This window comes from Oryctolagus cuniculus, chromosome 7, assembly GCF_051225735.1.
Source record: "Oryctolagus cuniculus isolate XC-2025 breed Fujian yellow rabbit chromosome 7, ASM5122573v1, whole genome shotgun sequence".
Classification (NCBI taxonomy): Eukaryota; Metazoa; Chordata; class Mammalia; order Lagomorpha; family Leporidae; genus Oryctolagus; species Oryctolagus cuniculus.
The window spans coordinates 23,979,637-24,050,137 of NC_142873.1; the positions used below are offsets into that span (position 1 = coordinate 23,979,637).

Consider the following 70,501-nt stretch of genomic DNA (forward strand, 5'->3'; position numbering starts at 1 on the left):
GCCCAAAGGTTAAGATGTCTGCATCTCACATTGGAATGCCTGAATCTGATTCCTGACTCCAGCTTCCCATCAATGCCGATGCCAGGAGGCAGCAATGATGGCTCAAACCGTTGGGTTCTTGACATCCAGTTAAGAGACCTGAATTGCATTCCTGGTTCCTAGCTTTCTTCCTAGCCCAGCCTTGGGCTAGGTATGAAACAACAGATGGGAACTCTGTCTGTCTCTTGAATAAATAAAAACTATTTAAAATAATTTAAATTGAGACCTTGTCTTAAGTGTGCTTGGGTTGTGCTATGGATTGAAAGCAGGAGTCACAGTGCACTTACTCCCCATGTAGGACCTCTGTCCTTAATGAGTCGTACTATGAGAATTAACAGTAAAACTAGTATTCAAACAGTACTTTATACTTTGTGTATCTGTGTGTGTGCAAACTGTTGAAATCTTTACTTAATATAGAGTTGATCTTCTGTAGATAAAGATAATTTAAAATAAATCTTAACAAAGAATGGGATGGGAGAGGGAGTATGAGGTGGGACAAGAGTGTGGGTGGGAAGGTATATATGGAGGGAAGAACCACTATATTCCTAAAGCTATACCTATGAAATTTATATTTATTAAATAAAAGTTTTCTAAAGAAATAAGTGAATCAGCCCTGGTGTCACCTCTTACAAGGGCACACGTCTCATCCTAAGTCCCCCACCCCATGACCTCATCTAACTCTACTTCCTCAGTCACAAGGGCATTAGAACCTCATATGAATTTGGTGGTGACTGTGGGGGAACAAGCAGGCTGCTATAGGCCTTTCATAAATTAATTTTTTACTTGCTTATTTTTATTTATTTGAAATACAGAGAGACATAAACTAACAAATAGAGTTCTTCCATCTCCTGGTTCACTTCCCAAATGGCCACAACAGCCAGGGCTGGGCCAGGCCAAAACCAGGAATCTGGAACTCCATCAGGCTGATCAGTTCCACCTGGGTGGCAGGGACCTGCAGTCTCCTGGAGTGTGCATTAATAGGAAGCTGGATATGAACTAGAAGAGCTAGGATCTGAATCCAAGCACTCCAATACAGGATGTGGGCCTCCCAAGTGGTGTCTTAAACCATGCATCAAATACCTGGTCCAGGCCTTTTTACACTTTGACCAGCAGAATATCTGACAATCTCTTTGTAAACCTGGCTCCTCACTTCCTGGGTGGCAGACCACCCTCCTCCCTCCAATGCCTCAGGTGTAAGAGCGCTCAAGGTGGTAGGCGAGGCTCTCCTGCCTCCCTTACCTGTTGGCTTTGGGCATAGTGGCTGGCGTATGCCCAGTTCTGAGGGGGACTGGTGGGGGCAGGTAGGGACCTCTGAGAAGACAGTGATTCTCCTAAGTGGCACCATAAAGCATAATAAGGGACAGTAGCACGAGGCCCAGTTGACAGGCCACAGCCAACTCAGACAGTGACCCATGGCCTCCTCAGCTGCAGGGTCCATCTCAGCAGTGGGCTGTGCCCCAGGTGGCAGCTTGGGCTCTGGTCAAAGGGTCAGGGTGCCTCACTGGCCTCTCTGCTTGTCTCCCCTGTGCCTTTCTCCTGGAGTCAGGGAGGAGGGTCAGCGTCCTTTTTTATGGAGGTGCGTTCGCCAGCATGGATGGAGGAGCACCTTGCAAGCTGGGAGTTGTAGTTCCTGGTGTATATCTCTTCTTGCCCTCAGCTTCTATGACTTTGAGATGCCAAGTGAGCTGTGGCATGGTTGGTTCAGTAGAGGCTGAATGAAGTAATGAAAGAAGGGGCCAGCAGGAAGTCCTGCCTGCAGGAGCTGGGGTGGAAGGGTACTGTGGGCCTGCCATGCCACTTCTCTGTCTTTCCCTCCAAATATTTACATAAGCTTGAACATTTTGCAATTATCTTTTCATGATACTATTTGGGCCCCCTGCTAATAGTAAGATATTTTCAAGGTACAAATTCATCTCACATCAGAGGCGAGAGGTACATAGCATCCTATGTGGGGTATGATTTTAAAGTTTGCTTAGCTCTCGTCACTGACTCACTCAGAGCAGGGGTTTCCTCCAAAGCACAGATAGCTGGATGTTCTCTCCCAAGCCCTGCACTGCTGTCTCGTGACCGCCCCCTTCCAGGGGAGTCTCTCAGAGGGACTGTGTCTGACCCCAGCCCCATCTCCCTCAATGCAGAGTCCTAGAAAGAAGGCCTTTGGCTCTGCTGTTGTGGAGCAGAGGAAACCATAGAACATTGTGTGGTGAAGAAGTATGTGGAACAGACAAGATGTGAGGTCAGAGTAGGGGAGAGGAGAGCATCAGGATCCCTGGGCAGGGGGATGCTCACTGTCTGTGATGGCTGAGGCTCCTGAGGATTTCAGTTCCCTAAGAACTACAGAAAGAGGTTGGTGTTGTAGCACAGAGGATTAAACTGCTGCCTATGACCTGCCATATGGGGACTGGTTCAAGTCCTAGCTGCTGCTGCACTTCAGATCCAGCTCCCTTCTATTGCAACTGGGAAAGTAGCAGAAGAAGGTCCAAGTGTTAGGGCCACTGCACCCAAGTGGGAGACTGGGAAGAAATACCTGGATCCTGGCTTCTGCTTGGCCTCTCTCTAACTCTACCTTTCAAATAATAATTTTTTTCAAGATTATTTATTTATTTATTCGAAAGTCAGAATTATAGAGAGAGAAAGAGAGAGAGAGAAAGAGAGAGATACAGGGAGAGAGAGAGAATGAGATCTTGCATCTGCTGGTTCACTCCCCCAAATGGCCACAGTGGTGAGGCCTGGGCCAGGCTGAAGCCAGGAGCCAGGAGCCAGGAGCCAGGAGCCAGGAGCCAGGAGCCAGGAGCTTCCTCTGGGTCTTCCATGCTGGTGCAGTGGCCCAAGCACTTGAGCCATCTTCTGCTGCTTTCCAGGTGCATTAGCAGAGCTGGATCAGAAGTGGAGCAGCTGAGACTTGAACTGGCGCCCATATGGAATGCCACTGCTACAGGCAGTGGCTTAGTCTACTACGTCACAGTGTAGTAAGCCCCCAAATAATACATCTTTTTTTTAAAAAAGACTTATTTATTTGTTTATTTTAAAGTCAGAGTTACACAGAGAGAGAGAGAGAGAGAGAGAGAAGAGGCAGAGAGAGGTCTTCCATCCGATGGTTCACTCCCCAATTGGCTGCAACAGCTGGAGCTGAGACAATCCAAAGCCAGGAGCCAGGAGCCTCCTCTGGGTCTCTCACATGGGCGCAGGGGCCCAAGGACTTGGGCCATCTTCCACTGCTTTCCCAGACTATTGCAGAGAGCTGGATCAGAAGAGGAGCAGCCAGGACTAGAACCGGCACCCATATGGGATGCCAGCGCTTCAGGCCAGGGCATTCACCCGCTGTGCCCCAGTGCCAGCCCCAGTAATAAATCTTTTACAAAGAAGAGAAGACAGAGCTGCAGGGCTTACAGATGGGTCCTGAGGAAATGAAGTTCTTGGCAGGTCTACCAAATGCTCAGCCTCTCAAATCGAATCCCTTAATGAGAAGCCCTCCAGTATTTGCCCTTTCTGGGACCCTTGCTGCTTTGACGACCTTGCCTTCCCCAGGGGTCACAGGTTCCAGCTCCTCACAGCTTCTTCCCTGCCAGGGAATGTTCCCATGGCTTCCCTCATGTAAACTCATCTGGCTTCCCTAATGTGCTCTGCTCCAGGCCCTGGGGGCACCTTCCTGGTTTTTATAAAGCAGGAGATTTATTTGCTTATCTTTTTATTTGGGCTTATTCCATTTATTAAGGATTTTTACTGAGTATCTGCTATGTGTTAGGCACTGTTGTTGGAGCGAAGGGAGCAGTAATGGACAAAAGGGCCACAAATCTCTGACTTTCGGGGGTTTTCTATTCTGTAATGAATAAGCAAAGAACATGCAAAATAAGTCAGTGAGTCAGTGGCTTGTTAGCTAATACTGCTGAGAAAGTAAAGCAGGTGTGGGTGATAGGGAGGGTCATCGTGAGGCATTGCAGTTTTATTTTTGAATTCATTTATTTGAAGGCAGAGTTACAGAGACATGGAGAGAGAAGTAGGGAGGGAGGGAGGGAGGGAAGGAGAGAGAGAGAGAGAGAGAGAGAGAGAGAGAGACAGAGAGACAGAGAGAGACAGACAGAGAGAGAGAGAGATATTTTCCATCCACTGGTTCATTTCTAAAATGGCTGCAATGGCCAGGACTGGGCCAGGCCAAAGCCTCCTGGAGCTTCTTCTGGGTCTCCCACATGGGTGCAGGGGCCCAAGCACTTGGGCCATCTTCCACTGCTTTTCCAGGCACATTAGCAGGAGCAGCCAGGACACCAACCAATGCTCACATGGGAAGCCAGTGTCACAGGCTGTGGTTTAAAGCCTGCTGTGCCAGAATGCTAGCCTTGCACTGTAGTTTCAATAGGGTGATCAGGGAAGGTTTACCGAGAAGATGACACTTAAGTTGAGTGGTGACAAGTTTCAATTGCATAAATGAGTAAAAATAGCAAATCCTTGTAAAGATGATTTCCCTCACTCTTTACAAAATATTGAACAAATATCCACTTTCCTCAGCAAAGAATAAGAACATCAATGAATGGCTTAAGGAGAACTGGTGGGTATCATGGGTTACTGTGGCACAGCTATCTGGGCTCCAGAAATTCATTATGACTAAGATCTAAGATATCAAACCCAAGACTTAGAGGATGCAAATATCTCTCAGAAGCAATGATACACCAGTTAAGTCAGCACACCTAACATTTGATTTTTGGCTTCTAAATACCATTCTCTCTGAAACAAAACAAAACCTTATGGAAATTGCTGCTTTTAAGTCTGGTCAGGGAAAGCATAAGAAAACTTGGCTTCTTTCTGTGCCAGAAAGCATTTTTTTCCCCCTCAGAGTGGTAGAACACAGGAACCAGCTTAGCATCCAACTGGCCAAGTTGTGGACAATTTGAGCATTCAAAACCATGAAAACAGTGTAAAACGAGCTGTTGAGCTCTTGTGGTACTAAAAGAGGGGGATGGTCAGGGAAATTTTTTCCAGAAGAGGAAATCTAACATATATAGAAGGAACAATAGAATTTTTAAGCCCTATTTTGTCATCACCTGTGCAATTATTCATTTAGGCAACAATTATCTACGGATGCTAGAACTACGGTTAACTACTACAATTATCTATGGATGCTAGAACAATTATCTGTGGATGCTAGGAACACGACAGTCACAGTCCACAGCACCACCAAACTGAAAACAAGAATTTACAAAGAGAAGGGATGCTGCTGTTGCCTCAGTGCTGGCACCCGACATGGGCGCCAGTTCCAGTCCTGGCTGCTCTACTTCCTATACAGCTCCTTGCTAATGCTTGGGAAAGCAACAAAAGATGACCCAAGTGCTTGGGCCCCTGCACCCAAGTGGGAGACTCAGAAGAAGCTCCTGGATGCATATTGGCCCAGCTCTGGCCATTGAAGCCATTTGGGGAGTGAACCAGCAGATGGAAGACCTCTCTCTGCCTCTGTTTCTGCCACTCTGTAACTCTGTCTTTCAAATAGATAAATAAATCTTAAAAAAATTGCAAGGAGAAAAGGCATCTTACAGGGTACAGGCCTGTGGGTACAATTATGGTGATCATTACGTATAACAAGATGAGTTGACAACATATGCTTGCTAATATGAAGCAAGAGGAAGCACTCAGTAATTACTTATGTAGCAACCTTGCTAAACATATCTAACTTGAATCCAATCACCAAGAAAGAACTACGTAAATCCAGATAAGAGGATGCTGTACAAGACAACTGCTCTGACCTGCTGAGCTGTCAACGTCATGAAAGAAAGAGCTAGGGGATGATTCTAGATGAAAGAATATGGGAAGGTCACCCCAACCCAATGCAATGCCTAATCCATAGTTGGAAGTGGGACAGAAAAAAATTATAAAGTCACACTTAGGACAATCAGGGAAATGTGAAAATAGGTGGTGCACTACGCATTGTTCGTACATCAATGGCGAATCCCAAGATTGGGATTTATGTGATGAAGTATACACAGCAGCAAGTGTCATGAAGTCTAAAATTTACTTACAAGTGGTTCAGCACAAAAGAAAACATTACAGACTGAAAGAAACTAGCCAAATGCTAACAATTGAATTGTAGGTGATGTGTTCATTGTTCTGTTCCTTCTGTATATTTTTGTACATTTGAAGTAAAAATTATCAATTCCATTACATGATATAATTTGTAAAATTCATACAGCTATATATTACTAATGACAAGATTATTTTGGAAAGCAATTTTACTTTCCCTCTCTAGATTCCTAAGATGTACACACTGTAATCCTATTTCTGGAGATTTCAAAACAGAGAAAAAACATTTGAACACAGAGATGTTCAGGCTAGCCAAATGTGAACAATGAAAAGATCTCTGACTGGACTGGCGTTCTGGCACAGCTGGCTAAGCCACAGTCTGTGACTCTGGCATCCCAGATGAGTGCTGGTTCCTGGCTGCTCCACTTCTGATCCAGCTCCTTGCTCATGTGCCTGAGAAGGCAGCAAAAGATGGTCCAGATGCTTGGTCTCTGCCATCTATGTGGGAGGCCCAGATAGGCCTGGCCCAGTCCTGGCTGTTGCAGCCTTTCGGGGAGTGCACCAGTGCATGAAAGATCTCTGGTGTGTGGCGTACTCGGTTAAGCCTCTGCCTGCAGCACCAGCATCCCATATGGCTGACAGTTTCAGTTCTGGCTGCTCCACTTCCCATCCAGCTCCCTGCTAATGGCCTGAGAAAGCAGTGGAGGATGGCCCAAGTCCTTGGGTCCCTGCATCCATGTGGGAGACTGGGATGAAGTTCCTGGCTCCTAGCTTTGGATCTGCCCAGCTCTGGCTATTGTGGCCATTTGGGGAGTGAACCAGCAGATGGAAGACCTCTCTCTCTCTCTCTCTCTCTCTCTCTGTAACTGCTTCTCAAATAGTTTTTTTTTTTAAAGACCAAATATGTAGGGTATGGCCCATCAGTTACATGGACTATTGTGTGGCGATTTGAATGATCCACGTGAAGCAATGGTGGCACAGAATTCTGCCCTGAGGTTGACGGAACATAACGGGGCAGTAGACAGTGATCGAGAATAATGGCTTTGGCGTCCAACCCCGGTTTTAACCTGTGCTCCGCTGTTTCTCTTTCTTTTCTTTTCTTTTTTGACAGGTAGAGTAAGAGAGAGAGAGAGAGAGAGAGAGAGAGAGAGAGAGAGAGAAAGAGAGAGAAAGGTCTTCCTTCCACTGGTTCACTCCCCAAATGGCCACTATGGCCAGCGCTGCGCCAATCCGAAGCCAGGAGCCAGGAGCTTCCTCCCGGTCTCCCACGCGGGTGCAGGGGCCCAAGCACTTGGGCCATCCTCCACTGCCCTCCCGGGCCACAGCAGAGAGCTGGACTGGAAGAGGAGCAACCGGGACTAGAACTCAGCGCCTCAGGCGGAGGATTAACCAAGTGAGCCACGGCGCTGGCCCCTCCGCTGTTTCTTACATGTGTGGTTTGGGACAGGCTACTGCACTGTTCTGATGCTCAGGTTTTGAACCCGTACAATGAGAACAGATTTTACCTCACTAGACGGCTGCAAGGGCCCAGTGCCTTCCAGGTCCTTAGCCCTGTTTCCTGCGAGGCAGGTGCTTAACGAACCTTAGCCATCCTGGCTGTTACTGTGACCTCTCTGACTGCTCAAGTCACACTGGTGGTGGAAACCCAGTTGGACTTTGTCAATTAACAGCGGGTATTTGGGGGTGGGTGCTTGTGGGAGGGAGAACAGCAGGGTGAGAGCGTCCCAGGGTCAAGGTCGGCTTTAGGAAGAGCGATCTGGGGAAAGGACGGCATATAGTCATCATATAGTCATCCCATATCCAGAGGCATACACCAGATGGCTTCGCATACAAGACAGCGGGGTCTTGGAAGAGCTCTTTAAAGTCAGGTTCAGGGAGAGGAACGGGAGCCAGTATTTCCCTGCTAGGAATGCCAACCTTGATTTGTAAGTGCTCCTCCATGCCTGCAGAGGGCGCCAAGGAGTTAGCACTGAAGCCCCTTTCGACCAGCTCTTCCCCTCCTTACGTGGGAGCTCCGGAAATGCAGGTGCTCCCCGCTGGGCCCTAATGTGTCTGAGGAAGTGGACCTAGTGTGACCGGATGGCTGGTGAGAGGCGTCCCAGACTCAGAAGACCCCCCTTTCCTTGCTCACAATAAGCTGAAAGTGGATTGGGAATTTCTGATAAATGCAGGTATTTCCTGGTAGGGGGCCATAGAATGGATTAATTTTATTAGCCCCCTAGTTGGGAATTTCCCATGGAATTGAGACTCAGAGCAGATACATTTTATTACGGGGTGGCGAAGAGGAGGCGAGGGGAAGTCTAGTGAGAGGATTCCCAGCTGGGGACGGCGACGCGCAGCATGTGTGTGTGTTGGGGGCGGGGGGCTCGCACACCACCAGGCCCTCCTCCCCCTGAGATCACCGCCTGCCTGTCTTCCGGGGTCTGTGGTCCCTCTTCCTGAGCCGCCTTCAGCTGGCCTCATCAAGCGCCACAGACCTGCCTGGAGCTCCGGCCAGTGCGCCGGGGGTTCTTGAAGCAGGAGCAGCATTCCGAAGTCTGCGGGAGGAGAGGGACACAGGGGATGCGGCCTGCTGGGGGATCCGGGAGAGCTCTGTGGCACGCAGGGAGGAAACCGGAAACGCCCTGACCACAGGTGTCCGTTGTTCTGCAGTTTTGCCTTAAGCTTGCTTCTCCGCATGGCTGCACAGTACAATCTGCTGGACTCTGAGAAATATACCAAGGAGATGTGCACTTTTCTGTATATTTATTATCTTTGTCATGTCTTTTATTGTTAAAGACTTATTTATTCAATTGAAAAGCAGAGTTACAAAGAGGCAGAGAAAGAGAGAGCAGTCTTCCATCTGCTGGTTCTCTCCAAGTGGCTGCAATGGCCAGAGCTGGGCTGATCCTAAGCCAGGAGCCAGGAGCTTCTCCCAGGTCTCCCATGTGGGTGCAGGACCCCGAGGACCTGGGCCATCTTCCACTGCTTTCCCAGGCCACAGCAGAGAGCTAGATCAGAAGTGGAGCAGCTGGGACTTGAACAAGTGTGATGCTGGCACTGCAGGTGGAGCTTTACCCACCAGGTCACACAGCTGGCCCTGATATTTATTATTTTTCAATAGAATCTACACACACATAACTAGATACTCAGATGGTAGAACCAACCAGACTATACTGCAAGCCAACTGAATTACTCTGTAACTGGGGCCCCAACTTTTTTTTTTAAATATGAGAGGCACAGAGACAGGGAAAGTGATACAGGCAGAGCTCCTTGTCTCCTCTTTCAGTCCTCAAATGACTCCAAAGGCAGGAGCTGGGAATTCAGCCCAGGTCTCTCACGTGGGTGGCAGAGATCCTGATCACTGTTGCCTCCCCAGATCTGTGTTAGCAGGAAGCTGGAGTCAGAAGCCAAAGGCAGATTTTTTTCAAAAGGTTTGAAATGCAGAGTTACGGAGAGGCAGAGTATCTTCCATTGGTTCACTCTTCAAATGGTTGCAACACCCAGGGCTGAGCCAGGCCAAAGCCTGGTTCTGGGTGGCCCAACCCTAGCCATTGTGGCCATCTGTAGGGTGAGCCAGTGGATGGAAAATCTCTTTCAAATAAATAAATCTTAAAAAAAAAAAAAAAAGTGGAGGGGTTGGTCCTGTGCTGTAGTGAATTAGGCCATGGTCTGCTGTGCTAGCATCTCAAATGGGTGCCGGTTTGAGTCCCAGCTGCTGTGCTTCTGGTCCAGCTCTCTGCTAATACACCTGGGGAACAGGAGAAAGTGGCTCAATTCCTTGGGCCCCTGCACCCAGGTGGGAGACCTGATGGAGCTCCCGGCTCCAGACTGGCCCAGCATTGGCATCACAGCCATCTGGGGGGGTGAACCTGTGCATTGAAGATATCTCTGTCTCTCCTAACTCTTTCAAATAAATCTTTAAAAAAAAAAGTTGAAGTGTATAGGATGGAGGAGTGTCTGAGGATGTACATCAGTCAGCAGAAATGATCAAGGCAAGGCAAGAATACTTGTCTGTCTGCTGTGAGAGGGGAGACCAGGCTGTCACATAGCAGACGCAGCAGTCACAGCACTGAGCCCCAGGTGCTGATAGGACAAGCTCACAGTTTCAGTTAGGATACAAAAGTTCAGAGGTGGGCATTTGGTCTAGTGGTAAGACTAAGATGCTTGTGTGCTGTATCAGAATTCAAGTCCTGTCTCTAGCTCCTGAATCCCGCTTCCTGCTAATGCACACCTTGGGAGGCAGCAGCAGATGGCTTACGAAGTTGAATCGCTGCCATCCATGTGGGAGACCAAGACTGAGTTCCTGGATCCAGCTTCCACCTAGCACAGACCAGTACTGGCATTTGGGAAGTGAATCACTGGATGAGAGTTTTTCTCTTGGTCTCTTTGCCTCTCAAATAGTAAGAATCCAAAGGTTCAATAAACACTTGGATAATTTGAATGAATTTATTCCAACATCCTCACTCCCCAGTGTGTTAAATCTAAACAAAAACATTGCTCAGATCTTCCACTTATGTTTATTGAACCCTCACTATTGTAGCTGACACAGTAAGTATCTGCCTCTGGATACAGAGCTTAAGATGGGGGCTGAGAGGGTAGGGAAGCAGACACTCAACAGATAACACACAAATGGGTGTTGCAGGTAGTCATTTTCAAAATAATCTGCTTTTTGATTCCTCCCCAAATTGTCCGAGACCCCATCAGTTCTAGTTTGAAAGCCTGGTTCTTGGTGCCACTCTGGCTCCATGTGTTTAGGTCCTCTCTCCATCTGAAAACCAGAAAACCCTGGCTCGAGTTCACCTGATCAGCCACCGGCTACAACTTTAAGCAAATCCTTTTCTACAGCTTTTTTTTTTTTTTGAAAGGCAGTGACAGAGAGAGAGGTTTTGCTAGTCTCAGTGTTCCATGTTGTCCCATTCTCTGGAAAAGCCTATTATTGAGGTACTTTCCTCTGTAAACGTGATATTGAACCTACCAGTGAGGCCTTTCTGAGCCTGCAGCTTCTTTTGTGGGAAGGTGTTTGATTACTGATGCATTTTCAACGACATGGGGCTATTTCTTCTTGGATCTGTTTCAAGTCGCGTTCTTACGGGAGTTTCATTTTTTTCAAGATTGATTTATTTGAAAGGCAGAGTTACAGAGAAGCAGAGGAAGGGGCAGGGGCAAAGGCAAGAGACAAAGTGAGAGATCCATCTGCTGAGCCAGGCCAAAGCCAGGAGCTTCTTCTGGGTCTTCCATGTGGGTGCAGCGGTCCAAGGACTTGGGCCATCTTCTGCTGCTTTCCCAGGTACATAAGCAGGGAGCTGGTTTGGAAATGGAGCAGCTGGGACTCAAACCGGTGCCCATATGGGATGCCAGTGCTGGCACTGGGAGTTTCACATTCACACTTTTGGCAAAAGTTACATCATCCCTTTCTGTAGCTGGCAGCATCTGTACTCATGACACCTTTTGCCACTCCTGAGACTGGCTATTTGTGCTTTTCCATGGATGAATTTCACCACTGGGTAGTCAATTTTATTATTTTGTTAACAATCAATTTGGGGCTTGAGGACGTCTTTTTATTTATTTGTTTATTTCTGCTTTTATCCTTACTTTGGAGCAAGAGTATGCTTTTACTTTTTTTTTTTTTGTTTTGTTTTTCTATTTGTACCTCTGAATTCTCAGCCTTCTTTTCACATGCTCATTTACGCCTAATCTATTCTAAGGATAGATTTAGCTTTCTCTTGGAAGTTTCCATATGTGATAAAGTTCAAGATGTTTCTAATTTCCATTATAATGTCTTTGTTGTCATTTTAGCAGCTTAATGCTTCTCTTTTGATTAAGAATTTCTGGTTATGTCTTGTTATTTAATTCTAGCATAAAGAATTTTAACAAATAATCCATGTAATTTCAACTTTTAAATTTGCTTAACTTGCTCTTGGCTTAGTATGTAGCCAATTTTCTGAAGTATTTTGAACATGTTTGAAAAGAATGTGTATGCAGTGCAGTGTTGTGTATGATCATAAATTTATTAACTTGTTCTGATTTCTCTTTCATGATTTGTTCTATCAAACTTTGAGAAACATAGCTAAACTCATCCCAATATGATTGTGAATTTGGACATTTCTCCTTTAAGTTCTTTAAATGTTGAGGTTAGTGGAGGGAAAAATGGAATGAATTTCAAAGAAGAAAAAGCTCACAACATTGTAAATATGAAGGCAGGAATGAAGATTAAAAAAGCAAACAGAAACAAAAACAATACAACCCTCAAGAGGGACCACACCATAAGGTGGATGTTCAAACCCAAACACAGTAGCCATAACACACTTAAATGGTTCATGGGCTCTAAGTACAGATGAACATTTGTCCAAACACGTTACAAGACCAGACCCAGCTGCGGGCTGTTCACCGGAGCCACATCTAAGATGCAAAGACACACAAGGGGCACGGCAAGTCTGTCCTGCCCGAGTGCCATGCTTCTGTTAAGAGGAAGCAAGGATCACTGGACATCACAGGCAGCCAGCTGTGGCCCTGGCACCACCCCCATTCCAGCCTCCCTGCCCTCAGACCCCTCAGTGGTGGCCTGGAGACATGAGGGTGGGGGGTGGGGCACTTCACTGCTTTTTTTCTTTTTTTTCAAAAGTGAATATTTGTGGCAGTGGACAGGACTGAGACCCAGGGACCCACTTCCTGAGTAATGGAGATAGCCACAGCTCAGGCAACTTCTTTCTATTCTATTCTGCGTTATGTCTCCTGAACTTATTATACAGCCTAATTGGATCTGGACTCCTGAATATCCTTGCCTGTGACAGCAGGCACAGGCGGTAAGGAGCTTGCTCAGTGGGGGAGGGCACTGCTGGGTGCTGGGTAGCCGTGCTGAGGAGGAAGACTCTCTTCCCAGCCATACAGTGAAAAGCTGTGCAGCAGGAGCAAGGTCCCAAACCACACCAAACTCCTTTTCCTCTGCATGCTGCATGGCTGGCATCGCAGCCACAAGGCAAAACTATCCTTCACCTACCACACACAGGTGTATGGTAGACCCCTCCCATGGACCCCAACACCTCCGTAAGGGAAATGGAGAAGGGAGTGGGAGGGGCCACAGGGAGGTCTTCTCGGCTCTGCTCCATAACCGAGTCCTAACCTCTTTCTATTGGCTCTAAAATGTGCCCCATGTTGCTTCCTGCATATTCTCTAAGGGAGCTGGGCTCATTCTCCTGAGTTCTTCAGGGCACTTCTGTTCTCTGCATCAGATGTAGCTGTGAGACTGTTCACTCCAAACACCCTACCCACCTGACCTCAGTAGTGCTGCTTCCATCACCTTGGCCCTTGATCTAGTCCTGAAACACTCTAACCTCCTGTTATCACCCGTCTGCCCTGCCTCCTCTCCAGTCTGCTCTGTGGAGACCTGGCTCCTCCCACCAGGGCAGCACAAAGACAGCTTCAGTTCTGGAGCCCCAGGCAAGGCTGTCTGGCCCACACTCACAAGGGAGGTGGAGCATAGGCCTTTGTGTGTCTCCAAAGGCGGGACTTTAGAGCCATACCAGGGCAAGCAGTGGCCCGCTGTCCTAGGCTTCCACAATAGCACACTAGATTCCCCAGAGCCCTGATGGCAGAGCTAAATGTGCCAGCCCATAGCTAAGCAGGCTTTCCCAGGCCCACGTGGTAAGACAGCTCAGTTCCTTAAAGATCTCTCAGATTAAATATGGAACTCAGGTTGAACTCAGCCTGAGGTAGAATGGCAGGCAGCCTGCTCCAGTGCACAGTCAACTGCTGGGAGCGGACAGCACAGAAGCAGGCCCAGTGACACTAGTCACAGCTTTTACAAGATGACCCCAAGGCCTGCCCAGTGTGTCATGGGCTGCGCCATACTCCCACCCCCACTTCATATATTGGAGTCCTAGGCCCAGAACCTCAGAACATGACCTGACTTGATAGAGTCTTTCTACAGGTAATCAAGTAACAGTGAATGCATGAGGGTGAACCCTAATTCAGGACAACTGGTGTCCCAGTACAAAGGGGCTGTGAGGTGACACATGTAGCAGATGCCTGTGAACACAAACATGGCCAGCTACAGCCGAGAGGACAGGCCCGGGGAGATCCCTCCCTCCCAGCCACAAAATCAACCCTGACAACACCTTGATTTTGACTTCTGGCCTCCAGAACTGACAAAAGAAAACATCGTCGTTGGATTCCTCAGCGTGTGCATTTTCCCAGGGAGTTGTTTGGGAAAGCTTTCCCCAGCCTTAGCTGAGCCCTGAGCCTTAGCAGCACGTTCCTGAATTCTCTCGCATGTGTCCGCAGGGGAGACACCATTGGCCGACCCATCCCCACTGTTCTACTGGCAAAACTCAGTCAACTGCACCCACCGTGGGCCCACGGAGTGTATGTTTTCAGGAGCCAAGGGCCTTTCCTTAGCAGCTAACTCTTTAATGTTAGAATCTACAGGGGTAAATCCAGCTGGGACCAAGGGGCAAAGTATTTCCAAAATGAGATCTGTGCCAGTATTTACTTCTGAGACCAGGGATGGCAGGTAGTGAAGAGTGCCCGCTTAGCTGCCCCACAGCAACAGGGGACACCCTGTGCATGTATATACATAACACACCTGTGAAGCTGGCCAGCTGGGGGAAGCAACATCCGATTGAACCTGAGCCAAGATAGCCACTCAGTGGCTGAGGAATGCACCCCCCTCCTGGTCCTCCTGAGCAGATACCACCCAGGGCCCGGCACAGTCAGGACACCAGGTGAGACTCCAGCAGTGGAAGGGCCAGGGGAGCAGGTGGTGAGGGAGACATGTCCCCAGGGAAAGCATGGCTAGGGTAGACATCCTGCAGGGCTAGACTGGTGAAGAACACAGTTAATGAGCCCCCCACCGTGGGTCCCTATGCTCACCACCCCACAGCTCCTCCTGGAGGGCTCTCTGTACACCCCCCAGCAGGCCGTTCAACTCCTTGGGCTGGCTTGAGATCCTGGTTGGTTCTGCATCTGCACTGGTGGCAGGAGAGGCCACCTGGGGAGGTAAGGCAACAGGCACTAAAGGGGGAGGGGGCACCTGGTGGCCCCCAGTATGTCTGAGGGGAGGGTGCCCAGTCAGCGCAGCATAGCAGCTGGGTGCTGAGGAGACAGGCTGCTGGGGTGGGCTGTGGTTGGGCCCAGAAGGCTCTGCAGGGGAAGCATCCGAAGGTAGCTGAGGCGCCAGGCGTACCCTCCCACGGGGGAGTCCTGGGGAATCGCCAGCCCTGCAGCCTTCTGTCTGCACCCGGAGGATCTTTGGTTTAGGCCTGGTGGGGCCTTTCTGTCTCCAGTAGGGCATATGTCTGCGACCAAGGCCATGGCCCCAGCGCGGTCCCTGGGGGAGGGTCCATGGCCAGGGAGCCTGGCCCTTTGACCCAGGGCCCCGTGGGCGCCTCCCCAGCCGATCCACTTGGGTCCTCATGTTGGCCACTTCCTGAGCCAGGCCTGCCAGGGCCGTAGCAAGCCGATCCAGCTTCTCCTCGAGGGCGGCACCGAGGTTGTGCAGCTCCTGCTGCAAGGGCTTCCCACAGTGGCACGCAGCTGGCAATGCAGGGGAGACGGCTGCCAGAGGGGGCAGCTCTGGCTGGGGAGACTCACTGTCCGGCTTGGGCTGGCCCCTGGGGAGCAGCCTCCCTTGGGTCCTGGCTGAAAGTAGAGCAAAGACCAGGTAAGGGGTCTTGGGATGTAAGGACCTTCCCCCTCCCTTCAGAGGTCCCCTGAACCAGTGTGTTAGGCATCCTCCCTTTCTAAGGCCTGGCTTCTAGAAGGGCAGGAAGGCGAGTTGAGCATGAGCATGTTATTACATCAAAACTGGCTGTCTCCTGGCTGTGCCCCAAGTTGATGGCAGGTCTTGACAGTGGTCTCCACTTTCTAGGAAACAATCACTGGATCCTTGTACTGCTGCTGGGACAAAACAGTGTGCCATGGCACCTACCCTGCTCCAGGGGTCAGTGAGAAGGCCCACAGCAGTGCCCCAATGCAAGGCCAAGGCCATGGGGGGCACTGGAGAAAGGGTCAGGAGGGTTCCCAGAGCCACTCAGCTCCCAGTGCTCTGGGTCATAAGCAAACCATGGGGCTTCATACTTTTCCTGCTCTGACTCTGTTCAGAAGGATTTTAAAAATTGAATTACTTTTTCAAAGTCACCTGACTTTTCAGCCCAAATTTCCCAGGATTGGCCTTGACTCCAAGCAGTGCTCACCAGGGAGTCTTGGCCCCGGTACCTGCCACTGTGAACCAGCTCAGCCTCAGAAAGGACACAGGGATCTGCTGCTCTTCCCCTGTTCCTCTGAGCCCCAGCTGTGGCTCTTCCCATCTCCTGTCACTAACTCTGGGGCTTCAAATGGAAGACACAATAAAGGCCGGAGTGGCCCACGCCTGAGTGCTGAGGCTAAGTGAGGATCTAGGGTGAGCCTGGAGACGCTGGGCCTGGCAGCTCCATCTGAGGGAGGGCCCCCAGCTCCCAGCCAGCCATGGAATCATCATTGCAGGCCACACTTCAAGTTCTTGGGGTAAGGCTGCTCCAGTATGACCTGGGCATGGGGTGTCACGCCCTCCCACCTGTCTCCACCATGGTTCCTCAGAGTGAGATGTGACACAGAGCCACAACTCTGGATGACCTGGGCCAGGCAGGGAACTCAACAGCACTGGGTCTGTTTTCTCATTTGTTTTCTAAAGTCCCCTCAAACCCCAAACTTTGGTTCTGGGACATTTCTTAATTTTTGCTTCTAAAAGGTGTGTCTGTGTGCTTTTATGAAAGTCCCAGCTGCTTCCTTAATAAAGCACTAAAATTATATATGCCACCTGAACAGCACAAAATGTTAAGATTTCTCCTACCCTTCTAACCCATGACCCAAACAATGGACTCAGAAGTGCTTCCCCAAGCTGGGCCGTGGTCCTGGTCTATGCAAAGAGCCACCAGCTCACCTGTAATACTGGGCCTTCTGTGCTCAGGCTCCAGGCCCCTGGGTTCTTCACCAGCCTCAGGCCTGGGCCTTTTCTCTAGCCTTGGGGCAGGGCAGGGACTCTCAGCTGCTCCTGCAGAAAGGGCACACAGAACTTTTTGTCAAACATCCTTTTGTTAGTCATTCTGACATGGGGGTCTTCGGATGTGGCCTCAAGAAACATGAAACTGTCAACTTTTAAATGGTTAATGACATGTAAGATGGCTGCCTCCAGTGGAATGGCCTGTGTGGCAAGGGTGTGCTTGCTGCACCTGCAGGAGAGGTGCACTGCAGCCTGAGAGCCTTCTGCAGCTCAGTAGTATGCCGCAGGATCCACGGGGAGGCGGCAGCTAAGAAACAGCTTCGATCTGCGAGTCACCCCACAGCAAGACTCCCCCAAAGATGTGCTGGGGCATCCCATGTGTGCTCAGTCCACTCTGCTATCTTTCAGTAGATCCACTGGGCAGTGAGAGACATGGAACAGTCAGGGCCTGCCCAAGGCAGAGGCCAGAACCAGTGGCAGGAGTGTTTTGGGGCAGGGCGGATGTTCCCTCCCTGGACAGTTTCCCCAGCTCAGTCCTTACTTCCGACTCTTCCTTCTCTGGCACTGCTGGGGGCACCAGGCTGGCAGTTGCTGTCTTCTCTCTCTGGCAACTGGGACCTGCCTTCCGTCACCTCTTCTGCTCTTCCTCCTAGGAGCAAATGCTGGGTCATAGCTTGGATGGAGAAGTGAGGCTTGGGGCTGCAGGCAGCATTTCTTTATGGGACAGCCACCAAAAAAATTCTCCCAGGTAGGGAACTTTCACTTCTGATTTTGTTTTGTTGTTACTGATTGCCAAGTTTTTAACATATACATTATTATACCTATACTTACATATGTGTTTGCATATGTGTATATGTATGTATCATTAAGGGTATATACAACATATGTACCAAGTGGACTCCCCACCCTGTCAATGTTCCAGGGCTCTGCTGTTGGACATAGCTGATATTGCAGGGACCCAAAGTCCAACAAACGCAGAGGACATTCTGGGGAGAGCCAGGCAAAGCGAAGAGTGGAATGCAGAGAATCAGCCTGCAGTCCTGGCTCACTGGGGTCCCCGCTCCTAGGAGATCCCAGGCTCACCTGCACTGACGTTGCTGCAGCTTTGGGGTTCTGTTCTCCCGGGGGCTTCACCAGGACTGCTGCCACTGCTGCCAGCAGGGGCCCTACCAGGGCTTGGGGACAAAGGGACAGGATGCCTACAGCTGGGAAGGCGGTCCCTCTCTGGCATCGTAAAGAAAGCTGGCATCAGAACTGTGACCGGTGGGTACCCTGGAGCTCAGCACCCTCTTCCAGCCACCCCCAGCCTCACCCTGGCTCACCCTGCAGGGGCTGCTGCCAGACCTCAGGCTCCAGCCTCAGGTCTTCTCCGTCAGAGCTGCTCAGGCTGGAGCTGGAGCTAGGGCTGGGGCTGGGGCCAGGGCCAGCCAAGCAGGCAAAGCGCAAGGGCCTCACTGGCAAGATCTCCCGCAGAGAGGTCTCCAGGCAGTGCAGTGGGGAGGGTCTGGTGGGTGCCCCTGTGCAAACGACAATGAGGGAGCCCACTGTCCAGCCGATAACAGCCAGGAGGACTCAGCTTTAGTGAGCGGGGTATATAGAACAGGTTCCTTTCTGCTAGCCTACAGCTCCCATGGTCACTAGAATGCCCCGAACAATTACTTTTTGTCCTTAGAGATGGGAAGAAGTGAAGCTGGAGCTTGGCCAGGATGTGGCCAGGTCCCTGGGCACCCTGGAAAAATACTTTCCAGAGGTCTGAGGTCCCTGGAAGCCACTAGTGGTCAGGTTTCAGCCAGGCCTTGGGTCTTACAAGCCAGGAACCCCTCCCCAATTCAGGGATGGCCAGGCTGAGCCTGGTGGGAAGGTGAGGATAACCACTCACAACTAGGTCATCCTCCCAGCCCCCAGTGGCTGACCCAGGAACTCTGCTGCAGTTACCTATGAGGCAGCTGCACAAAGAGGGAGACCCCCCTCAACCACAGGGAGGATGGCCACTGGAGAAACCCAATGGTGCACAAACAGTCTTCTTCCCATTCCCTCCTTGTCAGTACTCTGGGTCACTTTATCTTCCTCTTTAGCACACCTCAGCTTCCATCCTCTGGGGAAGGAATGTGAGACAGGGAAGTAACAGAAGACCAGAGAGAGAGAGAAATCTATTTCTCTATCAAAAACTTTAACTGCAATGAAAATATGCCAGTAAATACTGAGAGTGGAGGTCAGCTCACCATCTTGGAGCCACCTCTCAGGTCCTGGCCTGGCGGTCCTGTGGTCTTTGAGCCCTCGCTGGTGGCAGGCAGGGATGCAGCTGGAAGAGAAGGCCTGTGGGCTGGCCAGATGGAGGCTCCTGGCGGGTACTTCTCCCCCACCCTGCCCGGGATGGGCTGGCTCACAGGCCTCGCCCCTCAGTCCTGTTTCAATGAGAAGCCAAGAGGCCTGTTAGCCCCTGGATCTTGTGCTAGCACAGTACTGACACAATTGGGGGTCTTAGGCACAAAAGTGATGGTTGTGGGAATCATCTACCCAGATATTTTCCCAGGAGCCTGCCCAAATCCTCCAGGATCTCTTTATTCGCACACCTAGCTACATGGTCTCCCAGGAGCCCCACAGCTATGTGGAGCTGCCACGGCCAGGGTGAAGATGCTCAGCTGACACTTGGCTCAGGCCTGGACCCTGGAGCACAGATGGAGGCACTGGGGCAGCCCCACCCCAGACGTGAACTATCACTCCCACACCAGCCAGCCTGCACCTGCACTGAGTGGATCAGCTGGCTTTCTGGCCTCAGATGAGTCTCTGCCCATGCCTGTTTCCAGAGCATCTTCTGAGTTCAAGTGTGGATCTGCCTTTTGGGCTGCCGGGGGTAGCAGTGTTGGAGCCACTTTGTCCTAGTCCCTGACACCCGCAGTGGCCGCTGTGTTACCTTCCTTGTCTGCTGCCCAGTTCCTGAGTTCCATTCTCCTTGGTCCCCTGTCTGCTGCTGAGGAGCAGGGCCAGGCAGGCTGTGGCCTGGGCACAGGTATTTCTTTGAGACAGTTCTCTAGACCCTGGAGTGGGGAGCTTCCCAGTGGGCTTCCTGTGAAGATCAAATATTTGCATTCTTGGATGGCTATAGCTTGGGCTCTGCAAACTTCAGGAGCCCTCAAGCCCACCTAACACAAGGTACCTCATCAGCTCTGGTTTCAGCAATCCCAGAGCAGCTTCTGGCACAGGCACGACACTGACTCAGGCCCGAGACTTGGTGGGCAGGAGGCCACACATCCTTTCCTTGCTGGACTCCAAAACAGGTGGGCTCACTCACCTTTCCTGGGCCACTGTCCCTGGTTTCCCACAGGGCTTCCAAAATCCAGGTCCCCATCAGTGCTGCTGGCAGAGGAGAAGCCGGTGGGGGTGCCTCGGGGGCCTGAGGGCCGGGCAGGGCCTTCTCTCACACAGCCCCGTGGGGCCAGATGCAGAAGAGGTTCCTTGGTTACCTCTGCAAGGAACAGCACAGCTGGAGTCAGAGGACAGCCCTCTGAGGAACAGGCCCATGAGCCCTGGAATGGACAGGCATCAGGAGGTCCTGCCCGAGGCGTCACCTACTGGGGTTTCCCAGGGCATGGATTATAAGCCCACAGTGCATCAACCCACATTCCCCATGGTCAGTACCCTATGGCCAGAGAATTCTGAGAGGGGAGCAGGGCAGGAAGTTGCTAAATGGTTTTCAGTAAATTTGGGGAACTGTTAGGGGGTGGGCATGAAGGAGAGGCTGGAGGGAAGATGACTTAGCATTGTCCTCAGCAGCCCCCTCAACCAGTGCTGTTGTATGCAGGGACAAACACCACCCCACGCCCATGGATATTTACCTTCACTATGTGATCCGTGAGGACGCAGCTCGGGCTTCCGAGACCCAGGGTCTCCTGGTTGGGGGCTCTGGGACCAAGAGGCGGCCAGTGGCTGGGGAAGGGACGACACACTTGGGGGAATGCCCTTCAGACAGGCCTCCAGGGCTTCCAGAGGTGAGCTTGAGGCCCTGCCAGCTGGGACAGGAGAGACCACCCTGTTACCATCTCTCGCATGCCCCAGCCATGCCTCTCAGCTCCTTTAGCCTGCCTTTTGTCAGCGTGACGAGCATGCACCAGGCTCTAGGGAACCTGTCAGGCAGGAAACCCTCCTTTGGGGGATTTCTGGTCTGCTCTCTGCTCCTCTGGAATGAATGAAGAAAGATGTCCCTAGGCCCAAGGAGAGGGTAGGAAGAATCACGTGTTCAGTTTTTAAAACAGAGGGATGCCTGGGTAAGGACCTAGATTGAGGAGCAGGTGGACTCAGGGGGGTGTCACTGCTTGGCAAGAAAGGTCAGGGACAGCCTCCTGGGCAGGCAGGCAGGCAGGCAGGCAGGCACCTCTTCCTGATGGGATGGCAGAGCCTTATCCAGGGCCTGAGTCCTACAAGAGAGGAGCAGATGACTCATGACTCACCTTGAGCCACGGGGCCCCAGTAGGGTGCTCGGACCCCTCTGGTGTCTCTGGAGGTAGAGAGGCTGGGAATCTGCATGGTAAGCTGGCAGGATGTGGGCACTGGCGGACTCTGGGTCCAGCTGTCTTCCATCTTCACCACAGCGAGCACACTGCCAGAGCCAGGACCAGGGTGGGGAGGCGGTGTCTGGTGATGTCCAGGCCCTGTGGGAAGGTGGCCACCAGGAAGGCCAGGTTTCAGGCCTGATCTCAGCTTCAGTCTCATGGGACCTTTATAGGGTTAGGAAGGGCTTTCCAGACGCCTCTGCCTCCGTGGCAGTCACCAGCTTAAGGTACAGTCACTTCTCTCTCAGTAGCACAGAACCAAATCACACTCTTCCTGCTGCCCAGGTCCCTCTGGGGTGTCTCCTGAAGATCCACTGAGGCCCTGAGTCTGCACCAGTGAGCACCAGATCCGATTTTTCTCATGGCCAGCACTAGGTCAACCTGGGTCAACTCACTTTCTCTTTATTTAGTTCTGAGAAGCTGACATGCATAGAAATGGTACCAAGCCCAAACACAAGAATGCCCAAGTCACAGTTATGCCCTAGGCTAGATCCCTCCTATTCCCTGGTCTCCCCTGCTATATCCCATCACCATCTCTTCCTCCCTTATGGAAGCTTCAGTTCCTATTCTGAAAGCCATCTGGGAAAACTGTCAAGTAGTGATTGGCCATTTCCTAGACGCCTCGCTCCATCTACACAGTGGAACCAGCCTCTGGTTCCTGACCAGCTACTGATGCTGGGCTTCGAGCAGGGAGAAAGGAATGGGTACGTAGGGAATGGGTGGGGTGTGGGGGCTCTCCCAGCGCAGTGAGTGGCCTTTACCTCCGGAAGTCCTTTTCCAGGCCCCTGGCTCCTCTTGCGGCTGTGGGTCCCTTGCTCGAGAGGGGTTGGGATGCCTGCCCCGGGCCTCTGGGATCTCCTTCAGGCAGTTCAGCAGGCCCTGGAGGGGACAGTCCCCTGATGCTGTCTCCGTTTTTACTAGAGGAAAAAGGAACATGTTTCTGTTTGACTCTGTGTTCTCAGTCTTCATAACAAAGAAGGGACAACCCTTGTGGGCAGTTAAAGAGGATTTAGAGCCAGAAAAACAGGAATGGGGGTAGTCTCATGCCCCGCTGAAAAGTGCCTGTCCGCACTCCCAGAACTGAAAGGCTGAAAGGAGAGACAGCAGAGCACTAGAGTGTCCTTGAGGCAAGCAGAGGGGGAAGGAAGGGACCTGCAGGCTGGACTGGCACATGGTTCCTGGGGTCTTGAGCAGAACTTACATTTGGGGAGCACAGGGCTTTCACGTTCTCTCTCTCTCATACACACACACACACACACACCCCCACACACACATACACACACGGAGCATGGTATTCTGGGTAAGCTCACTATGACCCTGAGGTGAGAAAATTGGGATTGGGCAGCCTTGTACATCCCTGCCCCCACCCCCGGCCCTGATCCAGAGCCCATTCTGAGTGCCTCACCAATATCGGCACAAATGACACTGGCATGCCACATCTCCTCTGCCCACTGTTCCCTTTAGGAAGGGCACACACCACAGAGGGAAGCAGGGCCAAGTCTGTTTCTGGTTTTCTCTCTCAGTGACCAAGTACTGCCTTCAAGACAGCCACCTGGCTTCAAAACATGACCCTTGTGCCATCCTTAAGGGAGACATTTTGGGGCCACAAGACAGCAATGCAGGCTGTCCGGGGCTTCCGAGACCCGATGCCCAGTGCTCACCTGGCCAGGGCAGGCTGGCAGGCCCCAGCTCCACTTTGGTCAGCTTCGAGGAGACCAGGCTGGGGGGAGGAGGCAGTGGTTTTGGTGCCACCTCAGGGTGCTGGGGCCTGGGCACAGGGATTTCTTTCTGACTGCTGATGAGGCCCTGTAACGGGCTGCTCCCAGGAGAGGTTCCTGTAGTACATGCAAGGTTGCCAAGGTCAGCCGTGAGACCTGCAACAGCGTCTCAGGTTTCAGGGAGGCTGAGATTTGTGATCACGAGAACAGGTAAGGACTACCTTGAGGGTGTCACAGGGCCAGTATGGAGAGTGACACAACCTCCTCGCACAAGCTAAACATACCACCCCATCACACACCTCCCCATTGCGCCCTGTCTCAGGAACTCCAGCCTCTCACCTGCCCCTGGGGTGCCTCTGTGGCTCTTCCTCCTGCTGGGGCTACAGGTAGGAGGGCTGGGCTCCCCAGTTGGAGATCCTGGGCTTTCCTTCCCTGTAGACCATGGTTTATTGACAGTTTCTGCTGCAGGAGAGGACAAAGTCTTTGTAGTCCTGGCTCCAGACTGTGGGTTCACTCAGATCTGGTTTCCACAGAGGGCAGGCTTCTCTAGCTCCCCAAGTCTCTGCAGGGCAGCCAAGTCTTAAGAACTTGGAGTTGTGGTGGGGCCAGCTTATAGAGGGACTTACTCCAGAAGGGCTGAGGGCCTTCCCCGGTTCCCTTCTGGTTTAACTGTCAACACCAAAACTGCTCATCTGAACAGATGCTGTCTTTGAATTTGGTTCAGCAGGTGATGCTGACAGCCATAGCATCTACAGTCCAATCTCACACTCACACATTTTGTTGAAGGCCAGAGAATGTGCCAGGTGATATCTTAAATCATAGGAATGCCAATTATACTTCATAATAACTCAAAATATTTTAAAAAAACATTGATGAATGCAAAATATGTAAAAACAATTTAAACAAATGAAACCCCTGTGGTCTGCTATTAGGGTTGCTCTGATGAGAAGGTCTGGGAAGCAGTCCAGGTGGACACAGGGGCCTGCAGGATGCTCACCCAGGTGCACAGAACTCAGGGACTGGGGCTGGCTGCAAGGATGGGTGGGAACCAAGCCCCATACCATGTCTTCCTGGTCCACAGACCAGACACTGAGCTTGTTGTCCTATTCCCTGCAGAGCTCTGTCTTTATTTAGTAATGGAGCAAACTGAGTCCTAGAGAAAATGAAGAGGCCACAGGCTCCAAGTCCTTCTACTCAGGGCCCTAGAAATGTTGGTTTTCTCTGTCCTTGCTGGGTAAGACTCACGGATGGGGAGGGGGCTTCCCTGCCCCCTGTCTCCGAGGAGGCCACTGGAGGATGAGCTGCCACTGGGCGTGGTGGCCAGGCTCTGCCAATCACTGGGGCTGTCCGGAAGGCAGCTGAGCTGGCTTTGGAGAGGACAGTTGTCTACTGCCACAGCTGCTGCTGTAAGAGGTAGACACCAAAAACTGGTAAGATGTCCCTGGAACTGCCACAATGTGGACCCTTCCTTGCCACATTGCTCTAACTATGACCAAAATGTCAGTAATGTGTGCACTATCACCAGTGAGCACTGAAACATTTATAGCCAAATTCACAAAACAGAAAGCAGCAGCTCTCCAGGCACATGCCCACCAGGCTGTGCCTCTGCCCATACTTTCTACTTCATTCACCGTCAACTGAGTGGGGCTAGAGGGATAGCCAGGAGCACACAGGGAGCAGTGACTTGTAAAAAGGACAGTCAGTGAGGTAGGAAGCACACAGGGCTGAGAGGAGACCAGGTCCTCACTTGCCACTCACACAAGGCATGGCTTCTCTTTCTTCCTCATCTGTGAAACAGGGACTCACACACATGGCCCTCACCTGCCATGCAGGGCACAAGGAGACAGGGTGGGGTCACCGGGGGTAGCTGGATCTATGTGGAAACCACTGTGGGCAAGTCAGAGCTTCTTTCTCACCCATTGTACCCCAGATGCTCAAGGGACAGGCACACAGCCAGGCATCAGGAACTGCTGGTAACTCTGCCTCCCTACACATGCCTGGGATCTGGCAGGGGCCACAGGCATAGTGCTGTGGACTGGAACTTCACCTGTGCAGTGCAGATGCTGTCCTGGCTAACTTACCTTCGGAACTTGCTCCATCCCCATCCAGGCTGGCTCCTCGGCTCTCAGGGCTGTCCACAGTACCCTTGACTTCTCTGAACAAGAACTCTGGAATCTCCTTCACCAGCTGCACCAGGGCCGTAAGGTGCAAGCTATGCTGGGGTTTTCCTCCTATGGAGAAGTCATAGTGAGTCCTGTGCCCTGCGTCTGCTCAGCAGGATTTGCGTGCCCTGCGTCTCACACATTCCTCCCAGCCCTAGCAGCTGCCAGGGGCAGCCCATGTCCTATGAGATACAGAGGGCATCTGTTATAATAAGGTTGGGTAATGTGCTTCTTCTATGCTCTGCTATTGCTTATGTCTCCTCCTTTTGTGGATGTGGAGTGGAACAGTGACTGCAGAGTCCTGACTAGGCTGGGACAGTCTCTGAGTTGTAAGGAAGCCAGGAATTCCAGATTTCAGCAAGTACGTTAAGGAGTCAACAGGACAGAAGGAGTTAGCTTGATGTCTTAGGGCCATTATAAGAAGACTGATGACTAGCCATGAGTGATTGACAACCCCACCATATGCTCTTCTTGCAGGGATAACATAGGAGTGTGGGAATGTAGTGGACTCTTCCTTCAATAACCAAAACTTAACTGTCACCACATATATCCTCCTTTGATTTCTGATGCATGAAATAAAGTTGCCTTGTTTAAACCAGACTCAAAGCACACACTCACTTGTAAAAAAAAAATGTATAAAGCTTGTAATAATGACTAGAAGCTCGTGAGGCAGCCTGCTTAGCCTGCCTGTGCACATACACCCTAAGACTTTTGGATAAACTCTAACTTTGCTTTGGCAACCAGACTCTGATGAACTCCAGCAACACTGCCCTCGCCTCTCCTTCAAGGGAATGTCAATGAGGGCTGTCTCCACATCCTCCATCTGGCCTTTGGTCTTCCCTTTACCCCATAACTTCCAGGCTTTGCCTGGTCTTGGTCCTGTGGACATTTGGGAGCTGCTGGCTGGCTCTGTAGAGGTGTTCAGATAAGGATTCAGGTGGTGGCTAGGGGGTGGGGAGTGCTTTCCAGGGTGACCCCAGGTTTCTTCAGAGCATTTTGCATGTATAACATACATGTAAGAGGCTCTGAGGTCAGAGGGGTGAGGGGTGAGAATCAGGGAGTATTGGGCTGGGGAAGCACAACAGTGGGGAGGGCACTGGACAAACAGGTTAAGGTCACAGGAATCTTGCCCCGGGGCTGAGGACTAAGTAGGAGAGAAGGCCTAAAGCTGCTAAGGACTTACCCTGGGGGCCTCCCCTAGCAAGAGGCTCTTGTCCTTTATCAGCACGTTCCCCTCCCCCTATTGCTCTTCCAGGCTCCATAGGTGACAGGAAAGCAGAGAGGGGGAGCAGCTCAGCTGTCCCTGAGAAGAAAAGAGGGGACAGTCTCCCTGGGACTGGAGGGGACTCTGCCCTCCCAGTCACATCTTTATGTGCACATTTGTATGGTCACCCAAACTCAAAAGACCCTCAGAGGCCACTATGCATGCCCACAGGACTGTACCCAGAACCCTACAGGGGTACACAGAAACTGCACTGCCTTGCCCAGTCCTGAGCTCTCTGACAGTCTCTGGCACTGTCCATCCCACAGATGACAGACTAAGGTCCAGCGAGTCCTGGGATCCCGTGGGGGCTCAGCACCTTGGGATGGGGCTCTGGCCTCCCTCCCTCCCACATCCACCCCTGGCTGCTGCCTCCTGTCCCAGGGGAGGCCCAGCAGTTCCTTACCCACAGATACCAGAGTCTCGTAGTTCTCACGCATCACCTCTCGGTAGAACTCCCTCTGCCTCTCCTCCAGGAGCCGCCACTCCTCCTCAGAGAACCTCACGGCCAAGTCCTTGAAGGTGATGGTCACCTGTGGGTACAGTCTCCAGGGGGGTTGGCTGGCCCCATGCCGGTGAGGCCCAGCCCAGCTGTCCCTCAGCTTGTTGGCCTGCCGTTTTTCCCAGCAGACACTGGCAGGTGGCAGAGCAGTGAACACAGGTGGAGGCCTGACACACAGGAGCAGCAGGAATGGGTCCCAGGGATAGCGTTGGGGATGAGCTGGGTGCCCCAGAAAGACATGCTGAGGTTCTAAACCCTGGTCATGTGAATGCAACCTTATTTGGAAAACAGGCAATGGCAGATGTAGTTAAGATGAGGTCACAGTTCTAAGTAGTGTGGTCCCTTCATTCAGGTGACCAGGGCCTTTATGAAAAGAGACTCAGAGATGGAAACACAGGAAGAGGGAGGCAGAGATGGGAGCAACACTATCAGAAGTCGGAAGAGGCAAGGATCCTGCCCTCAAGCCTTTAGCATGAGTGCGGCCTTGCCAATACCTTGATTTTGGACCTCTGGCCTCCAGAACCATGGGAGAATCAATTTATGCTGTCTTTGAATCACCTGGTTTGTGGCAGTGTGTTATGGCAGCCACAGGAAACTAATGTGACAGCCTCATGCCCATGACCACTGAGCTCAAGCAAAAGTCAATCCCAGCAAGCCCTATTTACCATGTTAGAGAGTTAATAAAAGCAAACTTCCCTTTGAATCCCCGGGATCCTAGCAATGTGGCATTAAAGGAAACAAAAGAAAAAACGCCTTACCAATAAAATCAGTATTAGGTTGAGTATTCTTTACTGGAAATGCTTGGGACTAGGAATGTTCTAAATTCTGGAATATCTGTATATACATCATGAGAAATCTGAGGGAGGGAACCCACGTATATTCATGAAATTCATTTATGTTTTATAGATACCATACACACACAGCCTGAAAGTAATTTCTTGTAGTATTTTTAGTGCACCCTGTGTTTTGACTGTGACCCAGCACATGAGGTCAGGTTTATAAAAGGGCACTCAGAAAATTTTGAAAAAATTTGGATTTCAGATTTTTGGATTGGGGATGCTCAGCCTGTATAACAAAGAAAAAACAAACACTACACACACACACACACACACACACACATGTATATATATGAGTATATATGTATGTATATGCATATATGTATATCTATGTATATATACTTTATTTATTTATTCGACAGATTTAGACAGTGAGAGGGACAGAGAGAAAGGTCTTGCTTCCGTTGGTTCACCCCCAGTGGCTGCTAAGGCCAGAGCTACGCTGATCCAAAGCCAGGAGCCAGGTGCTTCCTCCTGGTCTCCCATGGGGGTACAGGAGCCCAAGCACTTGGGCCATCCTCCACTGCCTTCCAAGGCCACAGCAGAGAGCTGGACTGGAAGAGGAGCAACTGGGACTAGAACCCAGCACCCCTATGGGATGCTGGTACCGCAGGCAGAGGATTAACCAACTGAGCCATGATGCTGGCCCATGTATATATATATACATACACACATATATATTTTTTAGCATAGATGATACAATAGTAATCAAACAAATCAAATGTTTATATTATTCTTCCACGTACTGTCCAGAGAAGCAATAAAAATCTCAAAGAGCCTTGCAGGTCTAGGGAATTCAAGTTTTCCCTCACTAGGACAGACAGGTAGATGGTAAACAAGCAGGAATCCCAGGCCTGTCCCTCTGGCCCATGTTTGCTTGATCCTCAGATTCCATTTCTATGGCCACAGCTCTTCCATAGGCCCCTGGCTGGCTGGCTGGCTAGCTCGCAGGCTTTTGCTGGGCTGGGCTCAGATGAGTCCAGGTCTTGCCTGCCTTAGAAGCTCCACCTGTTCCGAGTCACCCCACCGGGGCCAGCTATAGTCATCTCCACTGCCATGACCTATGGCATCATCATCAGACTCCTGTAGCACTTCCCCTCAGAGACCCTGTAGCACATAAGCACTAAGCACAATGGGAGGTGACACCGCTGAAGTCATTCTGGCCCCAGTCCTGCCTTTCCTACCTTGCCACATCACCCTCACTCCTCGCCCCTTGCCCCTTGCTGCTTGGAGCTGTGAATGTCTCAGAGAAGTGCTCAGAAGAAAGCACTGGAAAGCTGATTCTTCCATGCCCTGTACTCCTATCTTCTAAACTCACTGCCTACTAACTCACAGTTTTTTCAAGAAAAAAGCAACATTTTTGTCTGAGATTCTTTTTTTTCTTTTTAAAAATTACTTATTTATTTGAAAGGCAGAGTTACAGAAAGAGAAGGGGAGAGACAGAGAGAGAAAGGGAGAGAGAGAAAGAGGGAGAGAGAGCGAGAGATCTTCCATCTGCTGGTTTACTCCCCATATGGCCACAGTGGCTGGGGCAAGGCCAGGCCAAAGCCAGCAGCTTCATCCTGGTCTCCCATTTGGGTGCAGGGACCCAAGCACTTGGGCCACCTTCCACTGTGTTTCCCAGGCCATTAGCAGGGAGCTGGATGGGAAGTGGAGCAGCAAGGACACGAACTGGCACACATACAAGATGCTGGCGTTGCACGTGGTGGCTTTACCTGTTATGCCACACTGCCAGCCCCCTAAGATCCCTTTTTTTTTTTTAAACTTTTATTTAATGAATATAAATTTCCAAAGTACAGCTTATGGATTACAATGTCTTCCCCCCTATAACTTCCCTCCCACCCGCAACCCTCCCCTTTCCTGCTCCCTCTCCCCTTCCATTCATATCAAGATCCATTTTCAATTCTCTTTATATACAGAAGATCAGTTTAGCATATATTAAGTAAAGATTTCAACAGTTTGCACCCACATAGAAACACAAAGTGAAAAATACTGTTTGAGTACTAGTTATAGCATTAAATCACAATGTACAGCACATTAAGGACAGAGATCCTACATGAGGAGCGAGTGCACAGTGACTCCTGTTGTTGACTTAAAAAATTGACACTCTTATTTATGGCATCAGTAATCATCCCAGGCTCTTGTCTGAGTTGCCAAGGCTATGGAAGCCTTTTGAGTTCACTGACTCTGATCATATTTAGACAAGGTCGTAGTCAAAGTGTAAGTTCTCTCCTCCCTTCAGAGAAAGGTACTTCCTTCTTTGATGACCTGTTCTTTCCACTGGGATCTCACTTGCGGAGATCTTTCATTTAGGTCTTTTTTTTTTTTTTTTTTTTTTTTTTTTTGCCAGAGTGTCTTGGCTTTCCATGCCTGAAATACTCTCATGGGCTTTTCAGCCAGATCTGCATGCCTTAAAGGCTGATTCTGAGGCCAGAGTGCTGTTTAGGACATCCGCCATTCTATGAGTCTGCTGTGTATCTCGCTTCCCATGTTGGATCGTTCTCTCCCTTTATTATTCTATCAGTTAGTATTTTCAGACACTAGTTTTGTTTATGTGATCCCTTTGACTCTTACTCCTATCATTATGATCAATTGTGAACAGAAATTGATCACTTGGACTAATGAGATGGCATTGGTACATGCCACCTTGATGGGATTGAATTGGAATCCCCTGGTATTTTATTTATTTGAAAGAGTTATAGAGAGGTACAGACAGAGTGAGATCTTCCATCAGATGCTGGTACACTCCCCAAATGGCTGAAGAGCTGGAGCTGAGCCCATCTGAAGCCAAGAGCCAGAAACTTCTGGGTCTTCCATGTGGGTGCAGAGGCCCAAGGACTTGGGCCATCCTCCGCTGCTTTTAGCAAGGAGCTGGATCGGAAGTGGAGCAGCTGGGACTTGAACCAGTTCCCATATTGGATACTGGCACTGCAGGCCGGGGCTTTAACGCACTGTGCCACTTTGCCACAGTGCCAGCCCCAGCCCTAAGATTCTTTAAAAACATTATACGGCGGACTTTAAAACAATCATAGGATCCTAAAAATTATCAGCATCTGACAGGTATGAATTTCAAATTATGGCCAGAATTAACTTTGTGTGAATTAAGCAAAGAGAATGTGAATTATGGGAAGGGGCTTTCTGGTTTAGTAATAAATGCTAATCCCCTTATTTGTAAGACAGAATTATTATAGAAAAAGAAAACATTCCTAATCTACTGCCTTGTTTTATCTACTCAAGCCGCTGATTTTAAAAACTGTCACTGCTACTAGATGGCAACCTTGTCACCCACTCACTGCCACGTTCTCTGCCTGCCACCCTGTGACAGCTGACAGTTGCACCACGCAGTCACACCCACTTGCACTCTGCTCTCCTTCTGAAGGGGTCAGAACCCATCAACACGCCCTGCTAGGGGCTTGCTTGTTGTCCAGAGGTCAAGAGGCCATGGGCAGGCAGATGCACTTCCTACCACCTCCACATCTGGGCAGGCAGCCCAGTGTCCCTCTGTCAAGAATGGTCTCAGACACCCTCTACAATGCTCTGAGAGCCTTTTACCCTTCTTCCTCACCTTGGACAGATCCATGCAGCCAACAGCAGAGTCTATGCCAAAGATCTAGGAGGGCACATCTGAGACTGCTCTACTGGAAAGTCCCACTTGGAAGGTGGGGCCAAGACTGGCATCTGGGAGCATGGATTTCCGGAGGCTTTCCACACTTCTCTAGATGAGACAGTCACCGTGCCTGGTTTGTTTCCTGAGCCTCTGCTTTCCTTCTGGGAGTCTGGAATGTCAGCACGTGCTAAGCAGAGGGTGTCTGTGTGACTATCCCCCAGGAACAACCCTGAGCACTGATTCTCAGTGAGCTTCCCCAGTCCCCAGTAGAACAACATGGCACTCGTGTTGCCACAATCCCATGTTGGAAGAATTAAAAGGATCTATGGGACCCTAGAAAACTTGCCCATGGTTTCCTTAGATGCTGTCCTCCATCCTCCATACCTTGTCCCTTTGCTGAATTTGCTGTGTATCCTCTCACTGTGATAAACCTTAGCCAGGAACACAACTACCCACTGTGTGCTCTGAGTCCCTAGTGAATCTCTAAATCCTGGATGGTGCTGGGGCCTTGACACAGGGCCATCTCAGTCCCCCCACCATGCTGGTTACTCCATCCCTCCCCTGAGGTCTACGTGTACTCTCCGCTATCCCTTTTTCCTTTTTTCCCTTCTGTAGTCATCTCCCCACCAGCACTGAGGCTTGGGAACCACAGGGACTGGCAGAACAGGAAAAGACCCCAGGTTGTCAGCGCCTCAGCATCCTGGAAATGAGTCAACCTCCCTGACCCCCGACTACAGTGATTGACTTGGGCAAAGGCACAGACATGTACAACCCAACCCCCGTCATGCTGACCTAGTAGGGTAGCTGAGGCAGCCTGAAGGGCTGGAACCAGATCAATAGCACCATAGTCTGCCCAAAGAAAGGGAGTGCCAAATGCAAAGGAACCGTTTTGCAAACCAAGTCCGGAGAAGGGCACTGGTGTCCTAGCTTTGATTGTGAGTGCTCTGTGCTCACCATGGGGCTCCACCTTGCCAGGTGTCAAGTTCGGCCAGCAAATGTCCAAGCTCACCAGGCAGCTTCCCATTAGTGCAAGCATTTAGGTTCTATAGGTGCTGTAGTTTGTGTCCCCCAAAGTTCACATGCTGGACACTTAATCACCAGTGAGAGGTGATTATGTCATGGGGGCCAGGCCCTTATGAACAGCTTAGTGCTGCCTATCAAGGGAGTGGGTTCCTAATAAAAGGATGAGTTGGGTCTTTCTGTTCCCTCTCTTGTGCATACTCTCTTGTTTTTCCATCTTCCACAAGGGAATGACACAGCAAGAAGATCCCTGCCAAATGCTGGCACCTTGATCTTGAACCTCCTAGCCTCTAGAACTACAAGAACTAAATCTCTGTTCTTTATAAATTAACCAGCACACAACAAACAAGACTTAATCAATCACCATATATTTCCAGCCTTACTGTCAGATGTATTTTTCACTGTAAAGTAACCAAGTGGCTTATTCTGTGTCTTAGTTGGTTTTCTGTTGCTACAATAGAATACCTGGAACTGGAGAACTTATACAGAAAACAGACTTCTTACAGTTCCAGAGAGCTCAGGGTTTTTTTTTTTTTATTTTTTATTTTAAAATTTTTTTGTGCTATAAGCATGAGTAATTTTATTAACATATTTTGAAACATATCCCAAACTTCTAGAATTCTGTAACATATAATAACATACAATGGGAAATGCTCAGTTTTAAAACAAGACCATGCCCTTGGTAACCCATGAATCCATGAGTCTGTTCTAAGGGTACAACCCTCATGACTGAATCACCTCTCAAAGGTTCTACCTTTCAAATATCACTGACGCTTGACTTTGGGAATTAAGTTTCCAACGCATTGTGTTTGGGGAACACATTCAAACACAGCATTCTGATTTCATCTATTGCTATCTCTGTGAGTTTGGTTAGTATCAGCTGATACCCCCGAGAACCATAACCTAGGGGTGCACTAGTCTATATCAGGCACTATACCTCTAAGAGTTCCACCCCAAACACACCCCAACGAAGCCAGTAAGATGACACACACCAGGCGGGCACTGCAGGCTCATCTTTCCCTTGCCTCCTGGTAGATTAGCACAGGGCAGAAAAGGAAGGTCCTCTAGGGAAGAGCACACTGACTCCAGTGACTGCTACACCACAGCAGTTAAGATGCCCTGGACACACAGACGGGGTTGCAGCATTGGTGGTTTATGGCTTCACCTCAGGTGCCAGGTGGCCAGAATTCTAACCTCAGTTTTGTTTCATATTAGTTATGGGACCAAATTACTCAACCTACTCGGACCTGAGCAACCGTGTCTTACAGTGTTGGGATCCTAGCAACCAACCTCACAGGAATGTTGTGAAGATGAAATGAATTAATACAGGAAAAGGGCTTGGAACCAATGCTGGGTCGTATAAAATGGCTATGCTTAGTATCACCCCAGACAGCTCCCCCCAACACACACACAGTGCTCCTGGCTCCCAGGGCCTCTTTATCTCCAGGCTAAATATATCCAGCTCTTTTAGACATCTGGAAGAGATGCTTTCTAGGCCTCTCACCATCTCAGCCTGCAGACAAACTTTTCTGTGACAAAGTTCTCATGAAATGCCAATGGGCAATGATTGGCCAGGGTAAATGCTTCTGTCAGTGGCCTCCTCTACCAGAAAAGATGCAGGAAGAGTGAGTGTGTGTGTGTGTGTGAGGGTGTGTAGCACCAAGTGTGAATGTGTAAGCATCTATCCTTAGGAGGAGGAAAGCCAGCAACGACTCACTATTCACGCCCATCCTTCTCAGGCTTTCCTTGGCCTTGCTACCTCGATCCAACAGGAGACAAGCTTTCTGGACTGCCCCAAGACTATTCTAGCCTGGCAGCCTCCTAAAACACTCAGTGACCACAGTCCCGTCCATCTCTCAGGGTCCTCCAAGTCTAGACCCACACTCCCAGTGCAGCCTGCTGCCCTCACCTACAGGCTGCCAGGCGTCACGGTGACAGTGGAATGGAGGTCTTCTCTGCTCCTCTCCATCTGACTGCTTTGCCACTCCTGGCCACCATGAAGCTACATGGTGTGAGGATGCAGCCATCTCTGAGGGTCACATCTGGCAGATGGGGGTGGGCAATCCCTTGGTTACAGAACAGGAAGCCATGGTATAAGCGGGTCTTAGGATGGGGCCAGTGGGCATATCTGAGCAGGGTGTCCCTGGGCTGCTTCGCTGTACAACTGCAGCTGCAAAGGTGACTGTCTCTGCCCAGCAATATCCAACTATCCTGGTTTCTGCCTCCTCCCAGGATGCCTGTGGGGCACTCACGACGCCAAGGTTCTGTCACAGCACCTGCTCTTCCTGGCCACACACTGCCCACCAACCAGAGCATTTACAGATGCCTGAGGCTGGTCAAAGTTCACACACACTACAGTTGGAGAACTGGCTCCAGGTGCCCACTCAGAAGAACACACAGCAGCTGCCGGTGGGCACCATCACCAGTATTCCTGGCATCTTCACAGCCTACACACAACTCAGCGCACACTGTGCCCATGCTATGACAGCAGATGGGCTCTCCCTCTAGCATTCGGATGTACACACCTCACCAGGACCAAACCTGGACCTGTTTTAGCTTCTATTTCTCCCCACTTCCATGTCGGCTTCCCTCGCATCCAGGTTCTGACCATGAATAAAAGTAGTCGATTTACCCCTTCCCCTGAGGCCTCTTGCACAACTCTCTCAGGAAAACTTGTAAGGAAGAGGACACACAGAGACGGAGCGATCCTTAACCCAAAGGAACACGTTTCCCCGGTGGGAAGGGGGCACTCGAGGTTTGCGTGTCCTGGGAGGGGGCGGGGAAAGCGGGCAGTGGGGGAGGGGGTGGCCCGAGGACCTGGACTTCTTGGTACGAAGCCCAAAGCATCAGCCCGGCCTGGCTGGGCACAGCGGATCCCAGAGTTAGTGGGTCCCGGCTCTTTCCCGCCCCCGTCGTCCCAGGGAGCCGCACTGCGCAGATCAGACGGGTCGAGGCGTCCCTCCGTCAGCGCGACCTCCCCGGCTCGCCTTACCTGGCGCGCCATGGCGGGACTCAGTCTCCCGGCCGCTCTTCGGCTGACCCAGTTTCCGGCGCGGGCCCAGACGCCTTCGCCCGCTCCAAGCCCGCAGGCTGCGCCGGGACACACAGCAGCGGTGGCCCGGCTCGGCGCGGGGGGCGGGTTGGGGAGCTCTGGCCTCAAGGGAGGGGCAGGGGAGGCGCAGCCGGACCCGCCCCGAACCTCGCCGAGCCCGCCCCCAGCGCTTCGCATCCCTGGAGGGGTGGTCCCGCTTCCGCCCGGAGCCCTGGACTTCGGCAGCTGTGACTGCGCAAGCGCGGTGTGCCCTTCCCAGAAGGATTCGCGGCACCAGCCCAGAATGGAGGTGGGGCGGCCCGGCGCTTCAACTCCGCCCCCTGCCCCCCAGCCCCGACCCCAAGCCCCCAGAAGCTGTATTAGGGAACCTGTTCGGTGATCCGCGAGGTACTGCTTGCGGGTGTGTAAGCCCGCGTGTCTTCATCATTCATTCTTCCTTTTATTCTGGCATCCCCAACATTTACTGAGAGTGTTCTAAGCAGGTGTCAGGTGGGGATTGTCGGAATAAAAGGGGACCTGTCCCTTCCACAGGCCAGAGTCAAGTAAACGACCTGGAGTGGGCAGGGGCCCGGGGGCTGCTGGCCCGACTGTGCGGGGTCCGGACGTAGTCGGGGCCAGAGTGGCTGCAGTACTCCAGCGCATCCTCAGATCTGTCACCCCGCGCCCTGGTTCATCACTGCGTTAACCTGTGTGCGACCGTATTTTGTTACGACACCTTGATCTGTGTTACATGTTTTGTTCTTGCACGTTAAACTGTGTTATTGTTAATGTAACAATTGACCCGTGTTCTATTTTGTGTGCCTGTTTTGTTGATTACAGTAACCATAGTCGTTGCTGGCATGTAGAAGACCTCGAATAAATGTTTGAATGAAGGGGAGGAAGCCGTGGGAGGATGGTGCACTCCAAGGGAGAGTGCACCAGGAGCCTCCTTCGCTTGTCTGGAGAAGGAGCTCAGAGAAGGGGGACCCCTGGGGCTAAGTCTCCTCTGCCAAATGGAAGCTTGGAGGGGCACAGGAAGCAGGGGTCCCGCGATGAGGAAACCCTGCTCTGAGCTTGGAACCTCAGTCCAGTGATGGGGCACCAGAGAGCCCTCTTCCCTTCGAGTAATCAAGGAAAGCTACCCCAGTGTTGTAGCAACGCTGCTTTTGTGTGGCTCGAGGCTGGCTTTGCAGTTTGCTCACTTTTCCAGAAAGCCGGGCTACCACACCCACGCCTTTGACGTGAGATCAGCCTGTGTGTGATATACCCAATCAAGAGCTGAAGAGAAAAGGCAAACTTCAAGTTCAATGGCTTATCGCCACCTCGTGGTAAGTCCCCTTGTCCCATCTTCTTGTTGGTCCCTTCTCCCAGATCTCACCCTAGTCCCAGGAACTCTCAACTTTAAAATTTCTTAAGCTTCAAAATGTTTATAAAAAGAGAGTAACCTCATCCAAGGAAGACACCCCTTTATTTATTTTTTTTAGAATATTTATTTATTTATTTCATTCATGGAGCTACGCCACTAATCTGGAGCCAGGAGCTTCCTCTGGGTCTCCTACACGGGTTCAGTGGCTCAAGGACTTGGGTCATCTTCTACTGCTTTCCCAGACCGTAGCAGAGAGCTGAATCAAAAGTGGAGCAGCCGGGACTCGAACCGGTGCTCATATGGGATGGTGGCACTGCAGGCGGTGGCTTTACCTGCTATGCCACAGCACAGCCCCACCACCCTTTATTTCACATGTACCACCTTGGCTCTCCTTTCTAACAGGACCTTGTGCTCAACTTGTAGATTCCGGTTGTCTGTCACTGAAAGCAGGTACCAACGTCAACATCAGATTTGTTGAATGGCTAATTCTTCAAATGATTGAGAAACCTCCTACCTTGCTCCTGTACCTGTGTTAGTGGACACAAAGGTCTGTTTATTTGGGGTGTCACCAAATAACCAACCTCAAGTGGGAGTTACTCAGAGGGAAGCTTTATTGTGGTAAATAAAACAGATATTGGGAAAGCACAATTTCTGAAAGAAACTGCCTCCTTGGGAAGCAGGTTTTTTTTTTTTTTTCTTTAATAGCAAGGATTAGGAGAGCATCCAGGATGTAGGAAAGGGGAAGAGGGAGGGTCTGAAATAACACCTTGATAGTAGAGGCTCCATTTTAGACCACCTGAGACTCCATCTTGAGAAAGCACCCTCCACTATGAGACTCTGGTCTGAAACTGTTTTAAAACTTAGACAATAACAATAACTGGTTCCCACTTGGCAGAGCATAGAAACTCTCTAGCATGATTGCTCAAGCTTAAAGCAGATAGGCTGCACCTGGATTCATGTTACAATTATAATTGAAATTGTTAAGATTGCCATTGGTGTTGCCAAGATTGTAATTGATACTAGTTTTGCATAAGCCTTGGGTTAGCTTGACCCTGGTAACCAGTGTATTCCCCCTGATCCTAGCAATCATGTATTCCCCCTCCTGTCCTTGTGGTTTTTGCCTTTATAAACCCTGTTGCTTTGAGCTTTGGGGTGGAGAATTCTTTAGGGCATGAGCCTGATCTCCACCCCTGGCAATAAAGGACTGTCAGATTGTATCAATGTGTGGTGCTCCTCTGTTTGCACTCAGGTAGGTACAACATCGTGCTGGCCCCAGCAAGATATGGAGACCACCCCCAGGAAGATCTCCTTCTAGGTTGGTGCTCTGGCCACAGGAAAGGCACCCCCTGATGATGTTCCAGGGTCCCGTGTCCTGATTCACCGACCTGGGAGGTTCGGCTCAACCTCTTCACAGACCAGTTTGCCTTAGGTCCTCTGGTAAGTCGACTCCTGTTTTCTAGTGGTGCTTTCTGGGTGTTTGGATCTCTGAGGAGACACCATCATAAGTTTCCTTGCAATTGAGTGTGACGGGGTTAGGAAGTGGGACTCTGGTCTGATGAAAGAAAGGCCTTTCCTGGATGTAGTTTGTTTTCCGTCATTGTGCTATTAGTCATTGCTGTTATTCTTGTCTCTGTCTCCCACTTGAAACATTAAGATGGGAGATTCTGGTCTGGTTAAAGAAAGGCTCATTCGCCTTTCCTGGATATGACTGGTTTCTGTTCCTGTTTCATAACCACTGTCCGATGTACTGTCTGCATCCATAATCCCAGGAGGTAACTTCTTTTCCTTGTCCGGCCTGTCCCTTTTATTCCCTTGTCTTCGGAGTCTCTCTGTCCCTTCCATTGAGCATGGGCTCTGCTCAGTCTAAGCCAACACCTTTTCTGTGTGTGTTCAAGAATTTCTCTCTTTTGAATCTAGAAAGATCAAAATTGCCTTAAAAGTTGCCTTGTAATTTGCCGAACTTGTTTTGTAACTCGACTTTTTACAGATCCAAATGAAAAATAGCAGTGGGGAATCAGCTCTATGGTAAATTTTACAAACTCTGGTTTACGTAACTGATTTCCAGCTGGAGTTTTGTGAATAGATTAGAATTCCATTTAAATGTAGTTTTGACCTTAATTCAGATAAAAGTATGGTATAATATCAGCAACTTAAGTCATCTAGGTGTAATCACTGAATGTAAATTAAATAAAGGAAAATGAGATGAATGTGTATACATGTAAACTTTGCTATGCTGAGCACCTTCTATTCTATAAAGAAAAAACTATTTGGATTTTCATTTTCATTTTCATAAACAGTCCATATAAAAAATAATTCAATACTGCTTAAAAATAACCATGGTTAAATTCGATATTATGTTATTTTAAAAAGTATTAATTTGGAGATTTTTAAAGGATTATTTCAAGGTCAATAAAAAAAATCAACAGATAGGGGCCGGCGCTGTGGCGCAGCGACTTAACACCCAGGCCTGAAGCACCGGCATCCCATATGGGCGCTGGTTCGAGACCCAGCTGCTGCACTTCTGATCCAGCTCTCTGCTATGGCCTGGGAAAGCAGTAGAAGATGGCCTAAGTCCTTGGGCGCCTGCACCCATGTGTGAGACACAGAAGAAGCTTCTGGCTCCTGGTTTCTGATCGGCGCAGCTCGGCCATTGCGGCCAACTGAGGAGTGAACCATCGGCTGGAAGACTTTTCTCTCTGTCTCTACTTCTCTCTGTAACTCTGTCTTTCAAATAAATAAAATAAATCTTTAAAAAAAAAAAAAAGGTCACGGCCGGCGTGCGGCTCAATAGGCTAATCCTCCACCTAGCGGCGCCGGCACACTGGGTTCTAGTCTCTATCGGGGTGCCAGATTCTGTCCTGGTTGCCCCTCTTCCAGGCCAGCTCTCTGCTGTGGCCCGGGAGTGCAGTGGAGGATGGCCCAAGTCTTGGGCCCTGCACCCCATGCGAGACCAGGAGAAACACCTGGCTCCTGCTTTCGGATCAGCGTGGTGCACCGGCTGCAGCGCGCTGGCCGCGGCGGCCATTGGAGGATGAACCAATGGCAAAGGAAGACCTTTCTCTCTCTCTCTCTCTCTCTCTCTCTCTCTCTCATTGTCTACTCTGCCTGTAAAAAAAAAAAAAAAAAGAAAAGAAAAGAAAAAAGGTCACAAGTATAAAAGTTCCTAGCAAGGAAGTTTAAGAAGGGAAGAGTTGTTTTTTTTTTTTTTTTTTTTTTTTTTTTAAAGAAGGTTTAAGTTGCAGAAGGTGTGAGAAAGTCATGGAAGGTTATGAAGAATTTTCTGGATACAAACGCTATTAATTAAAATCTGATCCTCTGTTAAAACAACGAGTTCCTGAAATACATATATGTTAATACATATTTTAAAATATTCTTTAAAATCTATTTAAAAGCTATAGAATCTCCTTTTAAAAGTTTTTGTTTAATTGGTAACCCTCTGTCAGTTTCCTAGCCAGCTCCAGTAAGCTCTCTTCTCTTTCCTAGTTCTGACTCTGTTAAAATTGTTCCAAATTGAGTGATCCAACATGGGAAGCGAGATACTCAGCAGACTCATAGAATGGCAGATGCCCTAAATAGCACTCTGGCCTCAGAATCAGCCCTAAAGGCATTCAGATCTGGCTGAAAAGCCCATGAGAGTATTTCAGGCATGGAAAGCCAAGACACTCTGGCAAAAGATCTCTGTGAGTGAGATCTCAGTGGAAAGAACAGGTCTTCAAAGAAGGAGGTACCTTTCTCTGAAGGGAGGAGAGAACCTCCACTTTGACTATGACCTTGTCTAAACAAGATAAGAGTCGGAGAACTCAAGGGGCTTCCATAGCCTTGGAAACTCATGACTGGAGCATAGGGAGATTACTGATGCCATAGACAGGAGTGTCAATTGGTAAAGTCAACAACAGGAGTCACTGTGCACTTACTCCTCATGTAGGATCTCTGTCCTTAATGTGCTGTGCATTGAGATTTAATGCTATAACGAGTACTCAAATAATATATTTCACTTTGTGTTTCTATGGGGGTGCAAACTGTTGAAATCTTTACTTAATGCATACTAAACTGATCCTCTGTAAAAAAAAAAAAGAAAAGAAAAGAAAAGAAAAGAAAAGAAACTATCAACTCCCAACTTGACTCTCACTGGGATTAAACATGACAATAGGTCTGATCTGATTTCATCATCATTAAAAAAATCATCTATTATTTTTCACTTTATGTTTCTGTGTGGGAGCAAACTGTTGAAATCCTTACTTAATGTATACTAAGCTGATCTTCTGTATATTAAGATAATCGAAAATGAATCTTGATGTGAAAGGAAGGGGAGAGGGAGTGGGAAAGGGGAGGGTTGTGGGTGGGAGGGACGGTATGGGGGGGAAGCCATAGTAATCCATTATTCGTACTTTGGAAACGTATATTCATTAAATAAAAGTTAAAAAAAAAATTGTTCCAAATTATTGGATGATTCAATGTACTAACTTATATTTAAGGTTTTGTTTTCCCATTTTAGTGACAGACCAAAGAGACATCAATTTTGTTTCCTATTGAGGTAAACCTTTATGTTCTCTGTCTCTCCTTAAGTTCTCATTGTGTAATAACAGCTGAATTTTTTTTATTAAAAGAGTTATGGTTTGGTTAAAAATATACTCATTCTAAAACATTTGAATGATCTCTTTGTAACAATGTTCAAATCTGGTCTATATTATGTCCTGATGTTAAGATATCCTATTTCTGCCAGAGATGTTAAACCTTCTAGGCATCTTTGACCGGCAATGAAAACTTCAAAGTTCCAAACACCAACTAATTATGTTATTTGGATTACATAAAAGGTATTGACAAGATATAAAGTGGTACTAAATTTTAAGTCATGATAATGTAAAATGCTACTGATACAAATGTCTGAAAGTTAAAAAAGTCTAATGATTTTGTTTTGTTACCAATCATGATGGTTATCTTAATGAAAAAAGGCCCAGAGGACTAAAAAGGATAAATGTTTTACAAATCTCACAGGTGCTTTCTGAAATACTGCATAGAATACCCAAGTGACTCTTCTTTTTCGTTAATAAATTTTATAATTGTTGCTACTTAAAGTCTTTTAACATTCACAGTTTGTATTTTTCTCTAAAACTTAAAATCGGGTTTGCATCGTTGGTTCTGTGTTTAAATGTGTCCTCTTTTATGTTCCAAAATATTTCTTTTTCCTGACCTTTATTGTATTTAGTACATTGGGACAGCTCTGCAAACAGATAAAGCCAAGGTTTAACAGGTTCCAACTGTTAATTCAGATTACTAAGAGCAGAAAGTAATTCTATCCAATTGGTAATTAAAAAAAACAGGTAAAGAGTTTAAAAAGCTACTACTGAAACTGCTTTATTATTCTATCCTGTAATGTATGTTTCGTGTCATACATGTGTACATATTGTATGTCTACATGGAAAATTTATTAAGAGCTCTGTTTTAATTGGCTTATAGAGAAAAGATTACTCATAAATTCAACTGCTAAGTTAACCCAAAATACACTTTTGGTTCACATGACCTAAATGAGACTCTGTATTAGATGTTTTAAACTTGTTGGTAAAAAGAAACAAAAAATGTTTTTTTAAAGTCATTGACATGTTTGTGCTTGGATTTCCTGATCAAGCAAGTTACACTTGTATTAGCTTTTCAAAAAATATTTCCAAATACAGGTACTCTTATAATTTACAAAGGACATTGGACCTTTTGATAAATGCTTTCAAAAGTTGTTATTTTACAGATAAAATTACTTGCTAAGTTTTCATTTGATATTAAGTTGTTGACAGTAAGCAATCTAAAAAGCCTGTATTCTCTTCAAGAAGAGAAACTGATTCTATTCTAAAGGACTCTTTATCAGCATGTACAGTGTAATCTTTAGACCTTGTAAAAGGGATGGCTAATATTTCTCTGTGCTAGTGCTTGGCAACACATAAAAGGCCAAATAGCCTGGCCACATGTAGAAAAACAAATAGCATAGCCTAAATAAAAGCTTGCATCATGATATGATTTAACAGCTAGATTTATTTTGCCAAAATAAACAGGCAAAGCCTCCCTTTTCAAACCAAACTAAGGGAGAGATACAAAGTCTTAACTAATTACTTCAAAATGTATAGACAGTTTAGATAAGGGGTTCTTCATGTTTGATCTTACCTAGAAAAACGTAGCTTTCCTCATAGACATCATCTTATCTCACAGGAAGAATATTGTCGTAACATGCCTGTGACGACAGATTTCTAGCTCAGGCCACTAGAGATTAGGAATGGGATTGAGCATCCCCTTGGCTGACATCCTGAAAGCTTCTATGGTCTACTTTAACAAAGACTAAGAAAAAGAGGAGTGAGCTAGGGAACAGGAGCGATGTAAGGATAAGTGACAGGCCAATTAATAATAGCTTTACACAGTGATCTGCCATCAAGGAGACCCTACAAGGCCAGTCCACCCCAAATGGCATTGGTTTTCTGTGTGGGAAGCCAGGGCTTTGGATAGATAGCAGTCATGACAGAAGCCAGTTTCTGAAGAGCCCTGTCAGCTCTGCCAGCCAAGAGCTGTGGCACTGGAAATGGAACTGCCCTAGAGTTAAAGGACTCCTAGGTCAGAGCCACAGACCTTGTTGGCTCTAAGCTGAAAAGCTCTTCACTCTGCCCAGCTTCCAAAGTAACCACCACCATCAGGGGAACAGCCTAGGGTCAGTAACATTGCAGGCACAGCTGTAGATTTGCTTTTAGGGATCCTGCCTATTTTATGCTGACCTATTCAGGCCAACTCTGCTTCCAGGTCAGCTAGGAGGTGGGAGTCAACAGGGTGCCTTCCCTAAGGAGGTTCACACCTCCCTTATGATGTCTCTTCCAGGACCCCATGTAAAGAGATAGGTCTGGGCCTCATATACCTAGCCAGCCCTTACTACCAAATGATTATTACCAAGCCCCTTCTGTCAATTTCTGTTTTCCTCTAAATGAAAAAAGCTCCTTTCTGCTTTGGACAGCACCTTTCATAGGTCCTCTGATAATAACCCTGTCCTTTGTTTTAGACCCTGTGTATTTAATATGTTTATTAGATTTGTTTCTTCCAGACTTAAAGCAATAAAATTCTAAATGGCAATACACATGGAACCTTGGATGAAAGCAGTTTCTACAAGCCGACACTGCAACCCTCTCAGGGGGGCCACCTCCTGTCGGAACCCTGTTTTGACTGCCATTCCCCACTCCACACCCTAAGGGGCCCCCAGGACAGTGACCCCCTGTCAGCAGGAAGTAGCTGAGACAAGATGGATGCCCTGGGTTCCTATAGCAGTAGGGTGCAGATTAAAAGAGAGGGCTGAGGCCATCCAGTTGTGCTGTCTGTGGTCCCCTCAGGCTTTAACAGAGTGTCTTGTGCAGCAGGCCATAAGCTGTGACAGAAAAGCTTGCTCTGAGACCCGCTCTCACCTCTCCCTACTGTGACATCCTGTTTGACCACCTTTTCAAGCTAGTCACAAATCTTCCACCCAAAAACTAGCAGCAGAGGGGCTAGGTCCACCAAAGAGAAAATTAGCTGTTAGCACCTCCCATTCAGCCTGTCACCGGAAGGCCCCACCCTTTGTATTATTGTACATGTCCTTCCTCAGGTCCATGCTTACAGTGAACCTGAGAGACATCATTTGATCCCCCCAGCCTTATCTGTCACCATTGTCATGCTTCCCCCTTGTTAGTTCCGTCTTAGTTGAGCTCAGTGTGGCAGGCACTGCTGCCCTCAGCACAGCAGCCTTGGTTCAGGGTGAGCTAAGTATTTCCATATGCCAACATCAGCCACCTCCAATCTTCTATTGACCTGTTACATAGCCAGGTAGTGTCTCTTATAGGGGTTGTCCTACAAAATCATCTCCTCCACCTCGGACTGATTGTAGGTCTCTGCATTCTTAACCAGTTACTAAACTTCATTAGACAAAGTATAACTTCTGTTACTCTGCTCTAAATAACTTTCCTGATCAATATGATAATGTGGCTGAATCAGAGATTTCATTATTGTCAACACACAAAGGGGAGAATAAAGTAACACCTTGACATTAGGGACTCCATTTTAGAGCACCTGAGACTCCATCTTGAGAAAGCACCCTCCACCATGAGACTGTGGTCTGAAACTATGTTCTAAAACTTAGACAATAATAACTGCATTCCACTAGAGCATAGAAACTCTCTAGCATGATTGCTCAAGCTTAAAGCAGATAGGCTGCACCTGGATTCATGTTACGATTATAATTGAAATTGTTAAGATTGCCATTGGCATTGCCAAGATTGCAATTGATACTAGTCTTGCATAACCAAGTATTCCCCCTGATCCTAGCAACCATGTATTCTCCCTCTGGTCCTTTTGGTTTTGCCTTTATAAACCCTGTTGCTTTGAGCTTTGGGGTGGAGAGTTTTTTTTTTTTTTAAGATTTATTTATTTATTTGAAAGTCAGAGTTACACAGAGAGAGAAGCAGAGAGAGGTCTTCCATCCAATGGTTCACTCCCCAGTTGGCCGCAACGGCTGGAGCTGCGGTGATCTGAAGCCAGGAGCCAGGAGCCAGGAGCCAGGAGCTTCTTCCAGGTCTCCCGTGGGTGCAGGGCCCAAGGATTTGGGCCATCTTCTACTGCTTTCCCAGGCCATAGCAGAGAGCTGGATCGGAAGTGCAGCAGCTGGGTCTCGAACCAGCGCCCATATGGGATGCCGGTGCTTCAGGCCTGGGTGTTAAGTCGCTGTGCCACAGGGCTGGCCCCTGGAGAGTTTAAGGCATGAGCCTACTCTCAGCCATAGGCAATAAATGAAGGTCAAATTTTGTCAAATTGTATCAGTGTATGATGCTCTTCTGCTCTCCCTCGGGTACAACAGGTCCTTCCTGCTGGCAGTGTACTGCCAGGATTAAGAAAAGGGGGGAGGGGTGCAGGTGGGTTCTTTCTGTTCAAGCAGCATACATCTTTATACCTTGTATATTAAAAAAAAAATCTGACTCACACTGGTTGCTTGCAGCTTTTCTTATGTGTGGTGGTCTAATCCCCTCTGAATACATTGTTTCAAGATAAGCTCTTCTGGAACATCTCAAAAACAAGCTCAGGGGAGGGAACTTTCAGATTCTCATCCCTGTTCTTGTGCTTCTCTCCTTGACACTCCCCCTCCGCCCCTCACTCTTAAACCCTATACTCTTGGTTACCCCTGCATCTACCCCATTCTCTGTATCTGTGTCACAAAATTGTTTTGGAGAACTGGCCTGAATAGGGTTAAATTGGTGACTCTCATCAATCCAACATACATAGCAGAGAGACTGGCTCTCCGAAGATCTTATTTGGAATTACAGAGGCTTGCAATTGGATATGTGTGCAGTGGTAGACCATAGGGATATCTAGTGAGGCAAAAGAAGATAGGAGTTTTTACAGGATAAAATGAGCAAGGTTACGTAAGTTGTTTTGAACCAAGTATCCTTGGCTTACAAAGATGGTCCATCCAAGGTTGAACAGGCAGGGTAAGGTGCCTTTTAATTAAACTATTTCCAACGGACATGATTAAAGTTGTGGTAGAGGCTTCTCAAGGTCAGAAGGAGAAAAAGGGAAGAATCTGTTCTGGGCATGAAATGTAGTTGTTATCTGTTTGCCTATGAATGCTTCAACTGTAGTTACTATCTGCTTCTATGTAAACCATGTCAGGTTCTGCTTGTTAGTACAGAGCAATAATGTTAACCCTTGTCAGTCAGCTTAGGGCTCAGCATGTATGTAAAAAAAAAAGTCTTCTGTATCTACATTCGCACATGTAGTATTGCATCAAGCCTGTGGCCACCATGTAACATTAGAATATCCAATCAAATGTATGCAGGTGACATACATAAGCGAGACAAAGAAGCTAAACCCATATATAAGGGAAAACCCTCCTTTGTTCAGGGCTCAGGATTTTGGATAAGAAATTCCACGTGGGCCTTATGCTGGTATAAAAGAAGCCTACTTCAGGCCGGCGCTGTGGCTCAATAGGCTAATCCTCCGCCTTGCGGCGCCGGTACGCTGGGTTCTAGTCCCGGTCGGGGTGCTGGATTCTGTCCCTGTTGCCCCTCTTCCAGGCCAGCTCTCTGCTATGGCCTGGGAGTGCAGTGGAGGATGGCCCAAGTCTTGGGCCCTGCACCCCATGGGAGACCGGGAGAAGCACCTGGCTCCTGCCTTCGGATCAGCGTGGTGCGCTGGCTGCAGCGCTCTGGTCGCGGCGGCCATTGGAGGGTGAACCAGCGGCAAAAGGAAGACCTTTGTCTCTCTCTCTCTCTCACTGTCCACTCTGCCTGTCAAAAAAAAAAAAAAAAGCCTACTTCTTGTTAAGAGGTCTTGGTGTCTTGGAGCATGAATCCTGCTACATATCGATAGAAATATTTGTGTGTGCAAGTTTATGGTTTTGGAAGAGTCTTTGGTATTCTTGTTATCAAGCAAATATATATGAGGACCCTTCCCCCATTTCATGACCTCCTGACTCCATTTTGTTAGAGTTTGTCAAAAGTGACTTTATTTGGGTTCTGACAACTTTCACACTCTGGATATGGATAAAGACAGGAATGGGGATGGCATGTGTTTAAAAAATAATAATTCAAATTGGTTGTTCAGCAAATTGTTACTTGATGGTTTCATATTTGGCTTTTGGGTATCTGGTCATTCTTTGAATTGGCTTTTGATGAACTAGCCATCTAGTTTGTCGGTTGAATCAGCTAGCTTCCTCCAAAAGTAAATTGTGCTGCCCATTCTTCCTTATGAAAATGGTTGAAATTTAAAAAAATTCTGATTTTTCTTATAATTTATTTTTCTTTATATATATTTTTAAATATTTATTATTATTATTTATTTGGAAGGAAGAGTTACAGAGAGGCAGAGGCAGAGGCAAAGAGAGATCTTCCATCCACTGGTTCATGCCCGAAACAGCTGGAGTTGGGCCCATCTGAAGCTAGAAGCCAAGAGCTTCTTCCAGGTCTCCCATGCAGGTGCAGGGGCCCAAGGACTTTGGTCACTTTATACTGCTTTTCTAGGCCATAGCAGAGAGCTGGATCAGAAGTGGAGCAGCCGGGACTTGAACCGGTACTCATATGGGATGGCAGCACTATAGGTGGTGACTTTACCAGCTGTGCCACAGCACCAGCCCATGCTTTTTGATCCATAAAGTTATTTAAAAGTACTCAACTTCAAAATATGAGTCTTTTTTTCTAGTAAACTACCCTTCTAGTTTTGACTTTTGCTTTATAGTCAGAGAATGTATTACGTGTTGATATTTTAGAATTTTCTGAGACTTACTTTGGACCAAATATTGCCATAAATACTTTTAAAATGTTCTATTTTCGCTTCAAAAGTGTATATAAATTCTAATGTTGGCTATAGACATCTAATTAGATCTATTACAGCAAGTTTATTGATCATGTTATTTATGCCTTCTATATCATATCTTTTTGTCTTCTAAAATTATCAGTTACTAACAGAAATGTATTAAAACGTAATATTAAAATTATGCATTTTGGGGCCAATGCAGTGGCACAGTGGGTTAAGCCAACATCCCATATTGGTGCTGGTTCAAGTACTGGCTGCTCCATTTCTAATTCAATTCCCTGCTAATGTGCCTGGGAAAGCAGTGGAGGATGGCCCAAGTACTTGGGCCCCTGTACCCACTTAGGAAACCCAGATGAAGCTCCTGGCTCCTGGCTTCATCTGGCCCCATTCTGGCTGTTGCAGCCATTTGGGAAGTGAACCAACAGATGGAAAATCTCTCTCTCTCTCTCTCTCTATCTCTCTATCTCTATATCTCTCTATCTCTCTCTGTATTTCTGACTTTTAAATAAAATAAAATCTTTGTGGGCTGGTGCAGTAGGTTAATCCTTCGCCTGCGGTGCCAGCATCCCATGTGGGTGCTGGTTCTAGTCCTGGCTGCTCCTCTTCCAATCCAGCTCTCTGCTATGGCCTGGGAAAGCAGTAGAAGATGGCTCAAGTGCTTGGGCCCCTGCACCCGTGTGGGAAACCGGGAATAAGCTCCTGGCTTCAGATCGGCACAGCTATTTGGAGAATTGCGGCCATCTGGGGAGTGAACCAATGGAAGGAAGACCTTTCTCTCTCTTCCTATTATGGTCTGTAACTCTACCTCTCAAATAAATAAATAAAACATCTTTAAAAAATAAAAAAAAATATTTGAAAAGAAAAGATTATACATTACAGTGGGAGTATTTAGCACATCAGTTAAGATACTTCTCAGGACACCCACATCTCATATGGGACTGCCTAGTTCAAGTCCTGGCTCCTCCAATTCCAATCCAATTTCCTGCTAATGTACACCCTGGGAGACAGTAGATAATGGCTCAAATATTTAGGTCCCTGTCACTCTTGAGACCCAGAGTGAGTTCCAGGCCCTAGGCTTTGGCCTACCCCAGTGGTCGCAAGCATTTGGCAAGTAAGAAAGTGAACCAGTGGATGAAAGATTCTCTCTCCCTTTCAAATAGAATGAAAATAAATGAAAAGATATTTAAAAGATTATGTGTTTGCCAGTTTCTCCCTATATTCATGACAATTTCTTCTCTACATATTTGGAAGCCATGTGCATGTAAAATTAGGATTGTAGTGCTTTCCTGGAGAGTTGTTCATTTTATTATTATGAAGTGTCATTCTTTATCTCTAATGATGCTTTTTGTCTGTAATCCATGTCGTCTGATGTTGATGTAGTTGCATTAACTTTATGTTGGTTAGTATTTATTTAATATATCTTATCCCATCCTTTTAAAACTTTACTTTTACTCTGTATATTCATATTTCAGGTGTATGTGTGTGGAAGAGTATGCCACTAGATTTTGTTGCTGAATCCAATATGACAATCTCTATCTTTTTAAAAATTTTGATTTATGTATTTGAGAAGGAAAGAGAGAGAGTTCCCAGCCCTCGGTTTACTTCTCAAATGCCTACAACAACTGGGGCTGGGCCAGGGCCAAAGCTGGGAGCCAGAAACTCAATCCACATCTCCAACATAGGTGGCAGGAATCCAATTTTGTGTGTCATTACTGCTTCCTTCCACGGTCTGCATTGGCAGGCAGCTGGGAGCCAGAGACAGAGCTTGAATCCAGGTCTTCCGATATGAGATATGAGATGTGGGTTTCTTAATCTCTAGACTAAGTGCCTGCTCTTATTGGCAAACAGTCTATTTCATTTATTGTGATAATTATTGTAATTTTTAAAGAATTATTTATTTATTTGAAAGTCAGGGTTACACAGAGAGAGAGAAGGAGGCAGAGAGAAAGAGAAAGAGAGGTCTTCCATCTGCTGGTTCACTCCTCAATTGGCCCTAATGGCTGGAGCTATGCCGATCCTAAGCCAGGAGCCAGGAGCTCCCTCTGGGTCTCCCACGTGAGTGCAGGGGCCCAAAGACTAGAGCCATCTTCTACTGCTTTCCCAGACCATAGCAGAGAGCTCGATCAGAACTGGAGCAGCCGGGTCTCGAACTGGTGCCCATATGGGATGCTGGCACTGCAGGCAGCAGCTTTACCCACTACGCCACAGCGCTGGCCCCTAATGTATTTTTATTAATTTCTACTGTGGACTTCAGAGGAAAATGGTGACTGCAGGAGCCTAAGTCAACTGGGACAGTTTCCTGGCTGTGAAGAAGCCATCAGTGAGTTCCACAGATGCAGCAAATTCAGTTGACTTTTCAGCAAATTATGTGACCAAGGAAGAGCTGGCTGAACATTAAGAAAGGTAAACAGGATGGGCCTAGCTCTCTAGGCTAATCCCCTGCCTGCGGCGCCGGCACCCCAATATCTCTCCTTCCTTCTGGATTCAGTATTCTTACTGAAGTATGACTTTTGAAAGTTCTTTCAGCAAGGATGTCTTAGAACTAAATGCTTCCAGTTATATGAAAATGTCTTACTATTCTCTCACTCCTGAGTGATAGTTTATTTTCATACTGCTAATATTTCATTCCAATGTCTTTCATTGTCACTGTTGAAAGTCTGCTGTCAGTCTATCTTCCTTTCTGCACAGTTTGTCTTTTCTTCCTGGATTCTTTTAAGGTCATCCCTTGGCCCATAATGATGTTTGGCTAGAGTATGCCCAGCTATGGATCTTTTGTTTATCTCTCTTTGAATTTATAAGTCCTAAATCTGGAATATTATGTCTTTGTACAACTCCAGAAATTTCCCAGCTGTTGAATCTTTAAAAAAAAATGTTTAGGAATCAAGGCCGGCGCCGCGGCTCACTAGGCTAATCCTCCGCCTTGCGGCGCCGGCACACCGGGTTCTAGTCCTGGTTGGGGCGCCGGATTCTGTCCCGGTTGCCCCTCTTCCAGGCCAACCCTCTGCTGTGGCCAGGGAGTGCAGTGGAGGATGGCCCAGGTGCTTGGGCCCTGCACCCCATGGGAGACCAGGAAAAGCACCTGGCTCCTGGCTCCTGCCATCGGATCAGCGCGGTGCGCCGGCCGCAGCGCGCCAGCCGCAGCGCGCCAGCCGCGGCGGCCATTGGAGGGTGAACCAACGGCAAAGGAAGACCTTTCTCTCTGTCTCTCTCTCTCACTGTCCACTCTGCCTGTCAAAAAAAAAAAAAAAATGTTTAGGAATCAGTGTGTGGCCCAGGGGTTTAAGCCACTACTTTTGAAGCTGGCATCCCATATTAAAGCAGCAATTTGAGTCTTGGTTGCTCCATTCCCCATCCAGATCCCTGCTACTGCTCCTGGGTAGGTAGCAGAAGATGGCCTAAGTGCTTGGGCCCCTTCCACATATGTAGGAGACCCAGATGGAGGTCCATGCTCCTGGATTCTATGCGACCCAGGCTCAGCTATTTGGGCGAATGAACCAGTAGATGGGACATCTGCTTCTCTGTTTCTCCTTCTATCTCTGTCACTCTTTCAAATAAATAAAAATTATTTAAAAAATGTTTATGTATTTATTTTCACCACTTGAAAGAACAACAGAGAAATAGAGGGGTTTTCCATCCACAGATTCACTCCTGAAATGCCTGCAACAACTGCTAAGGCTGAAGCCAGGATCTAGGAAGAACTCTATCTGGGTCTCCCATGAGTGTGGGAGTGGTCTCCAAGCATGTGAGCCATCACTTGCTGCCTCCCCAGATGCATTACCAGGAAGCTGTGCCAGAAGCAGAGCAGCCAGGAGAACCAGCACTCTGATATGGTGAGCAGGTATCGTAAGGAGTGGCTTAATGTGTACAATGCCCGCCTCCATTGTATCATTTAGTATTGCCTCTTCCCCATTATATTTTCTCCTTACGGAATTTGTATCTGACATATGTTGGACTCCTTTATTCTTCTCTGTCTCTTCTAGTGATCCTTTCATTTATGGTCATATTTCAAGATTTATAATCTATTTCACTCCTAAATATAGCTTTGCTTACTTTGTTAATTAAATGATCAATTTTAGTGATGGTATTTTTCATTTAGATGAATCTGCTTTACCTTTTTTGAAAGGTCACATATTCTCAAGCTTTCAATTACTTATGTCTTTAATAATTTTAACCTTCCTTACTTTATAGTATCTATCTGATAATTTTATTTGATAGTTTTCACTCCTGGTAGGCTGATTCCTTGTACATTTTTTTTTTTTGACAGGCAGAGTGGACAGTGAGAGAGAGAGAGACAGAGAGAAAGGTCTTCCTTTTCCGTTGGTTCACCCTCCAATGGCCGCCGTGGCTGGTGCGCTGCAGCCGGCGCATCGCGCTGGTCTCCCATGGGGTGCAGGGCCCAAGACTTGGGCCATGCTCCACTGCACTCCCGGGCCATAGCAGAGAGCTGGCCTGGAAGAGGGGCAACCGGGACAGAATCCAGCACCCCGACCGGGACTAGAACCCAGCGTACCGGCGCCGCAAGGCGGAGGATTAGCCTATTGAACCGTGGCGCCGGCCACATTTTATTATTGTCATGCCTCAGTATCTGCAGGGCTCTCTATGGATATTATATCAAAATCTGAGCATGCTGAAGTTGCTTATAGAAAATGACATAGTATTTGAAAACTTTTATCTCTAGATTTCTTATAATGCCTAATATAATGTAAATTCAGTGTGAATAGATACTGGATTGTATTATTTAGGGTAGATGAATAAGAAAAATAAATCTGTACATGTTCAGTACAGACAAAATTGTTTTTTCAAAAACTTTTGTACCCGGGGCCAGTGCTGTGGCGCACTAGGTTAATCCTCTGCCTGCGGCACCGGCATCGCATATGGGCTCTGGTTCTAGTCACAATTGCTCCTCTTCTAATCCAGCTCCCTGCTGTGTCCTGGGAAAGCAGTAGAAGATGGTCTAAGTGCTTGGGCCCCTGCACCTGCATGGGAGACCAGGAAGAAGCTCCTGGCTCTTAACTTGGGATCAGCGCAGCTCTAGCTGTTGTGGCCATTTGGGGAGTGAACCAACGGAAGCAAGACCTTTCTCTCTGTCTCTCTCACTGTCTGTAATTCTACCTGTCAAATAAATAAATAAAATCTTAAGGCCGGCGCCGTGGCTCAATAGGCTAATCCTCCACCTTGCGGCGCCGGCACACCGGGTTCTAGTCCCGGTTGGGGCACCGGATTCTGTCCTGGTTACCCCTCTTCCAGGCCAGCTCTCTGCTGTGGCCTGGGAGTGCAGTGGAGGATGGCCCAAGTGCTTGGGTCCTGCACCCCATGGGAGACCAGGAGAAGCACCTGGCTCCTGCCATCGGATCAGCACAGTGTGCCGGCCGTGGCGGCCATTGGAGGGTGAACCAATGGCAAAAGGAAGACCTTTCTCTCTGTCTCTCTCTCTCACTGTCCACTCTGCCTGTCAAAAAAGAAAGAAAGAAAGATAACCTCTTTCTCTCTCTCAGCCTCTCCTCTCTCTGTGTATCTCTGACTTTCAAATGAATAAATAAATATTAAAAAAATAAAAAAAATCTTAAGAGCAGAAGTTAGTATATTGTTTAAAAAGAACTTTTGTACTGTGGTTGATTGAATCATCAGTTGCAGAACCTGCCGATATGGACATTCTGCACTTTGATTTGTGAGCCCATTTTAAGACAGATGTTATCAGTGGAATCCTGTGAAGCATGGCTTCAGGCCAGGCCCTTCACAGTTTGTGTTTGTTTCTTTTGGGTATTCCAGAATCATTGTTAGCCTGAGTTTTCAGACTGGGGAGTTTCCATACCCATGTAGTAGTATGTATCTAAAGCCCTAACTGATGTGGAGGTGGGTCTGTGATAATCAGTTCTCAGATGCCCTCTATCCTCTGGGAGAAGGAGACCTCTTCTTGTGCTGGTCAACAGAATTTTCTTGCTGACCCATTTATGAATGAAATGGCTCTCCAAGGGTCTGACTTCATAGGAGAGATAGGGGACCCTGGTTAAAGAGCTAATCTCTTGTACTGGCATGGCTAAGAAAAACTCACGCCCTTAGGTTATCTCGCCACCACCACCACAGGCAATTGACCTCTGAGTTTCAGTTAATCCCCCACCCCAGAGATAGCCTTTACTTGTCATGAGCGGTTATAATATTGGTCACATTTTTCACATATTTCTGGAGGTTTTCAGATAGAGGAGTTTTAGATTATTTAGCATTTTTCACATATTTCTGGAGGTTTTCAGATAGAGGAGTTTTAGATTATTTAGCAAGTACCCTTATCATCCGTCGATCATTTTTTCAGTTGATAGCTTTGCTCACCAGAGGCAGTTGTTGCTCAGCTCTGCCTCTCCTGTATCTAGTATTAGGTAGGAGTCAAGTATGTCATGAATGAACAAAAGATTGCTTGGTTAAATGAATAGGTGAGAGCCCCTGCTGTGATGTCAGTAAGCATTGGGAAGATAGAGCAGGGTCCCAGAGCTGATGGATGAGGGACAGTGGTGTGTCTGAGCTGGCTTGTGACACTACATCGTGGGCTAATGCATCTTCCTAACTCCATGTTCATTGATCTCCTATTTGTACCTTGAGATTGGCCATGGTGGGGTTATTGACACTATGAAATTAGAAAACACTCACACCCTCAGAGAGCCAATGGTTAATCATTTACCAACGTATCACTGATTTTGGGTCATGAATACATGTAGATAAAGTGAAACTAAATCAGCCTCTGTAGAACAAAACCCTTAGTGAAATGTGAGGGTATTTTCAAGAGTTTGTGGGAAAATGGAAGTTTAATTCATACTTCTGAATGTGAGTTTATTTTGGTGGAGAAAAACTTTGATCTATGAATAATTATTTCATGATATGCATTTCCCACACATACTTAAAAATGTTTTGCACCAAAATAAACTCATCCTTTTCATTCCACTTTTCCATGAAATAACCCCGTGGAAAGTTGGAGTGGAAAGAACTCAGTACTGGGGGCAGGCTTTTGAATTACCCTGACTTTCCCCAGATTCAGGAGGCTCAGTCTCCTGAGACTTCAGATTAGAGGTGGGAGCTGAGTCTTTAACAGCAGCTTCAGTGAGCATACAACAACCTTATATATATATATAAAAAAAGCAGGGGGCACCTGGATTTGAACCAGGGACCTCTTGATCTGCAGTAAAATGCTCTACCCCTGAGCTATATGCGCTGTTCACAAGAGAAGCTTAAAAATTACCTCTTACCTGTGCAGCCATGCCCAATGTCCCTATAAAATGTTGCCAGAGGTGTTCATTCAGGCTGGGGACCTTGGAAGCTGCCAAGCCTGCCTCACTACAATTTCATTTCTCACATGCAAAATAAGCAACAGGCTCCCTCCCTGTAGCAGCCTCCTTATCCTTTCTGGGAAGGGAATGTCACTGCCAGTATAGCTGGAAGGGCCTTCACAGTTCCTGGTTTGTGCCCTAACTGTGGGCCTCTGACAAGAGGGGTTCAAGATTGATGTTCTTCCCAAGCACAAATGACTCCATATTAATGGATTTAGGATTGGAATCCATTCTTCCCAACTTTTTAAACTAAACCGATGACCTTCTTATCTTTCTCTGTCCCTGTCTTCATCAGTTCAAGTGCTGTAAAGACTTTATAACTTATAAATTTATGCACAGCAAAGAGAATAAAATGTGAACATAGAAAAGCATGAGTGTGCCACACAGCTCAACCATCATAGGAAAACCTAATGGAAACCTCCAAGATTTGAATTGGTTCATTGACTGCACCCTTGGGGCCAGACCTCAGATTTCATGTCCTTGGGAATAACTCTGGGAGCTTGTTAAATATGCAGATACTATCTGAGTTTATGAACCAACTCCTATGGAGACCTTCTTGGAGAAACAAACATCTGCTACAGATCTAAATATGCCTTTTTTTTTTTTTTCCTGCAAGAAGGGACGGTATTAGGAATTCTAGCACCAGCTGGGGTCAACCAGAGCTGGTGGGGGCGCTCCAGGAACATGGTCAAATTTTTATCCTTGGAATTCTGTTCTGTATACTAATGTTGCCTAATTTTAGGGTACATCGGGCTATGGGGTGGTCAGGCTCAGGAGTGGGCCTAGTGGGAGAGGATAGCTTTCAGATGGGATGACTATGGCAAGACCACCTCATCTGCATTCAGGCACACAGTGGAGTCGGACTTGGTGTCTGAGAAGATGTGAGAGCTGAGGGTGGCTGGGCTCACTCCCTGGTGTCTGACTTGGAGATTGCAGAGTCAATGGGGAAGAAGAGGAGAGGGGGTGCCAGGAGAGGAACAAAGGATAGAAGGGGAGGAGAAAAAGAAAGAGAAGTGGTCATTTCCTTCCTACTGATACAGTTTCAAAGTTTCTGATGCTCCATAATTTTACTTATTTTTTATTTTTATGTATTTGAAAGGCAGAGTTACAGAGAGAGGAGGAGAGACAGAGGGGGAAGAAGTAAGGGAGGGAGGGAGGGAGGGAGGGACAGAGAGAGAGAGAGAGAGAGAGAGAGAGAGAGAGAGAGAAAGACAAGAGAATATCTTCCATCCATTGGTTTACTTCCCAAATGGCCACAATGGCTGGGGCTGGGCCAGGCTGAAACTAGGAGCGAGGAGCCAGGAGCTTCTTCCAAGTCTTCCATGTGGGTGCAGGAGCCCAATCAATTGGGACAACTTCCGATGCTTTCTCAGACCATTAGCAGGAAGCTGGATCAGAAGTGTAGCAGCTGGGACTTGAACAGGCACCTATATGGGATGCTGACTTCACAAGTGGAGGCTTAACCTGCTACGCTACAGCATCAGCCCAGTCTGTAATTTTAGAGAACAGAGTTTCTCAGAAAAATAAGGATATAATAGTCTCTGGAAGATGGTAATTGTTAGGGCATTTTGGAGCTGCAAGGCGCCTTAGGGAGAAATAGTCCTTACTGTTAACTTCACACCTAGCTTCATTCCTGCCTGCTATTATATTTTTATTTTCCCTTTCTTACCTTGGTTTTACTTTCCTGGCCACTTTTTGTGAAGAAAAGTGGAAAGTAAACAAGGTGGATATGAATTTGAACCAGGAACTTTTTGACCAACCACTGAATGCTACCCTGAGCCATAACTCCCTGTGTAGTCTCATCCCTCAACTGGCCCTCTTTTTCCTTGACACCATGTCCAATACTCCAGCGACTTATTGCTGCTTCTGTAATCCAAGGAGTGGGCAGGCTTTCAGTGTGGGTTGAATTATGAGTTGAATGATGTCCCCCAAAAAGATATGCTGACCCCCCACAGTACATTTATATTTTATCTATTTAGAATTAGAATCTTTGCAAGTGTAATCAAGTTAAGATGAGTTAGACTGGAAGAAGGTGGGATGCTGATCCCATATGGCTACTGTCCTTATAAGAAGAGAAGAGAGGGGCTGGTGCTGTGGTGCAGCAGGTAAAGATGCCACAAGTGATGCTGACAACCTATATGGGTGCTGGTTTGAGTGCAGGCTGCTCCACTTCCAATCCAGCTCTCTGCTGATGCACCTGGGAAAGCACTGGAAGATGGCACAAGTACTTGGGCCTCTGCATCTACGTGGGAGACCCAGAAGAAGCTATAGGCTCCTGGCATTGGTCTGGTACAGCCTTTGTGTTGTGGCCATTTGGGTAGTGAGCCAGTGGATGGAAGATCTCTTTCCCTCTCTCTCTGTAACTCTTTCAAATAAGTAAGATAAATCTTTAAAAAAAGATATTTTCATAGGAATATCCTGTAAAACTATATTGGGTGGGGCTGGTGCTGTGGCGCAGTGGGTTAAAGCCCGAGCCTGCAGTGCTGGCATCCCACATTGGTGCTGGTTTGAGTCCCGGCTGCTCCACTTCCAATACAGCTCTCTGCTATGGCCTGGGAAAGCAGTAGAAGATGGCCCAAGTCTTTGGGGACACCTGGAAGAAGCTCCTGGCTCCTGGCTTCGGATCAGTTCAGCTCTGGCCATTGTGGTCATTTGGGGAGTGAATCAGTGGATGAAAGACCTCTCTCTCCCTTTGTCTGTAACTCTGCATCTCAAGTAAACAATAAATCTTAAAAAAAAAAAACAGAGACTACCAATGAGAGTGGCCAGGTGCCAGAGTCACCAGAAAATATCTTCAAAGTAGCCACCATATACATGTTCAAAACATGGAGAGAAATCATGATTAAGGAAGCTGTGGGAGTAGGTGTTGTGATGTAATAAGATAAGCTGCCACTTGGGACACCCACATCCAATACTGGAATGCTACTCTACTTCCAATCAAACTTCCTACTAATGCATCTGCAAAGAAGCAGATGATGGTTCAAGTGTTTAGGTCCCTGCTACCCATGTGGGAGGTCTGCATGCAATTCCAGGCTCCTGGCTTCCACTTGGCTTAGCCCTGTCTGTTGCATGTATTTGAGGAGTGAACCAGCAAAAGGATGATTTTCATTCTCTCTCTTCTCCCTTTACCTTTTTAGTAGATGAAGATAAACAGTTCTTAATAAAACAAGGCATGGGGGCCAGCACTGTGGCACAGTAGGTTAATCCTCCGCCTGCGGCGCTGGCATCCATGGGATGCTAGTTCTAGTCCTGGATGCTCTTCTTCCAATCCAGCTCTCTGCTGTGGCCTGGGAAAGCAGTAGAAGATGGCCCAAGTGCTTGAGTCCATGCACCCACATGGGAGACCTGGAAGAAGCTCCTGTCTCCTGGTTTTGGATCAGTGCAGCTCTGGCTGTTGCGGCCATTTGGGTATTGAACCAATGGAAGAAAGACCTTTATCTCTGTCTCTCCCTCTGCCTGTACTTCTCAAATAAATAAATAAAATCTTAAAAAAAAGTATGATGACAAAATTACATCAGACAGAGGCTATTGGTCTAACAGCTAGAAAGTATAAGGAAGAAACAAATGGAAATTCTGGAGTTAAAAATGTAATAATTGAAATGAAAAATTCACTGGATGGACTAAATAGTAGATTTTTAAAATGGCAGAATAAAGGATTAGCAGATGAAGCTATAGGCTGTGCCTTGTAAACAGCAGTGATTTATCTCCAACAGTTCTAGAGGCTGAGGATCCCAAGTTCAAAGTCTCAGAAAATTCAGTTTCTTCTGAGTGCTGACTTCCTAGTTAATAGATAGTCGTCCTCTCTTTGTGTCCTCACAAGGAGGAAGCAGGTGGGGAGCTAGTGGGACCTCTTCTTTGAGGATGCTAACCCCATTCATGAGGGCTCTGCCTTCATGACCCAATGGCCCCCAAAGGCCCCACTTCCCAATACCATCACACTGGAAAACTAGTTTCAGCATGTGAGTGGAGGAAGGAGACACAAACATTGAGTCCATGGCAGAGAGAAATGATAGCATCTGAAGAATAGAGAGAAAAAAATGAATAAAAACAGAGACTCAGGGAAATTTGCACACCTTATGCTCACCATCACAAACATAATGGGTGCACTGAAAGGAGAGGAAAGATACAAAGAAGAAAAAGAAAGTTTTAAATAAAGACTGAAAGTGTCCTAAATTTATTGAAAAGCACTAATCTACACACCCAGAAAGCTCTACGAATACCATGTACAGTAAACAGAGATGCACAGATATATTGTAAAGACAAGGAGAGAATACTCAAAGCAGCAAGAGATAGACTCGTTCCTTACAAGAGAATCCTAATAAGATTAGCAGTTGATTTCCCAGCTGGAACAATGGAGGACAGAAGGCAGTGGAATAACATTAATAGTGCTCGAAGGAAAATAAATCTGTCAGCCAGGAGTTTACACCCAGTGAAATTACCTTTCAAATATGAAGGTGAGGGGCCACCACTGTGGCATAGCAGGTAAAACCACCACCTGCAGTCCTGGCATCCCATAGAGGCCCCTGTTTGAGACCCAGCTGCTTTACTTCCTATCCAGTTCTCTGCTATGGCCCGGGAAAGCAGTAGAGGATGGCCCAAATGCATGGGTCCCTGCACCCACCTGGGAGATCCAGAAGACGCTCCCAGCTCCTGGCTTTGAATCAGCTCAGCTCTGGCCATTGCAATCGTTTGGGGAGTGAACCAGCAGATGGAAGATTCTCCCCGCCCCCTTCTTTGCCTCTCTGTTCTTTGAAAAAATATGAAGATGAAAGAAAGACATCCCAGGCAAATAAAAACTGCATAAATTTGTTTCTATCAAACCCATTTATATGAAATATTAAAGGAAATTTTTCAGGCTGAAAGCCAGTGACCCTAAACGGCAATTCAAATCAACAAGAAGAAAATAAAAGAATATTGGGAAAGGTAGTTATGTATTGTAAATGGTAGTATCAATGCATATTTTTCTCCTTTCTTGGTTGATTTAAAAAGCAATTTTGTAAAAGAATATTCACTCATATACGGTGTCCCTGGACCTATAATATATAAATGAGATATATTTGTTAACAGCCAAGTTTTATTGGACTGAAGAAAAGACTACAAGTAGTGAAGTTATCGGCAATGTATTGTCAATTTCTAACATTGATTGATTTATATATATATATATATATATATATATGGATGAAGGAAAACTTTTCAACTCAGTTTATGAGGCCAAAATGAATCTGACACCTAAACAGACAAAAACATCAGAAGAAAACCAATAATTCTTGTAGACATAGATACAAAAATCTTCAACAAAATACTATCAACTTCAATCCAGCACACATACATTTATCATTTAACTTAAATATTTAAGACTATATTTTAATAAAGCATATAAAAAGAATTATGACAAGTGGGATTTGTCTCAGGAATTTAAGGTTAGCTTAACAACTGACAATTAAATTAATACATGATATCAACAGAATATGAAACAAAAATCACATGGTCATTTCAATAGATATAGAAAAAGCATTTAACCAAAACTCAACATTCTTTCAGATTAAAAAAACATGAGAAAATTAGGAATAGTAGAAAACTTCTGTAAACTGTTAAAAGTCATCTTTGAAAGATCCACAACATCAAAGTTAATGGTAAAAGACTACATGCTTTCCTCATAACTGGGAACAAAGCAAAAATGTGTGTCCTTAACATCTTTATTATATTGTAAATTCTAACCAAGGCAATATACAAGAAAAAGATGACATTCAGTTGGAAGAAAAAAATTATTCCTCTCTCAGATGATATGATATTATATACAGCAAATCCTTAGGAATCCACCATAAAACTATTTAAGCTAATGAACACATTCAGCAACATTGTAGGACACACAGTCGACCCACAAAAATCAATTCTGTGTTTATATACTTGCAATGAACAATCCTAAAATGAAATTAAGATATCAACCCATTTATAATAGCATCAAAAAGAGTAAAATCTTTCAGAATGAGTTTAACAAAACAAGTTTTTGTTTAACAAAACAATTTATAGTCCAAAGACCAAAAACATCAGAAGATTTGATGTTTCCTCGAGGGCCCACTTCCTGGTTAGCTGATGGCTGTCTTCTCACTGTGTTCTTAAACAGCAGACAGGGTGGAGGGATCTCTCTGGGGTCTCTTTTGGAAGGGTGCTAATACCAAACCAGAGGGCACCACCCTGATGACATCTTCTGATGTCTGGATTTGGGCTTCCTGGGGTCCAGAACTTTTCCAGAGAAATAACCTCCTGTTATTTATAAGCCACTCAGCCTACTTTGTTTGTTATAGCAGACCAGAGTAAGACAATGATAATACCTTTCATGTTTATCTACAGAGTCAATGCAATTCCTCTCAGAATCCCAGTCTGCTTCTTTATAGAAATAGACAGTTCATTCTAAAATTTTCATGGAATCACAAAGGATATGGAATAACCAAAAGAATCTTGTAAAACTTTAGAAATGAAAACTGTATCCACATAAAGACCTGTACATGAAAATTTAAAGTGGCATTCTTCATACTAGCCAATGGGCAAAACAACCCAATTGTCTCTCAGTAAATGAATGCATAACCACATATCCACACAGTGGACTATTGTTTAGTCATGAAAACATAAGCTGCAACCCTCTCCAGCCCTCTACTGGGGGCAGCTTAGGAGAGTCTTCCCCACCCTGCACCAAGGAGGCTATTAGGTTCAATAACACTGTGCTGATGAAGTTCTGGAAGGAATTTCAGGGATTCCACATTCAGAAAGCCCTCCACCCAGCAATATCCTCGAAGGGAGTGGAGAGAGCAAAAGGTGGCCCCATACCCATATCTCTGAAAACTGCAGTTTAAGGCAGACTGGGTGCCCAGTTCTTTACTGAGGTGCCAGCCTGCTATCCAACTGCTCTCTGTCTTGCAGCTGAAATTTCTTTTCTTGTGAAGACAAAAATCTCTGATCACCTGCTTCCAGTAACATATTCATATGAGATGTCCAGAAGAGGGAACTCAGATACAAAGCAGAATAGTGATGGCTTAGGCACAGGAGTGGGTATGGGAAGATAGGATTCTAGCTAAAGATGATGGAGTTTTTTTAATGTGATGAAAATGTTCTAAAATTGTGGCTATGGTTGCATATACACATGAATACAAAAAACTATTGAGTTGTACACTTCAAATGGATGCATTGTATGGCATGGGCCTTATGTCTCAATAAAACCTTTAGAAAAAACTTTATTTCCAAAAAACAATAGCAGGAGGGATTTGGCTCTCAGGGTACAGTTTGCTAACCTTGATCTATACCAGGGCTTCTCAGACATTAGTGTGCATCGAAACCACTGGAAGGCCATAAAACAGACAGCTGGACCTCAATCAGGAGTTTTTGATTCAGAAGGCCTAGCATAAAGCCACAAATTTGCATTTCTAACAAGTCCCCGGGTGATGCTATTGCTCCCAGTGATTGTAAAGCCACTGCTCTAAACCATTGAGTCATACATTCAGGTATGCACAGCAGCAATCCATCAGGAGGATGTGGTGCATACTGTTCCCACCCAAGCATGTAACAAGGCGCAAGAGGATCACATATGTAGGTTCCTAACTCTTGCAGGAGAATAGCTCTATGTAAACTGTCATTCATCCTTCAACTCATGCCTCAATCTCAAAGCAAGGTCCCCATGGGCAGTTGGCAGAGAGAAGTTGAACCTAGCTGATATATGGCCCTGCCTGACTTGCTGGTGGGCAGAACTTAATTAAAGTATCTTTTGACAGCTCTGCTTAGAAGCAAAGACGGTCCAAGAATAAAATGTGTGCTAATTCATAGGTGTTAGGTGTAACCAAGGCTGTAGGGACTTGGAAGGTAGGAGACCTTGGTTATGAGATGGATTGAGTATGTTATGCGATCTCACAGTTTGGACTATGATTTTTTTAAAAAAAGTATCCTTAAGTACACCCTCAGTGTAAGGTTGCCACCCATAGGTAGGGCTTAATGAGCAGATATTAAGATCATCTGGGGAGGGAGAGCTAATGAGCCCTGTGCACACCCACCCAGTACTTACTCAACCCACTCAGGAATAAGGGTCTATAACTCAGGCATGGAGGCTCAGACTGGGCTTCCACCAAGGGGACTCCACTCCACCAAGGAGAAACCAGCTGCTGCCTGGGAACGATGCCCAACTTGCCGATCCCATTGCCTGATAGAGTGTTTTATGGTATGGGGCAGGCGGACAGCAACATGGTAGCAGATGGACGACACGGAACGTCATGAGTTTCTCACTGGAACAAGCACTCCAAATTTAGATTATCTGTTTAAGTGATATCTTAGTAATGATTAAGTACAGCAGAGGAATGAGGAAAGAGTGCGCACCCTTCTGCCTTTCTCTCCCATTGGGCAGCACAGCGCAGAGAGCCCCGCCTGGTTGCTGAATTCGTCACCAGGCCTGGAGGAAAGGCGGGCGTGTGTGTCCTCACCGCGTGGACGGGCGTGTACCGCGGGAAATGGGCGCATCAGGCCTGGGTCTCTGTGGAGAGACAGCTCCCGTTAAAACGACAGGCCCCAAAGAAGGCAGGCTTCAGGCCTCCTCCTGCCTCCTGGGGTCCGCTAAGTCCCTACGACCCCAGCCCAAGCCGCGGACCAGAGAGGAAAGATGAGGCCGGCGAGGAGGGGGTCGGAGCCCAGCAGGCCAGGCTGAAAGAGGCGGGAAAGAAGCAAGTGGCGGCGGAGTTTCTTGCCCGAAACCTTAGTTTTCAAACCTGTGGCTCTGTCCCTGCCACCCGGCCGTGGTGAAAGAAGGGCTGTGTCTCAGAGTAGAACTGTGGCCCAGGAACGGATCTCAGTCTCTGTGTATTGTGTGGGCAGAACTCAAATACTCCACACTAGTCTCTGGTGTAGTGACACAACTGAAATAAGCTCAGGAGGTTTTCCAAGAGCCATCTGGGAGGATAGCTTAGGGGTAGTGCATTTGACTGCAGATCAAGAGGTTCCCGGTTCAAATTCGGGGGTCCCTTGCTGGTGTTTTTGCTTCATTGTCCAAACGTTTACTAAAGTACCATCCACATTTTAGAAATGTATGCTGTTTTCCTTATTACTGTTCTTTTTCCTAGTTAAAAAAAATTTTTTTTAAAGAGACTAATTTATTTACTTGAAAGAGTTTCAAGGGGAGATCTTCCATCTGCAGGTTCGCTACCTAAATGGAGGGGCCCCTCCAGGTCTCTCACGAAGGTGCAGGGGCCCAAGCCTGGACCAAGTTCCCTGGGCCAGCCTCCCCTCTTCTCCCAGGCACCTTAGCGGAGAACTGGATGGGAAGTGGAGTCAGAACGAGAACTGGAGGCCACATGGGATGATGGCAGTGCTGCAGGCGGGCGGTCTTACTCCCAGGCCACGGCGCAGGCCTTGCCCTAGTGCGTTTCCCCAGCGGGTATTGTCTTTTCAGAGGCGTGGTCACAGCTGACTTCCCGGCCCCAGTTCTTGCCCTCCCCTCCTTCCCCTGTGTTTTGCTTTGTGAAGTTTCTGTTTCTCTCTGGGAGGCACGGGCTTCACCACCTTCACTTTGAGTTGGGCCAATCAAGACACAGAAACTACATAGTCCTTTAAATAGAGGAAGCTTTATAGAAAGCAAGGCCATGCTATGAACCGACAGCAACTAGAAGCGTACAAAGAAAACTCGGAAGCATCTGCCAAGGGCGAGGGAGCCAAGTAAGGACAAATTTGGAAGGGGGCTTTGCTGGGGGACGTATGGCATGCATGGTCACAGGCGCCAAGCAAACAGCTAATCACCCTTCAGGCCACAGGTGAACCCTGTCTGCACCTGGAGTGCGTGGGAACCAAGCTGGAGGCAGGCTGAGGCTGGTAGGCAGAATGGTCACCTGCCAGGGCTGCAAGCTCGCCAAGGGACTTCCTTCTCTAGGTATGTACCTGCCACGGAGATCCACCAGACTCTAGGTACCTGGCCCACCAGCCAAAGCAAAAACACCTGGGGCGGGCTGGGAAGAGAAGCCCCTTTCTATCGAATCATCCTGCCAGCGCCCTCTACTGGCAACTGTTGGCATTGTGTCCACCTAACAAAAAAAGCAAGTCAGTGAATCCCACTGAGCAGGAGAGGAAGGGTGAATTTGGAGCTGAGCTGACAGGTGGTAACTGGCATCTTGTGCAACTTGCTTTGGCCAGCAGGCTGTTAGCAGATGTGGCGTAAGCGGGAGCCTGAGATCTGCCTGTGAGGTTGGGCTTGCTCTCTGACTTACCAGGAAATAGCCTAGTCCTAGAGGCTGCTGCTCTTTCCACCTGTGCCCTAGAGCAAACACACATGGACCCATGACGAGGCCAACCCACTGCCGGAACCAAGACCAGCCAGTCCCACTGCCTGAAGTTGTGAAAGTCGTCAAATCAAGATGAAGTCAAACCCTGATAGAATGGTTAGGAGGCCCTCAAGAAAGGGCTGAGTCAAACGTATAGCTACGATAAAAGCTTGCAGGGTCTTTGCAGACCACAGCCCTGCACAAAAGCCAACGTGACCTTACACAATGTGCACTGCCGCCGGCATGCCTGTGCAGCAACTGCCTGTTCAACCTCTAACGGATATTACCCCGGGACTGATTTTCATAGCCAAGGATAATGTTTTCATGGCTACTTACGTGGGCCTGGTCTTCCTTTGTTTCACTGGATGTACCTTATGATTTCTCTTACGTGTATCCCACATGATAATCCCTGTGATACTACCGAATAAAGTCATTTATTTGGAGAGCCACTCTCTCTATCATTACTTGAGATTAGCAAAGGTGACCCATGCGGCCAAGCCCAGCTTAGATCAGCTGATTCATCTTCAATCCACAAGTTTCTTTCCTTTTTTTTCTTTTTAAATCTTAATTAATTTCAAAGACAGCTACAGGGAGGGAAAAAGAAAATGAGTGCTTTCATCCTTGGTTCACTCCTCAAAAAGTGACAATGGCCACGGCTGGGCCAGGCTGATGTCAGGGGCTAGGAGATCCCTCTGGGTCTCCCATGTGAATGGCAGGGGCTGGCTATCTTTTTGTGGCTTTCCCAGTCCATTAGCAGGGAACTGGATTGGAAATGGAGCAGCCAGACTCAAACTAGTGCTCACATGAAGTGTCATTGGCATGGGTGGCAGCTTAACCTGCTACACTACAATGCTGGCCCCCACAAGTTTCTTGAGAGTAAGCTACTGACAAAAGCATTAGCAACCTTGACTGAAACAAATCAACTGAAAATTGGAAAGATTTCAGAGCCACTAACATTCCACAGGTAAGAAGCAAGCTGAGGGGACTACCCAGCTACCAAAAAGGACGTATTTTCCAATGACCTCTTCAGAAATTGCAAAGGATTGTGAAAGGATAGCAATTGCTGATTCAGCCTTGGACTGATGTCACTCATTATTGATTCTTGGAGCTAAGAATGCGGGGATGATTTGTTATGAAGCATTATTGTGGAAGTAGTGGATACAGCCATGATTCTTACACATGTCCCCTGCCCCATCATATGCCCATCAGGTACTGAGTGAGGGGTCAGGAGGAGACCAGTTTATTGAAGGAGTTAGGTTATGGCTTCAGAGTAGAAAAAATGCCTACCAGACCAGTGAGGATCCTTTGCAGAATGGAAGGTCTGAAGAATGATCGCTAGTCATTTTATGGTGGGGTCGCCAATGTCCTCAGGCTGACTAGGAATGAATAAGTCCCAGCACACTATGTAATTATTGGGCAAATGACACAGGTGAAATTTGCTAAGGGAGAGCCTTACATCCCATGAGGGGGTATAGCTTAGGGGTAGAGCATTTGACTGCATATCAAGAGGTCCCCGGTTCTAATTCAGGTGCCCCTGGTTTTATTTTACTAGGCCAAACCAGAAGGGTCCTGTTCTGAACACCACCTGGGACTTGGGTGCAGGAATTCTGGTTATGTGCCCCAAGTCAATCCTCCCACCCATGGCTCTGTGTTGTAGAAGTTGTTAAGTACACACTAAATCATAGGTTACTGCCCCAGAGTTATTGGTGAGCCTTCTAAAAAGTACAGATTACCCCTACGCATTCAGGTTCCTTGGGACTGAGGAGGAGTCTGGAAACTTTTAGTGTCAGGAGGTGCACCCCAGACATGGATGAAATGTGAAAACTTCCGCTGACTACATTAAAAGACTCAGCTCTTTCTGTAGAATGACAGATTACTGAAAAACAATGGAAAGATGTTAACTATGATCCTGGTTGTGTTCACAGTTTCCCTGTCTCCTGAATGACTTCACACTTCAGGGATAGCCCTGGTGAAGGTTTAGAGTATGTCCAGATATCTCCACAGACCTGAAAGACAAGTAGCTATACCCCACATCAGCTTGATTGCTATACATCTCTGTTACTCAGGATCTTCCTGATTAACCATGTAGAAGAGTCAGCAGGGGGAATGCTAGCTGACAGATTCTCCCTATGTACATATATTTTTGCATTTCTATTGGTTCCCTGAATTTTTCTAAAATGATTAACTCATGGCCCTGTGCACATGGATGCAAGCCCCTGTGGGTGTGCAAACATACACAAATGTTTGGTATATATCAGAATTTGGTATCAAGGTTGTGTTGTCTCATAAAATGATTTGGAAGATGTTCCATTTTTTTCCTATTCTCTAAAAAGCTTGCATGAATGTTTTTTTTAACAGTCTTTGGAAGAATTTACCAATGATGTCTTTTGAGTCTGATTTTTGTTGTGGAAAGTTTTTAATCATGGATTTAATGTGGTAGACTAATCACATTTTCTATTTCTTCTCCTGTTTAAGAAAAATGTGAGTTTAAAAGATCAAGTTGATCATGATGATCTCTTACTATGTTTTTGATGTCTGTTGGCTCTGTGGTAATGTCCCTTTTTCCATTCCTGATATTGATAATTTTGCAGGGTTTTTCTTTCTTTTTTTTTTTTCTCTTGATAAGGGTTGCTACAGTTTATCAGTTTTGTTAATCTTTTCAGTAAATCACCTTTTGGCTTTGCTGATTTTTTCCTATTGTACTGTTGGATTTTGTTTCATTGATTTCTTCATTGAAATTTATTATTATTATTTTTTTAGTTCAAGTTCAAATTGCTGTTCTTTTTTTCCTATAATTTTAGGTGCCAGCTTAGATAACCGATTTTTAGCCTGCATTTCTTTCTTTCTTTCTTTCTTTCTTTCTTTCTTTCTTTCTTTCTTTCTTTCTTTCTTTCTTTCTTTTCTTTTCTTTTCTTTTCTTTTCTTTTCTTTTCTTTTTTTTGTAACTGCAACTAAGAGTATAAATTTCACCAATCACACCAATCATTGCTTTACCTGAACCGTAGCAAGATTCTCCGACAAAGAGGCAGGATACCAAGGCTGTCAGCAGGAAGCAGCTTTATTTTTATGTGGCGAGTCCAGAGGATTTTTATCCAAAGTCTGGGCCCTGAGCAAAACAAGTGGTTGTCTTCTATACCTTGGCACAAACAACTGTAAGTTTCCCTTTACATATCTGGTTATGCATATTTTGATTGGATATTTCAGAGCTATGACACAGCTTACATAACTGATACAAGACTGCACATGGGTTTAAAAAAACTGCTTAGGTTGCAAGGTGGCTTATCTCCCCCTTGTTCCCAGGAAGCCCCTGCTGGAAAGCTCCCTATCATAGCAGCCCCTTACCAGTTCCCCTTTGCATCTTAACTTCTCATTTTCTTTTTGTTTTGAGAGGGGTCTTCTGTCCCAGAACCATATGAATTTTGATTGGTTATATCTGTATTACCAGTTGATTTAAGATATTTTCTAATATAAATTTTTGATTTCTTCTTTTGATATAGATTATTTGGAAGTTTGTTTAACTTACAAGAAGCTGTGTATTTCCTAATTACCTTTTATTTTTAATTTAGCCTAATTCAGTTAGAGCACAGTCAGAAAATATTCTCTATTATTTCAATCCTTCTAGATCTGTGGAGACTTAACTCACATCACCAAATATTTTAATTAATATTTTGTGTGCAGGCATCCCAATTGGCAGCTTACCTAACCCCTGAATTGGCATCTTAGCTGCTACACTAATTGCCCACCTCTTCCATTTTTTTAAAGATTTATTTATTTATTTGAGAAGCAGAGTTGCAGAGAGAGAGAGAGAGAGAGATCTTCTGTCCATTGGTTCACTCTCCAAATGGATGCAATGGCTGGAGCTGGGGGGTGATCTGAAGCCAGGAGCCAGGAACTTCCACTGAGTTTCCCACGTGGGTTCAGGGGCCCAAACACTTGGGTCATCTTCCCCTCTTTCCCAGGCCATTAGCAGGGAGCTGGTTTGGAAATGGAGCAGCTGGGACTTGAACTGGAGCCCTTATGGAATACCGACACTGCAGGCAAAGGGTTAACTTACTATGTCACAGCACCAGTCCCTCTTCCATCATTTTTTATAAGTCATCTGTCAGTCATAAAATCTGAATTTTTCCCCACAGTGTACTTTTCAGATTTCTCTTTTTTAAAATAGATTTATGATGATGTATCTAGATGTGGATTTTTTCTTTATTTTTATCTTCTTTCTGGCTAGCAGAGTTTCTTAAATCAGTATGTTAATGCTTTTTCATCAACTTGGGAAAATGCTCAAAATATGAACTGTGTCATTATTTGGTGTACTGTTAATTATATATCAATTATATACCTATTAGGTCATGTTTTTTGTTTTTTGTTTTTTTTTTTGGTTGTGTTATTCAGATTTTCCACATCATTACTAATATTTATTTTGCCTGTTTTATCAGCTATCAATAAAGGCATGTTAAAATCTCTTACTATGATTGACAATTTATCTATTTTGCCTTTTTACTCTGTTCATTTTTGTTGTATATATGTTTATACCATGTTATTGGGTACATTTAGA

At 47.0% G+C, this 70,501-nt stretch overlaps 1 protein-coding gene and 2 long non-coding RNA genes across 14 annotated transcripts; 2 read left to right on the forward strand and 1 right to left on the reverse strand.

Annotated features, from left to right (window-relative positions):
* The first annotated feature begins 8,098 nt into the window (after window positions 1-8,098).
* On the forward strand, window positions 8,099-39,816 carry LOC103345540 (uncharacterized). Of its 3 annotated transcripts, none has more exons than XR_016237029.1 (5): window positions 8,099-8,213; window positions 36,897-37,014; window positions 37,476-37,599; window positions 38,302-38,489; window positions 39,479-39,816. It is a non-coding gene; the product is annotated as an uncharacterized LOC103345540 (long non-coding RNA). The 3 variants fall into 3 exon arrangements; XR_011390095.2 differs by lacking the exon at window positions 8,099-8,213 and adding an exon at window positions 35,954-36,094 and having other exon boundaries at window positions 36,239-37,014; XR_016237028.1 differs by lacking the exon at window positions 8,099-8,213 and adding an exon at window positions 35,977-36,094.
* On the reverse strand, window positions 12,012-35,942 carry KRABD3 (KRAB domain containing 3). 10 transcript variants are annotated; one of them, XM_008250096.5, is made up of 18 exons: window positions 35,648-35,942; window positions 27,097-27,223; window positions 26,613-26,732; window positions 25,349-25,498; window positions 24,513-24,671; window positions 23,607-23,729; window positions 23,211-23,384; window positions 22,311-22,466; window positions 21,448-21,648; window positions 20,836-21,009; window positions 20,292-20,465; window positions 19,914-20,066; window positions 19,222-19,404; window positions 18,322-18,516; window positions 18,083-18,223; window positions 17,541-17,648; window positions 16,940-17,050; window positions 12,012-15,660 (listed from the first exon to the last, which is right to left on the reverse strand). In XM_008250096.5, exons 1-18 carry the CDS (start codon window positions 35,882-35,884, stop codon window positions 14,858-14,860), a joined length of 3,489 nt encoding a protein of 1,162 aa, XP_008248318.3. In that variant the 5' UTR covers window positions 35,885-35,942; the 3' UTR covers window positions 12,012-14,857. The 10 variants fall into 10 exon arrangements, 9 of the variants coding, with proteins under 9 accessions (XP_008248318.3, XP_008248319.3, XP_051692950.3 ...); XM_008250097.5 differs by having other exon boundaries at window positions 23,607-23,726; window positions 35,648-35,940; XM_051836990.3 differs by having other exon boundaries at window positions 27,097-27,236; window positions 35,648-35,787.
* A 1,600-nt stretch (window positions 39,817-41,416) lies between the features above and the next one.
* LOC149125372 (uncharacterized) lies at window positions 41,417-52,253 on the forward strand. Its single transcript, XR_016237030.1, has 3 exons — window positions 41,417-41,866; window positions 50,605-50,753; window positions 51,991-52,253. It is a non-coding gene; the product is annotated as an uncharacterized LOC149125372 (long non-coding RNA).
* Window positions 52,254-70,501: the final 18,248 nt, after the last annotated feature.

What these genes read in the sequence shown, in the direction of transcription:
- KRABD3 (XM_008250096.5), bottom strand. Translation starts at nt 35,884, where the DNA reads ATGCGAAGCGCTGGGGGCGGGCTCGGCGAGGTTCGGGGCGGGTCCGGC. An exon ending in GGGAAGCCCCCTCCCCATCC is followed by an intron (nt 23,730 to 24,512) that starts GTGAGTCTTACC and finishes CCTCTCCTGCAG; the next exon opens with CAGAAACTGTCAATAAACCA. An exon ending in TCACGGATCACATAGTGAAG is followed by an intron (nt 20,466 to 20,835) that starts GTAAATATCCAT and finishes TGTTCCTTGCAG; the next exon opens with AGGTAACCAAGGAACCTCTT.